The sequence below is a fragment of the Squalius cephalus genome, assembly GCF_949319135.1.
Source record: "Squalius cephalus genome assembly, chromosome: 1".
Classification (NCBI taxonomy): domain Eukaryota; kingdom Metazoa; phylum Chordata; class Actinopteri; order Cypriniformes; family Leuciscidae; genus Squalius; species Squalius cephalus.
This window is the reverse complement of record NC_137122.1, coordinates 23094929-23167017: the sequence shown is the minus strand read 5'-3', so window position 1 is coordinate 23167017 and position 72089 is coordinate 23094929. Positions and strand designations below refer to the sequence as shown.

Genomic DNA, 72089 nt, shown 5'->3' with positions numbered 1-72089 from the left:
CATCACTTTGAGTTATATGAATGGAAAATGGCTTAAAAGAATCTGGTAGGCCCTTCAGAACCATTGCGATCAACAAGCCATCACTTAAAGTCTCTTCTGCATTTCTCAACGCTGTAATAGCGGTCTCTGCGCGAATGACATAATCTGTGACGCTCTCATTGACAGCTTTCTGGAGAGACGTAAGCTCTGTGTACAAGCTTATCACTCTTGGTTTCCCCTTACCAGCATAGTGTTCTCTCAGAATCTTCAGCGCTTTTCTTCCATCATCCGCTGCATCTCTCATCACGAGGGAAAGACTTTTATCATCCAACAGCTGAATCAGTTCTGCATACGCATCCTCATTTTTCTCTGCGTCTTCTTCTACACCGTCATCATCAGGTGGTTCTCTCAGTATGGTGCTCTTCAAACTGAGCAGACGCAGGTGCGCTAGAAACTTAGTTTCCCACAGTTCATAATTTTTCTCATCCCCGTCAAAGCATAAACGGTTCCACCGGCTTCCAAACTCCTTTCTGGGCCCATAACCTGTTGAAGCTGCCATCGTAACATAAAGGGTAGACAGCCGGCTAAAATATGACGGAGGAATAAACTCACATAGCCATCGGATTTCGTTTGACTGGCGTGCACACACACACAGGGGCATGCAGTCATTTATTAAGTTGCAACACCTGAACAGCCGCAATGAATGAACCACACCCCTTAGGTTCACACCCCCTTAGACAACAGTCATAATAAGAGCACACTCAAGGTAACCAATGTTCAACAGAATCAATATAAAAGTTATTTTTCATATTGAAACTGTTGAAAATACACAACAAAGTAAGTTGATCCATATGACAGCCTCTGAACTCTGGTCAATACTAATCTTATATACAGGCACGCTAAGAAATAGCCTACCAGTACCTTCTGAACTTTTTTGACGGTGATCAGCTGTAAAATGGCTTGGTCCTGCTCGGTTTTCGTTGACGGAGTACATGCAAGAATTGAAAGTTTTTTAAAAGATCCCCTGCGTGACTGAAGTTTGATGCTGTCATGTGAGAACAAGAAACAGTCGGCATTTATCTTCCTCCCGCGTGCCTCATCTTCTTAATCTCCTAACGTAAATGATTAGATTTCGATGGATTACGTTTTCTTCCCTACGGCAGAAACCACCACTGGTTCATCAATTCCGTCATATGTATGTATTCATTTTTTTGTTTGTTTGTTGATCAAAAAGTACAAAGTAGATAAGGAAAACTACACAGCAAAAACTCCAGTGTTAAATTAACACTCCTGGGAGTGTATATGAGTCCACACTCAAAAGTGTAAAGTGTTAAAATATGAGTGTTAAATTAACACTCAAGAGTGTTAAAGTTAATGAGATAATTAAGTGATTAGTTTAGTGATGATTGAGCATTATTGAAGACACCTGATGTTAACAAGCAGAATCACTGAAGGAGGAAATCACTAATTGTAAGTTACCATTAAGGTGATGGGTGTTTGCTTTAGTTGGACTCTTGACACTTATATGTTTACTTTAAATTTTGCTTGTCTGCTGTTATTGATTTATAACAGTCAGATGAACAAAGAGACAATGTGATCTGATGGTGTTGGTTATGTTTTGACATAATCATGTTGTGATCTGAAAAACAAAACTTATTGAGATGGCTTACCTTGTTAATTACAGCAGCTCTGTGATTCTACAGCACATGATTTTCAGTATTTTTCATATAATCCAAAAATATTTCATAATCATTGTTCTGATCAAAAGACTTTCAAATGAATTTATTTAGAAACACAGACATCAATAATCAGCCTGTGAATCTCAACAATGGTGACAATAATAAAGCATGTTGCAGTGTCTGCCACCAATCACAACTCATTAATGGCTCCCATCATGCATTGCGGTATGAATAAATTATGATCTGAATTGTCTATGTAATTCACTTTTCCTAATTGAATATTCTGCTCGTCACCATTGTTGAGATGCATAGACTGAATCTTGAATTCTGCGTGTGCCTAAAAGAAAGGTTTTTTTTTTTTTCAAAACAACTTTTAAGAAATCCTTTGTATTATATCTAAAATTCTGGATATTTATGCAGATTCACAGTTGTGCTGTAATCAACAACATAAATCTAAGTCAGAAAGAAGGATCTTAATGAGTTCAGTGATCATTTTCAAATGATGATTGTCATAATATAACCAACACCATCAGATCACTTTTTTTCTTTGTTCATCTGGCAGTTATAAGATACAACAGCCAAACAAAATCTAAAGTAAATGTATAAGGGTCAAGAGCCCGACTAAAGCAAACACCCATCACCATAACGGTGGCTTACAATTTGTGATTTTCTCCTTCAGTGATTCGGCTTGTTAACATCAGGTGTCTTCAATAATGATCAATCATTACTAAATTAATCACTTAATTAGCTCATTAACTTTAACACTCTTGAGTGTTAATTTAACACTCATATTTTAACACTTTACACTCTTGAGTGTGGACTCATATACACTCCCAGGAGTGTTAATTTAACACTGGAGTTTTTGCTGTGTAGGATGCCGGGTGTATTCAAAGCGCCGCCGTTACTGTTTACAATGCGTGGAATATGTTTCGCTGTGATTGGTTGAGCGGATTTATCGCATTCTGCAGAGAAAGGAGACTGGCGTTTGTATCGGTTTTGAAAGAAAGGGAGAAAACATGACAAAATAACACGGCGGATATCGCATTTCAAGTAAGATTTCAATACCAACCCTACAATACTGATTTTTACAGGTACTCAGTTTTTTTGAAAAATGTATCACGTTTATCACGTTTTAGAATCAAACTCTTCATTTTATTTACGGCCAATGATAAATAATTAATGACTAATTGGCCAATTTAATCCATTCTGCAATGTTTCGGTCTCCCACGTATGTGTGGCGAGCTGTACCTCCGGGAACGGTGCAAAAGTATTTACTACAGCACTACCGCTAGGGGTCGCTAACCTCTTACAATAACAAAGGCATAGTTTGATGACGCAACATTTGCTAAGAATTATGGATCTTGTCATCAACGTCAAGCCGACCGATCTAATAATGTTTATGGATGACTGAATACATCAATGTTTTTATCAATGGGATAATTGATCAATGGGAAGGAGGCATTCATAGGGGGGGAAGGAGGCCTTCACAGGGGGCTCTCCCCTGTGAAGGCCTCCTTCCCCCCCTGTGAATGCCTCCTTCCCTTCCCCTTTACTTCTGTAAAGATAAAACGTTGTTGAGATAATTGCGGTTCATGTGGCTGTGCGGAAGCGATAAAACATTCTGTGTTATACATTTTTCAAGGCTTGTACCTTGGAACCTATTTCATGGTTTGCCTTCTCGAGCCACCAGGCACTTTTGTTGTGTGAATGAGTGGGCTGGATCACATTAAAGGGGTCATATAATGTCATTTTTGTACAAGTTATTATGATTCTTTAGGGTCTAAATGAAAAGTTTATAATACACTTTCATTAAAAATTCTCATTAGTATTGTAAGAAAACACTAATTTTACCTGGTCAAAAACGGCTCTGTTTTCAGCACGCCATTTAAGTGCATGTGTCTTTAAATGATAATGAGCTTTGCTCACCCCGCCACTCAGTGTGCGCACTGTGCGCACACAGTTTATAATAACACAATAACCATAACGCGTTGTTCATTATAAACTTGGGATTATGAATTATATTGAGAATGTTGTACATAGAAAACATGCCGTAATGTACCCTGAGTGTAAACCTTAGCCGCATTCATCATGAAGCGTGCAAGCGATTTGCAAAGATTAATATAAAGATTAATATAAAGGTTAATAAAACGTTACACTCACTTCTTCTTCTGGAGTTGCAGCAGGAACACGAATAGATCCTTTTTTCAGGAGCAGCTTCTTAGCAAAACCAGCTTTATACTGACCCTCGTTTATAAAGCAGTCTGGTGAGAAATGATTCGCGCAAACATGAAAGCATTGAAATTGATCGTGGGGAATATTCCCTTCGAAAACAAAACTCAGCCACTGCGTCTTCAGCGGTTCGGATTTAGGAACATCAATATGACTGCTGTGTTCCTTATTACACCCAAGAACAGAACACCACAATCACTTAGACGCCATTCTGCTCATAGACAGTGCTCCAGTGAGTATCAAAAATGTCCACGCGGACTATGATGACAGCTCGCTCACGAGCGAGGGTGGGGTCTGTGTTGAAACGCTGCTGTCAATTAACAATCGTGGGAGGGGCGTCCGACCGTGTGACATCACACGGTCGAACGGCTTGATTTGAGACAGGGGAAAAAATTTAAGGAGATTAAAAAAAGACCACTGGATTTTATCATTATATGATGGTTGTGTACAGGCACTGCCAACACACATTTCAGTACAATCAACTTGTAAAAGTGCATGTACCATTATATGACCCCTTTAAGGGTTTTCTGTTAAAACGGTGTCGTGTAAGCGGCCCCTAAGTTAATAGCTAATGATCGTTGAGACGTTGAGACCATTACCTGTAAAATTACACTTTTTTTTACAGTGTATAATTACCTATTTTATTCTTTCAAATAATTGAAAAGATCAGTTTTGTTTAGGCATGTGAGTTCAAGTGCATGCTTCTAACAGTAAAAATTATTGGTATCTGTTTTTTGCAATACTGGCCTTGTTTTTGACCCATGCACCCTATAACACAAAATTCTTTTGAACACTCAGAACCTCTGTGCTGAGGGTCGGAGCAAAGAAAATGAAGAAGAGAAAATGAAACTTAAACCTCCTGGAGCAAAAACAAAATATTTCCCTCTTGCCTTCTCCACTCAGTTTGACGGGCTTCATCACCAGAGCTAACCATCAGCAGACTACTCAGAAATAGGCTACGATGGACACCAGGTGGGTACTTTATTATTTGTTATCTTTAGATTAGTGCAAATATTTTATCCCCATATTTTTTAGGCTGTAATTACACAAAGTAACGTCCAAAACAAAAAGTCATGTCAGAATGTGATCAAACAGAGAGAAAAATGTAAACAAATTTAATTTCTATTTTTAATGTAAATTAAAGTTAATAAGAAAAATTCACATAATAAAACAAACACTTACTATTCTATATAACTATCTAAAAAAGCTACAAAAACAACAAAAAACCTGCTATGTGTACTGTGCTAGACTTATGGGACTCATCACAACACTTTTGCATATTGTTGCCCTATTGTTGGTTTGATTGCTTCTATTGCTCTCCTCATTTGTAAGTCAGTTAGGATAAAAGCGTCTGCTAAATGATTAAGTGTAATAATGTTCTTAACAAATTACAAAATAATAACAAACACAAATTACCTGACACACAAAAAAAGGGGATATTCATGCATAAATATACATAAGATGACAGCAACAGAACATTGCTCTGCAAATCAAACTGTAGGCTACAATTGCTCTAAAAAAAACGAGGAGAATAGGCTACACATAATATCCACACACCAGTGTGTCATATCCAGTGTGTACACCAGTCAAACTCATGTCCACCGCAATTTTCTCGACAACATTTTATCTTTACAGAAGGTACCCCCTGTGAAGGCCTCCTTCCCTTCCCCTTTACTTCTGTAAAGATAAAACGTTGTTGAGATAATTGCGGTTCATGTGGCTGCGCGGAAGCGATAACACAATCTGTGTTATACATTTTTCAAGGCTTATACCTTGGAACCTATTTCATGGTTTGCCTTCTCGAGCCACCAGGCACTTTTGTTGTGAGAATGAGCAGACCGGATCGCATTAAGGGTTTTCTGTTAAAACTGTGTCGTGTTAGCGGCCCCTAAGTTAATAGCTAATGATCGTTGAGACGGAAGTGAATCAATCAAAACAAACTTTAGCTGGACAATAACTTTATTCTAGAGCTGCTGTAAAGCCTAAACAATCTCTGTTACTTTAATTTCCTAATATCACTGTGAAGCTGCTTTGAAACAATCTATATTTTTGCTCTTTTGAAATTTACTAATGATATTTTTTCTAGTTTCGACAATAATATGTGTACTGGTGCCATTTTCCTAGATCTTACAAAAGCATTTGATTTAGTTGATCATTATCTGCTCTTGGATAAATTATATTCATTTGGTCTTTCCCGTTCATCTCTTCTGTGGTTTAACTCTTATTTTCATCATCGCCGCCAGTGTGTGTCCTTCGGGGGCAGTCAGTCGAATTTTACAGGTGTAGATAAAGGCATTCCCCAAGGTTCTTCACTTGGGCCTTTGTTATTTTCCATTTTTATTAATGACTTGCCACAATGTTGTTCAGAATGTGACATTCATCTTTATGCAGATGATACAATTATATATTGCTCCAAACCAAATATTCCCGACATAAATTATACTTTACAACATGACTTTGATTCTGTACAGCAGTGGCTGTCATTTAATAAACTCCTGCTGAATAAATCAAAATCATACTGTATGCTTTTTCAGAAGAAAGATAGAAATAATCTTAATTTGCATTTTCTTGATTCTTCTCCTTTACAACCAACCGAAAAATTTAAATATCTCGGTGTTTGGCTAGAAACTGATCTTTCATTCAAAGCTCATGTACATGCGCTGAACAACAAACTTAGTTTTCGTCTTAAAACATTATATCATTCAATAGATTGCTTTAATTTTCAGGTTAGGAAAAGGATAGTCTCTCAGTTGTTGCTACCTATTCTGGACTATGCAGATATTATATATGCCAACACTACTGCCTCTTGTCTACACTCTCTTGATGTGGTATACAACAGCCTGTGCCGTTTTGTTCTACGCTGCCCCTATAGGACACATCATTGTGTGATGTATGAACAGCTGTCCTGGCTTGCACCCTCAGCCAGAAGACAATATCATTGGCTTCAGCTCATTTTTAAATGTATTTACTTTCAATATCCATATTATTTATCACAATATTTAGTGCCTTACAGTTCACATTATAGCCTTCGTCACAACGAACAGATCTTCTTTACTGTCCCTAGAGTTAAGAGAGAAATTGGGAAATATGCTTTCTGTTTTAGAGCCCCTCGTGACTGGAACAGCCTTCCTGCATCCATTCGTTCGCTTACTTCTTTTCCTATGTTCCGAACTGCTTTGTTAACACATCTTCAGAATATTTGTCTATGTTTCTAGCATTTCAGATTTAGCATTGATATTGTCATGTTATGTATGTTTTTATTCAGTATATGAATGTCTATCTGTGATGGGTGGGGATAGTGAGAGCTTGTGTGTGTGTGAGTGCGGGCGGGCGTGTGTGTCCGTGTGGTGCGTGTGAAAGTGTGTGAGTGCGTGTGTTTATTTGTTTTTTTTTTTTTTTTTTTTTTTTTTTTTTTTTTTTTTGTTGTTGTTGTATTATTATTTTATTATTGTTATGACTTTTTTGTCTTATTTGATTGTATCTACTCTGTTGTTTTGCTGTTTTTTGTTGTTTGGACATGATCCTGAGGACCCCCATGAAAACGAGATGTTTCATCTCATGGGGTTGATCCTCTAATAAATGTACATAAATAAATAAATAAATAAATATTTTTAAAAGCGCTATTGGCCTATAAATGAAGGTGACACTTCTGGGACGTTATTATCTCATACCATACCACATAATATCACTGATGGAGGCATTGATGCTATCGAGGTATGATGTCCATTTGTCTTTTAAAAGTATAGTTGTGGAGTGGATAATACATGTCAAAAGTTCCAGGGGAATAGTCTGTCTAATGAGTGAATGCCAACCTTTAATAGAGGGAGGCTTATCACTGATCCAGGACATCAGTAAATTCTTTCTGGCAGCAAAAGTTAACAGACTTTTACAGAGGTAAATGTCTAACGTAAATCCTCTAAACTTTTTTAAAATACTCCACAAGAGTATTTGGCTTGCATGATAATTCCTTTATTTTTGATCATATTTTACAGTAGGGGAAAGCAGGGCACAACATAACGCGGGGCTAGTTGTAGAGGAAAACTTGCGCCAAAATACAGAAATCTTTGGAAGATATCACTGAACATTTATTTAACCAGCAAAAGTCAATTTCTTACTTATGTTAATTTTTCATCTCTATTTTTGGTGTTTATTTTTTAAATTAGACAAATCTGATATTATTTTAATCCCAATATGTTTTTTTAACAGTTGACATGGTTCTTTAATACTTCGCTAACTAGCAGAAGACATTAGCAGGATGCACAGGTGGGGCATGTTGTCACACTGCATTACAATGAGCCCCTATTAGAACTATGCTATTCTATTCTATCTCTGACATCTCTGTTGTCCCGTTTCCACTGTAACGGCGCTGGATCTCGTGCCGGAGCTTGAGTCATGTTCAGCCGAGGAACTTTTTTCTTTTTTCTTTTTTTCTTTTTTTTTACTCAATTTTTATTGTATTAGAGGGTAACAATATAAAAGAGGTATTGTAACAATACAGATACAACAGCAATACTTACACCACCCTCCCACCCCTACCGCATGGGATACAACATAACTATCAGTGTAGCACAGTCAGTGTTATAGAGCAGTCACTTAGTGTCCTTTCAGTAAAAATGTCTTGAACTCTGGTAATTCCATTGCTGCATGTTTGTATAGTCCGAGGTGTAGCGCCGTTGATCTTGGCAGAAGAAAGTTCAAGAAAAAGAATCTCTAAGAACGTATTCAGCCCATGCTTATGGGCTAAGTTGTGGGGTGGAACCCAAACTTGAATAATGATCTTCTTGGCTGCTGTTAGACCAGCTAACCAAATTTTTCTAGACCTTTCATTCATGCCGTCAAGTTTAGAGTCATCATTGAGAAGGTGTAAAACAGGGTCCATAGGGAGCTGAATATCAATCAGATCAGACAATGATTGTAACACCTTATTCCAAAAATCATAAATCTTAGGGCAGTCCCACATTATATGCATAAAAGTCCCCAAAGTATTTTGTGAGCACAAAGCACAAAATGGGTGTGGAGCTTGACCAATTAAGTGTCTTACTCTGGGAGTAATATATGCCCTATGAGAAAACTTCATATGAATAAACTGATGGTTAGGATTATGAGAGGAGCTACATATGTTATCCCAGCTTACGTCCCAGTCTATTTCTCTACCTCTGAGTGCCATTGAACGATCCCATCCCAGTGTATAGGCTTAGGAGACAAATATGGTAGAAGCCTGGCATACAGAAAAGAGACGACACTTTTGGGGCCACATATATCCAACTGACCACTGGATGCTCCTTCATCTCTGAGCCCCATACAACCTTATGTGCTTTGAGAGCTGACCTAAGTCTGAAGTAAAAGAATAAGGAGTGTCTAGGGATACCATAGAGTGAAACCAAGTCATTAAAGTTTAGTAAAGAGTCTTCACCATTCAAGTCTCCAATGACCCCTTCTCGTCCCATACACCTTGAATGAATGGCTTATTTCCAGACAATAAATTGTTATTACGCCAAACAGGAGATGATTTATGTCATTTTGATGTAAAACCCACTAATCTCTCAACTTGTCTAATAGTCTGAAGCATGTATGTCAGTACTGGGCCATACCTCAATGTACAATGATTAATGGAGAGACCAGAAAATAGAAAATCCTTAAGCCTAATGGGAGCAATTATGTCTTGTTCTATTGTCTTCCATGGTGATATAGAATTTGGATCCAACCACTGCTTCATTGGACTCATGGTAAATGGCCAGTGATAGTATCTAAAGTTAGGAAGTACCCAGCCTCCTTCTAGTTTGTTATGTTGTAGTGTGGTTCGTTTAATACGTGGTCGCCTCCCATTCCATATATATTTCGTGAGTAGCGAGTCAACCTTGGACCAGTAATCCTTCGGCGGAGATAGTGGCAACATAGAGGAGATGAAATTAATGCGTGGTAAAATGTTCATTTTCACTACTGCTATGCGAGACGGGACAGATGCAGGAAGGGCAGACCATATTTTTGTATCCTCCCCAACCTTCCTCAACACACTGGTGTAGTTTAATTTAGTTATGGCTGTGACAGATGTTTGAATTGACACCCCTAGATATTTGACCTCTTTGGTAATTGCAATATTAGTAGGTAAAACTAACTGACTTCTATCCCTGTTAACTAACATCAGGGCAGATTTAGAGAGATTAATTTTAAAACTGGATAGTGCACCAAACATATTTAATACTCTAATAGTGTTGGGAAGAGAGTTTTGTACCTCTGACATATAGATTAATGTATCATCTGCATACATGACACTTTGTGAGAAGTGCCAATGTGAATAGGAGAAATAGTTATACTGTAACGAATATACTGTGCTAGAGGTTCTATAGAAAGATTAAAGGAGACAAGGGGCAGCCCTGTCTTGTACCACGGTTTATAGTAAACAAATTTGAAATGACACCTCCTATACACACTCTAGCAGAAGGGTTCGAGGAACTTCTAACTTCCACATCATTGTACAGTTCTGAGAACATATTTTGACATCATAAGTATTTATATTCTGTATCTTTTTGAATAAAATAATACAATTTTATGCAAGGCATCATGCGTTTCATCACGCAAAAAGATCAACACACTGGTGTGAAAATGACTACACTGAACGCTATACTCTCGACTGACTGCTTTTATTTGAGCAAATCCACATTAGGTTTAGAAATTTCATGCATGGCCACACTTTAAAATTAATTGCTATTGTGATGGGAATTTTTAATTTTCTTGTCATACACATGATTAACTTCTAGGTGTGCTGCTGATTCTACAATATAATGATTGATGTGAACTGCTGTGGGACAGGCAGAGAGGGGGAGACCTGGTTTTGGAAGGGACCCTTGACCCCTAAGGTCGAAGGGGATCCAAGTTAGGGCTTGCAGGCTGCAAGCAGAACTAAACCTAAAGCTCAGCTCTGAGTAAGATCACTGTGCAAGGTTCTTATCCGTCTACGGGTAAGCAGAAGACCTTGGGAAAATAGCAGTATAAGTAGAGTGTTCTGCCTCTCTCTCCTTGTCTCACTTGAAACCACAGACTATACTGTCTATCTCTGTGCGTGTCAACTGGGCCTTTTTCCTTGCAAGGGAAGAATAAATTACTTTTTAAAGATCATTTGATTTCAGACTGTCTTTTATGCAGAGATGATTGTTTAATGAAAATTGCCACTACAGCTATCATAAAATTTGAATGCCAGAAATTTGCTGTGTCTGTAGTACTTGGTAGGAACTCCGGATTATTCAGAGAGGCATTATCATTGTTACAACGTAAATTGCTCTGTTTTGATTCTATAACGCAGGGAACAATTACAGGAGCTCCTGTCGAAGTATGTAGTGGACACACTCAACTACATTCAGACAGTGAGGGGCTTCTGTGACAAACACCAAATATGGACCCTTGAGAGAGAGAAAGAGCTGGAGATCATGAGAGACATCAAGGACCAAGCAGACCAAGTCAGTCATAAGTTTGAGTATCTAATGTGCTCAAATAATAAAGCTACGGCATTGGGGGAGAACCTGAATTATAGTGTAAAATCTGGGTCCATAAATAAGGAGCTGGAGAAGGTACTGGGTGCTGTCCTGGAGAACACACTTCAGGGGCTGGAGGAACTTGACGTCTTCCTGGATGCAGTGGAGAATCTCGCAGTCACCTCACCGTTTGTCTTCACTGGACAGAGCTTCTTGCCTGAGGATGAGAGTCCTGAAAGTGTGCGATCAGTCATCACAGCTGCAAGAATGTCCTCTCCTCTCCTCATCCACTTTAAACGAAATGCAGAAACCTTCTTCCTTCCTTCACTCAGTAACTTGGACGTCCTGTCCTTTCAATTAGACAAATACATAAGAATCACAAAACTGATTTGTGAGAGAATGGAGAAAAAGTTAGTACTGACATTCATGCAATGTTCATTGTTCAAGGATAGTATTTTTATTATATACACGTTAATAATACACACATATCAAAATAATCTCAGTGGTGTTTACTAAATCAACTAAATCGAAGGCTTAATTCCATAATTAGATCAATAATTAACATTTTTTTCTACATTTTTTTTTTTCCTCACAGATCCGAGAGTGATTTGTGGTATAAAGATATTCATAGGTAAGTATTATAAATATTAGGGTGAGATTGGGGTTAATTTAACATCTTCATTATTCATCATAACCTACAGGCCAAACTAAGTGGAATCATTCAATCTGAATTCTGAAAGTTTATTTGCTTTTATGATAATCTCTAAAATATATAGGCTACCTGTGTAAAAATATATAAGTCTTTGTTAATCCTGCTGAAACTCTCTACAGACGTAAGAAGGCTCAGCCTGTACTGAAGATCAGCTTGAACTTCAGCGAGGACTCCATGCACAAAATGCTTGATCATTTGAAGCTGTTATGCAAAATCAGGTGAGACCTACCCACATAGCAACATTGTGTCGGCCCAGATCCGGCCCACATCTGGCACACGTGGAAAGATGATCTGGCCCACATGCAGCGTGGAATTACGGCACTTGAGTGGGCCGCTCCTGTTTGCCAGATCTGGGCCACAAGCAGGCCATAGCAATGCCACATCTCAGCCAAGAGCAAAGAAATAAACCAGAACTGGACCTTATCTGAGCCACAAAGTCTGTGTATATTAAATATGGAGTCATCTCAGCCTTAATAAGCCTGTTAACAAAAAGAATCACTGAAAGAAAGAAGAGAACAGAAAAAAGAGACGAGCAGAAACACAAGATCTATAACTGACTTCAGACACAGCCTTAGATGAAATCAACTGAAGAGAAAAGAAGACATTAAATCTGTGAAGATCTCAGCAGAGGAGGATTAAACAACTCCACAAACAGCATTACCAGCTTCACTTATTACTAACCAGACTGACTTTATTTCTGTCAGATGTCTACAGAAGTTTTATTGAGAATTAACAGAGTTTAACTCTGTGTTTCATTTTAAGTCACCATAACAGTGAATAGTGTTTCCATTAGTTGGGCTCTTAACTCTCATTATATATTTAGTCTTTTTTGGCTGCTGTGACAGTGTGTTTGTCAAACACATTTGCAGCAGCAAAGAAAGCTAAAGTGAAACGAGATCAGGTGATGATGGTTACATGTTGATGGTTTTATAATCATCATTAAAAAACCTAGTTCACTGATGTCTTTGGAATCAAACAATTATGTTGTTCCATTAATATCTTCACATCACAAACCCTGTGTTACTGCAGCGTGAGGTCTTGCAATATTATAACAATCAGTTAGAAGACTTTAACAAACATGAGCATGAAACATTAGTACTCCATGACACACACAGACATCAACAATCAACGTATGAATCTCAACAATGGTGACAATCAAAAGTACCTTGCTGCAATGCATGCTGGGTACCAGTATAGTACAAAGCTCCCAGCATGCATTGCAACATGAATAAATTATGCAGCTGAATTCTCCTATTATTTTGTTTAATTCTAAATATGTGCTTTTATTTTTTTTTGCTGTTGTTTTTGTTGTGACATTTAGTAGCTTTTCAGTGATGTTCTGAATTAATCTGTTTATCTAAAAAAAAAAAATATTGTCACCCTTGTTGAGATTCATGTGCTGATTTTTGATATCTCTGTGTGTCACCATGGACTTAATTTTCATTCTCATGTTTGTTAAAATCTTCTAACTGACTGTTATAATATTGCTGGACCTCACGCTGCAGTAATGCAGGGTTTGTGATGAGAATATATTAATGGTACAACACAATTGTTAGATTCAGATTACCTCAGTGATTCAGGCTATTTCATGATGATTATAAAACCATCAACAGGTAACCATAATCAACTGATTTCATTTCACTTTAGCTTTCTTTGCTGCTGTAAATGTGTTTTACAAACACACTGTCACAGCAGCCAAAGAAGACAAAAGATTTAATGAGAGTTAAGAGCCCAACTAATGGAAACACTAATCACTGTTATGGTGACTTCAAATGAAACACATTAGAGTTAAACTCTGTTAATTCTCAATAAAACTTGTGTAGACGTCTGCCAGAAATAAAGTCAGTCTGGTTAGTAATAAGTGAAGCTGGTAATGCTGTTTGTGGAGTTGTTTAATCCTCCTCTGCTGAGATCTTCACATATTTAATGTCTTCTTTTCTCTTCAGTTGATTTCATCTAAGACTGTGACTGAAGTCAGTTTTAGTTCTTGTGTTTCTGCTCGTCTCTTTTTCTGTTCTCTTCTTTCCTTCAGTGATTCTGCTTGTTAACAGGCTTATTAAGGCTGAGATGACTTCATATTTAATATACACAGACTTTGTGGTTCAGATAAGATCCAGTTCTGGTTTATTTATTTGCTCTTGGCTGAGATGTGGCATTGCTATGGCCTGCTTGCGGCCCAGATCTGGCAAACAGGAGCGGCCCACTCAAGTGCCGTAATTCCACGCTGCATGTGGGCCAGATCATCTTTCCACGTGTGCCAGATGTGGGCCGGATCTGGGCCGACACAATGTTGCTATGTGGGTATATTTATGATCTGATGTATTCTTCACACTCATGCATCATGAAAGGCGGCTGTAAATAATATATTTTTTATTATTGTCTAGGATGGACCAGCACACAAAGCTGGCTTTAATTTTTCAGGAATACGCTCTGCACTTCATTGGTTTATTCAGTCAGCGTCACTCTAGAATGGATGCGTTCCTGTCAGATCTGGAAGAGAGTGCAGTTCAGCTGGACAAGATGAAGAAGGGAGCCAGTATCTCCACTGTGGCTGGCAGTTCAGTTGGGATAGTAGGGGGTGCTTTGTCCATTGCTGGTCTTGCTCTGGCCCCCGTCACTGCAGGAGCGTCACTGGGTCTCACTATAGCAGGTGTCAGTCTGGGGGTGACCAGTGGGGCCAATAGTTTGGTCACAGGCGTCACTGAACTTGGAGTCAGCCAGTGGCATGGGACAAAAACCCAGAATATTTTCCATCAATATATGGAGGATGTGGAGAATATTCTAAACTGTCTGGATCAGGCCAGTAGTCAGGAGCATGTAGAGGGGCCTGATGAGTTTGGTATCATTACACATGGGAAACTGGTACTTCGTGCTGCAGCATTGGGCAACCGCATTGATGCTCTGGTAGATGGAGCTTCAGCTGTTAAAATACTCAAGACTGAGGAGGTGATTGCGACTGCAACCAAGACCGGGCTAAAGGAGGCACAAAGTTCTCGAAACATTCCCAAACTGGCTGCAGAACTTCCCGACATTGGGCAGCTGGCAAAAGGGACGCCACTAGCTCTTTCAAAGTCTGCTAGAGCTGGATTCATCGGTCTAAATGCCCTCTTTATTGGCTTAGATGTACACTGCAAAAAGAGATGTGTCAAAAAACAACACATGTGACTGTGTAGATAGCATTTTGACACATGTTGTGTAGATTTTTAACACAATGTGTGTTAAAATGTAACTGGATAGAATAGCACTGGGTGGAGGGCAGTTTGTGTTTATGAAAAAAATTATAGGTATATTTTATATAGTATCCCATAAAATGCTCTAAAATAAATAAAGCAATACATTCAAATAAATAAATTAAATCTTAATTCATGAAAACTAAAGAAAATAAAGATCAACGGGTGTTTTTTTCCAGCCAATCATATCATGCCTCTTTTTCAATGTCTTTTTCAAATGCTGCTTTCACTTGTTATTAATAACCAGATTAACTTTATTTCTGTCAGACTCTACAGAAGCTCTTATTGAGAATTAACAGGTTTTGGTGTTGATGATTCATTGAATGTTTCATTTAAAGTCACCAGAATCGTGATTAGTGTCAGCTTTATTTGGGCTCTTGACCCTTGACTCTTTAACATTAGTTTTCTCTGATTGCTGTAAATGTTTGAATTTTAACACATTTGAAACAGCAGAAATAATCGTGAGAAAAATATGCTCAGATGATAATATTATCATCATGGACATGTAAGATTGTTAAGCTCAGCAAGAGTTTAATATATGAAAGATCAACAGATTAGCATATTGCAATTAACTTAAAATTTAATTTTAAATACACAGTTTGTACAGAACCTTACAGACTATGGTATCAAACAGACATCAAGAATCAGCGTATGAATCTCAACAATGGTGACAAACAAAAAGCTTCATGCCGCAATGCATGCTGGGTGCCACCATAATACAAATCTCATCCATGACTCCCAGCATGCATTGCGGCATGAAGCTTTTCGTTTGTCACCATTGTTGAGATTCATGCGCTGATTCTTGAGGTCTGTGTTTGACTAATTTCTGCCGCAGATTAAAATTTTCAGAAAACATTTTTTTTTTTATTCTGCACTGCTGAATAGCATGATGTAGTGTCACAAGATCGTTATAACTAACAGCACATAAATAAAATAAATGTGCACCATCCATATACTCATGAACTTGATCAAATCAGCACATCATCAAGAAACATCTGATCATATTTTCTCTCACCATAACAAAAGTATTTGATTAAAATACAGTTAAAGCAGCCAGAGAAACACTAAAAGAAGAGTCAAGGGTCAAGAGCTCAAATAAAGGAGCCATTAATCACGATTCTGGTGACTTCAAATAAAACATTCAGTGAAACATCAACATCTAAACCTCAGTTAATTCTCAATAAGAGCTTGTCTATGTAGATTCATGATGTCTAAAACATCCAAATGTTCAAACAAACTCTTTATTAAATGTCACTGGACTACATAAACACAAGTTAACAATACGTTTCAGTGTTCATCCAAACACTCAGTTGTAAAAACACAGGAAGTGACTCTGGCAAATACACACCGACTACAGTCACATGTGACACATATCTGACACAAGTTGTGTAACTATAACACATTAGTGTGTAAGAGGTTTCAACACACTTCTGTGTAAGAGGAATAACACATTAGTTGTGTTAAAGGTAATACAAAATGTGTAGTCCTTATAAACACAGAGATGTGTTAAGAATCGACACAGGTTGTGTGTTAAATTTGACACAACATGTGTTGTCCCTGAGCACACACACTACATGTGTTAAAATCTACACAACATGTGTTGTCCCTGAGCACACACACTACATGTGTTAAAATCTACACAACATGTGTTAAAATCTACACAACATGTGTTGTCCCTGAGCACACTCAATACATGTGTTAAAACTGACACAACATGTGTCATTTTTAACACATCTCTTTTTAGAGGTTGTGTTGTTTTCAACTCATCATTTTATAAGAGCGCACCGACACTCACCATCACTGTGAATGGTATGCAGTGTTTGCTATGTTCTCAAACAAACAGGCCAGTGTAAATACAAGTTATTTATATACAATATTTTGTCAGTTGCTACATTTTAATTAAATTCAAAGTGCAAACTCGGTGAACTGTTATCTCTTCATGAACTTTTGTCAAAAGCAGCATTATCAATTAGGGATTGAAGCGTGAATAACTGAATAATGTCTAGTACAGTGAGTCTGTCCAGTCATTGAGCCTGAAATATTGTCTTGTACTTTGTGTGCACATGCATTCTGTACTCGACTATTGATTGAACGGTTAATATTGTTGCATCTGGCCCTTTCGCTTTACTTTTTAAAATGACACAATTTGTGTGTTAAAATGACTTACACATTTATTGTGTTAAATTTGACACAACATGTGTAGTCCCTGAACACACTCACCACATGTGTTAAAATTCTACACATGATGTGTTATTTTTAACACATCTCTTTTTGCAGTGTATTTTTTATTAGCAAAGAGAGTATAAGTCTGGCCAAAGGGAGCGAGAGTGAGGCATCTCAGCTCATCCGCTCCAGAGCAGCTCTGTTGAGATCTGAGCTGGAGGACTGGAAGAAGATCCATGATTCCTTGTGCATAGGGATATGGAGGTTTAGAAAGAGTCGGGAAGTGTTGAAGAAACCTTTTCTTTCTTAAAGAGCTTTAAAAAGTTATTTTCAAGATTGAGAAGAGCTGAGATGAGCACCTACAGGTTTAGACCTACAGTTCGACTTGCTGTCCTGGAATACTAATCAGTTTATCAACTGAACACCTTCTTTTTCAAGCTTTCTGGTTTACTAATTGATGAAACAGAAAAATTATATATATATTACTTATGTTTTATCATTTACTTATGATTTTATCATTTGCTTGTATTATCGTTTAATCATTTAGATCTTAAACAATATTTAATGAAATGTAACCATATTTTAAGAAATCATTATTATTAGAGCTGAATGATTAATCGCACTTTCCATGTAATCGCACTTAAATCAAGATGGCTTATCACGATTTTAAAATCGCAAAGGCTGCTTTTATTTTTTATGCGCAGCTTGTCAGTTATGTACGGCTCAGTAAACGCTGCTCCATCTGAAAGCACTGTGAGTTTGAGTCACTGATGAAGTGCATTTGAGAAAACAACATGCTTCAAACATCTTTGATCTTTCCAAACATGAGAAGTATTTATGAACCTTTTTATAACATTTAATAACATGCATTTACTCCAAACTCACTTCATAACAACAGCTGAGCTCATCCTTCTGTGAGATTATGTGCCTTCTTACACAGAATAAGGCAGTCGTGTGTTTGTCATGTTTAATCAAAGCGTTTTAATCTTCAGTTTATTCAGCTACAGCGATAAATACTGCCCCATTTGAACGCCAGAGGGCGCTCTCATGCAAACACGATAAATATGCCCCCCTGCAGAAGTGCAATAATGCACATCATTCCAGGAAATCCCTATTACCCTATTACCAATCAGCCGCACTCCACTGACAAGCTGCGCATAAAATAATCGCAGCCTTTGCCAAATCATGTGCAGTTTTATTGCGATTAATCGTTCAGCCCTAATTATTATCATGTTGATGTGTTAATCATAACTATAATTTTGATGTGTTTACCATTATTATCATTTAAAATGTATGTTAAATAATTTACTTTTATTCATCTTTATGCCTCAAATGTAGCTAATTGACTTAAGGTGAACTACATGATGAGGGCAAAAGTCTAGAAGTTCCCGTTAGACAGACAACAAATGCTTGAATGTCTCAGAATAAAGTAATAAACGAATGTTATATCAGCTGAAGATCTTGCAGAAGGGATTTGTGCAGGAGATTAACAACTTTCTGACACATTTGGGGTACAAGACAATGTGTGTACGAACCACTCCACGGTGTGAAACCACAAAAGAAAGATAAGTCTTTGTCTCTCGAGTCTGCTCGAATGAGACCAGAGAGAGGAACTAATGTGCTGATCAGCAACTGCATAAGAGGAGGAATATGTCCTGTACTGGTCAGTCTTACCTTGGACTCAGACTTTTCTCTTTCACAGCCTGTCTTTTCAAAGAGAGATCTCTCAAACAACTTTACTTATCTTTAGGCAAGAATATTATACTCAGAGTGTGTTAGTTATATTTTACTTAGAAAGATTAGAAGTGATTTTAATTGTTTATTTTATTTTATTTTATTTATTAAACGTTTGATCCTGATTATGGATGAATTATTTTACTCTTCATCTATTATCTGATTGTCTGTGCTGTTAAGAAATAACATTTGACTTAATCATCTGACTGGATCTCCTCCCTGCATCACTAATAATTCATGTTAGTAAAATAAAAGCATTAATGAGATCTGCTTGATTCAGTGCACATGGGAAATTAATGTTTTGAGAGTTAAAAATCATTAAATGGTGGAAGTCTAAGCTGAAAACTTTATCCTATATACACGTGTACATCACTGTCAAATGTAATATAACTGATTAAAAAAATATTGCACTCGTGTGTGTCTTATGTGTCAAGGCCTTATCCTCATATTTAGGAAAAGTGGTGGTTACATCTCAATTGTGCATCACGGTGAAAGCATCAGCTGTCTCCTGATAAGCAAAAGTGGCGCAATGGATAAGACACATGCCTTTGGTGTGAGAGACCTGGGTTTGATTCCACTGTGAGACACCAATGTGTCCCTGAGCAAGACACTTAACCCCTAGTTGCTCCAGAGGTGTGCGACCTCTGACATATATAGCAATTGTAAGTCGCTTTGGATAAAAGCGTCAGATAAATGTAAATGTAAAAATTGTGTAAATAGTTGGAAAAAGTACTTTAATGTAGCCTAAAGAACAAATGATTTTCATTTACCAATTTTATTTGAAAAAATAAAAAGGTATAGAATTTGTTTCATGCAGAAAGTATTACTGTCATTACAAAAATAAACAATGTCCAGAACAATTCATTCTCTTTTATTTACACAATTAAAGTTGCATAAAAATAAATGTACATAATTTTTCTTTTAAAAAATAAAAGTGAAAAAAGTTAAACAAGAATATGTAGAAAATATATATATATTTCAATCATTCTCTCAAGAAGGGAAAACAGCCTGTCCATCCTCTTCCTTCTTTCCTGTGCACTCCTCGCCTCTGCCTCCCTCTGTAGTTGCATTTCTTCTCTGATCAAGTCCAAAAACTTGTCCTGTCTCGCCGCCTTTGTGCTGGTGCTGCCCCTGGCTCCTCCTCACCGTGGGCACCCACTACTGAACTCGACCCTGGTGTGTCCTCAGGGATTGAGGCGATGAGGACAGGGGTGGTTGGTGCAATGCCTCTGTCCCAACATCTCATCCATGAGGACAAACCAGGGCCAAGTTGCAGCAGTGGGTTTCCCACTCACACCCTCTCCTGTCCCAGGACACTTGCAATCCTAAAGGCAGAGCAAATGAACCATGGCTTGTTAACAACAACAGGACAATACATTTCAGCAAAGATGTGTGTATTACTTTTCTTTATATATATATATATATATATATATATATATATATATATATATATATATATATATATATATATATAGACCCATTTTTTCCTGAATTGTTCTAAAAAAGCAGAAAAGGGTACTTAACACAGAGGAGCAATCTTAAGTGCATTGTTAACACTGCAAAATATGGCACATCAAGACATGCATACAAAATACTTTGAAATCATATTTCTGAAGAAATCATATTTCTGTATACTAAAATTTGGTTAAAACCACATAGCTTGAGACAGCACTACAAAAACACATAAAAGTGAAACCCCATTGCCTTATCTACTGCTTTTCTTATTGTTTTGGGCTTTATTGGGTGAGTGGTATTTCTTATAATACACAAGTGCAAATATTACAAATAGGTCGTTAAACTAATAACGTTATTACCACAAGTTTTGCCTAAAACTACCTGATAAATGAAGAAGAAGTTTATAAGAACATTTAACTCTGGTTTCGCTAGCTATTTGAGTAAATGAAAACATAATACTTACTGTAAATTTGCTATCCACCACCGATCTCTAGTCTCGGCCGCCTTTAAAAATAAATAAATAAATGCTGTCGTCAACGGCGCGCAATGAATTATGGGGTAGAATAGGCCGCTAAGTGTCCCTTTATGTATCCTTCTTTTCACGGGGAAACGAATGGTGCATTTGGCGTCGCTTTTTTGAATCAGGTAAGCCTTCGTCGCGGCGCGATGACGCAACCGGCCTTCGAATACGGCCTTCGAAGGACGCAGCCTTCACTTTGGGACACAGCTTTCGATTAACATGCACGCCGAAAAAAATACGCGCTGCTTATGCGCCGCTCACGTTTGCGGTGTGAAACGGCCGTGATTCACGAGTGTGACCGAGTGTTCAAACTGGCTTCGCCTAACACTTAGAAATAAGAAAACAATATACGATAGCACTAGCAGTATGGACTCTTCACTCTCATCCACTTTATTATCCAACACCTATAAAACTATTGTTCCACAGAAATACGTAAGGAAGGTATTCACAGGAGTCATGAGCACAATTAATTCCACTGAATTACGGCAAGAAATCAATGAAGGTATCGATCAAGATTTGGAGAAGGAGCAAGAATATATGAGAAAACGACAAGAGGTTGTTGCAAAATAAATGGAAGAACGTTCAGCAAAGCGACAAAAGATGGCGACATCCACACCAACGGCTTCCTCATCAGGCGTATCTGATTTATACGATGACTCGTGGCTTTCAGAGGATGTTTTGGCAAATATCTCGAAAGCAGAAGAAGAGTTTACAAAGTCACAAGCCAATAGTCAAGCAGAAAAGAAGGAAGAATCTGAAGAGGACAAAGCAGAAAAGGAAGCTGATACAGAGAAAATTGAGGATATTGAGTGAACACAAGATGTAAAAAATAATGAGCTAATAAAAAAAAATGATGTTCAACTAGTCAAGAGATTGTGCCTTTTTTATTATCCATTGCTGATTTGATTTCAGAAAGTTCATTTGAATTTCAAGAGAAAGTTATATTCTCGAGCAACTTATTTTCTCTTTCATTTACTATCTCTTAGTGTTGTGATCCCATGACGTGAGAAAATTGCGCTAAAACACTCACTGAGTTTTTATTACTTGTTTTTGTTCAGTGCAACTTCACTTGAATTGTTGTATTTTCACAAGAGGTACTTTGAGCACATGAAACTGCATATGAACAGTTTAACATCCAAAACATTTACAAATATTTGAAAGATTGCAAAAGTAAAGAAATAAAAATAAAAAAAGGAAAAACAAGAAGTACTTCAGGGTTACTTCACTCAGTGTTTAGTGTAATTTCATCTGAACTTTAGTATTCTCACAGGAGGTATTTTGAGCTCATGAAACTGCATCTTACACTTCAAATATCAAACATGTAAACACATTTGAAAATATTTAGAAAGCTGCAAAATAGCATTCTCACAAAAGGTACTTCTCCCCTAACGGTTAAGTGAAATTTTTGCTTAGTTTTCTAATAATTTGCTCCTCAGAGTTTGCACTCTTTTGCTGCACTCAGTTCCCATTTTCAAAAAGACCTTCTGAATGAATTCGAAGGTACATTTTAAGTCCTTGTTTTATTCCATGTTAAGTGCGTAGACCAAGCCAAAGAGGACAATGAACGCACTCACAAAGTCTTCCATGTTTTCCAGGACAACTTCCTGTTTTCCTACCAACTTTCTCAGTTGGTCGCACCAGCATATGATTTGGTCGCACCTTTTTAGCGCAATTTTCCACCGGACAAAATTGCGATTGTTAACTCATGATTTCTGTTCTGTCTGTGCGCACCAATCTTGCACTTCTATCTACTCCTCAACCAGACCACCTAGAGACTTCGGGTTTTCGGCATTATGTTAAGGAAGGTCTAATCTCGGGAACGCACAAAAAAAAAATCCAGGAAAAGATTTTGGATTTCCTGGAAATTCCAGAAAAAAATCTGTTTTTTGCAAATTTCTCGGCAACCATAATAGCTATCGAGTTGAAACAAATTGCAATCGATAGCTTATAAAATTTTAAATAATATTCGAAAAAAATAATTGATCAAAAATCTTTCCTTTATGCTTCAAAAAATAATTAAAACTTTATATGAAGGGATATTATGTAAAAAATAATGAGCTAATAAAAAAATGATGTTCAACTTGTCAAGTGATTGTGCCTTTTTTATTATCCATTGCTGATTTGATTTCAGAAAGTTAATTTGAATTTCAAGAGAAAGTTAAATTCTCGAGCAACTTATTTTCTCTTTCATTTACTATCTCTTAGTGTTGTGATCCCATGACGTGAGAAAATTGCGCTAAAACACTCACTGAGTTTTTATTACTTGTTTGACATAATCATGCTGTGATCTGAAAAATGAAACTTACTGAGATAGTTTGGTTTAGCTTGTTAGCAGCAGCTTTGTGTTTCTACAGCATATAGTTATTATCAGTACTTTACTTATAATCCAATATATTCAATAAACACTGTTCTGATCAAAACACTTTCAAATAAATTCATTTAGAAACACAGACATCAATAATCAGCCTGTGAATCTCAACAATGGTGACAATAATAAAGCATGTTGCAGTGGCTGCCACCAATCACAACTCATTAATGGCTCCCATCATGCATTGCGGTATGAATAAATTATGATCTGAATTGTCTATGAAATTTACTTTTCCTAATTGAATATTCTGCTCATCACCATTGTTGAGATGCAAAGACTGAATCTTGACATCTGTGTGTGCCTAAAAGCAAGATTTGTTTTTTTTAAACAACTTTTAAGAAATCCTTTATATTATATCAAAAATTCTGGGCATTTATGCAGATTCACAGTTATGCTGTAACCAACAACATAAATCTAAGTCAGAAAGAAGGATCTTAATGAGTTCAGTAATCAAGTTCAATGATGAATGTCATAATATAACCAACACCATCAGATCACTTTATTCTTTGTTCATCTGGCAGTTATACCTCAGATACAGCAGCCAAACAAAATCTAAAGTAAACATATGAGGGCCAAGAGCCCAACTAAAGCAAACAATGATCGCCATAACGGTGGCTTACAATTTGTGATTTTCTCCTTCAATGATTCTGCTTGTTACCATCAGGTGTCTTCAATAATGCTCACTCATCACTAAATTAATCACTTAATTATCTCATTAACATCAACACTCTTGAGTGTTCATATACACTCCCAGGAGTGTTAATTTAACACTGCAGTTTTTGCTGTGTACAAAGAGCCGTAGTTAACTGACAAGCTGAGCCATATCGCATTAATTATCGCTGGCGATACGTCCACGATATTGATGCGATATGGCTCAGCTTGTCAGTTAACTACGGCTCTTTGTAGAAAATGCCGCTCCATCTGAAAGCAGGTGATGGCGATTTACTACTAATCAAGGAACCGGCTTTACTGATGAGATGCGCATAACAATGTCATGCGATATATCGCCCAGCCCTACTACATATGTACCTTTTTGAGGGTCAAAAAGGTACATATATGTTCCCAAGCATTAAAAGGTACATATATGTACCGTTTCTTTTAAAGGTTAAGGTACAATATCAAGAGACAGCCTCTGCTAAGACAAAACATTTTTGTAAAAGTTGCTGTTTAAAGGTTTTAATGATAGCCTACCTTAATTATTTAAGGTAGATTTTAACTTATCACTATATTTGAGTAGCCTTGAAATAAAGGAAATAAAAGTTTTGTAAGTCAATTTGCTGATATTAAATCATACAATTATCCAGCTAATGAAATTATGATATTATATTGATTATGTAAATGAAAAAACAACACACATAAACACACAAATGGCTGATTCTCACTTTCATCAGAAACATTTTTGCATTGCTTAGCCTGAGTACATTATCCCTAATTTACTGGAGAGCGGAACGGAGACTGCCAGATCACTACTTTTGATTGGTGGAAAGATGTGTCAAATAACACTTTTTTATAACACTTTTTTTTTTTACACTTGAACCTCTGTGCTGAGGGTCGGAGCAAAGAAAAAGGAGAAGAGAAAACAAAACTTAAACCTCCTGGAGCAAAAACAAAATATTTCCCTCTTGCCTTCTCCACTCAGTTTGACAAGCTTCATCACCAGAGCTAACCATCTGCAGACTACTCTGAAATAGGCTACGATGGACACCAGGTGGGTACTTTATTATTTGTTATCTTTAGATTAGTTCAAATATTTTTTTCCCATACTTTTTAGGCTTTAATCACACAAAGTAACATCCAAAACAAAAAGCCATGTCAGAATGTGATCAAACAGAGAAAAAAAGTCAACAATTTTAATTTATATTTTTAATGTGAATTAAGAACGTTATTACATTTAATCATTTAGCAGATGCTTTTATCCAAACTGACTTACAAATGAGGAGAGCAATAGAAGCAATCAAACTAACAATAGGGCAGCAATATGTAAGTGTTGTGATGAGTCCCATAAGTCTAGCACAGTACACATAGCAGGTTTTGTTGTTAAACGATTGTAACTGATTGTTATAATATTGTTCGATCTCATGCTGCAGAAACACAGGGTTTGTGATGTGAATATATTAATGTGACAACACAATTGTTAGATTCAAAAGACATCAGTGAATCAGGCTACTTATTTCATGATGATTATAAAACCATCAACAGGAAACCATCATCACCTGATCTCATTTCACTTTAGCTTTCTTTGCTGCTGCAAATGTGTTTAACAAACACACAGTGGCCAAAAATGACGAAAGATATAATAAGAGTTAAGAGCCCAACTAATGGAAACACTAATCACTGTTATGGTGACTTCAAATGAAACACATTAGAGTTAAACCTCTGTTAATTCTCAATAAAACTTCTGTAGACGTCTGACAGAAATAAAGTCAGTCTGGTTAGTAATAAGTGAAGCTGGTAATGCTGTTTGTGGAGTTGTTTAATCCTCCTCTGCTGAGATCTTCACAGATTTAATGTCTTCTTTTCTCTTCAGTTGATTTCATCTAACCCAGCGGGCATCTTGATGTCAAAATTACGTCAAGAAATAGGTCAAAAATGAAAGTCAAATTGACGTCAAAGTGTTGATGTCAATTTTATGTCAAGATTTGACCTCTGCTGATGTCATTTTGCCAAACAAAAAGGTGAAATGCATGGCCGTACACTTATCACCAGCTTCACTTAAAACTAACCAGATTTACTTTATTTAATTTCCGGTTTAAATAAATATAATATTTAAATAGTTTAAAATATATTAAACATATTTTGATGACACCATGATGGTGGTTAGCGTTTGCTTTAGTTGTGCTCTTGGCCCTTGACTCTTTAATATAAAATTTTCTCTGGCTGCTTTAACTGTGTGTTTATAAAGCACAACTGTTGTAGCTAAAAAAGCCATGAGAAAATGAGATCAGGAGATGTTGGCAGTTTATTGATAATGATGATATTATCATCATGTAATTGCCTGAATCTCTGATCTTATTCAGTGTCTGATGTTTGGTTATATAGGACTTGTGATTTTAATGTTGTATTATAATAGAAACCATTTAATTTTAAAGCATGAGAATATTTTTTTAATTAATAAAGGATTTTAAAAACATTTAATGCATTAAACTCAACATTATTACTTAGCTATCAAGAATCAGTGTATGACTCTCAACAATGGTGACAATCAGTGAAATGCTTCATGCTGCAGTGCATGCTGGGAACCACCAATCAAAACTCACCCACATCTCCCAGCATGCATTGCGGCTTTAATAAATTATGCAGCTGGAGTTGATCTGATTATCTGGATATTTTGTTTGATTGTCACCATTGTTGAGATTCATATGCTGTTTCTTGATGTCTGTGTGCGTCTCAGTAATGCCATAGATGAAACGTTTTTGTGCACTAAATAGTTATTAAAAACCAAGTATATTATTTGATAACATTGCTAGACATGCTGTAGAATCAAATTACTTTTATCATGAATAAAATCACTTTTATACCACAAGTCTTATATAATCAAAGCATTAGACACTGAATAAGCTCAGGGATTCAGGCAGTTACATGATGATATCATCAATAAACTGCCCACATCTCCTGATCTCAGTTTCTGATGGCTTTTTTTAGCTACAACAATTGTGCTTTATAAACACACAGTTAAAGCAGCCAGAGAAATTTTTGTATTAAAGAGTAAAGGGTCAAGAGCCCAACTAAAGCAAACGCTAACCACCATCATGGTGACTTTAAAATAAAAAATATGATTTCATTAAACTGGAAATTAAAGAAAGTAAATCTGGTTAGTTTTAAGTGAAGCTGGTAATAAGTGTACGGCCATGCATTTCACCTTTTTGTTTGGCAAAATGACATCAGCAGAGGTCAAAATCTTGACATCAAATTGACATCAACACTTGACGTCAATTTGACTTTCCTTTTTTACCTATTTCTTGACGTAATTTTGACATCAATTTGATGTCATATTGATGTTAAATTGACATCAAATGCCCACTGGGAAGGCTGTGTCTGAAGTCAGTTGTAGTTCTTGTGTTTCTGCTCGTCTCTTTTTCTGTTCTCTTCTTTCCTTCAGTGATTCTGCTTGTTAACAGTCTTATTAATCACTCCGGTGATACTATTTACATATTACTGAGATCAGACGGAATTGTATAAATCAGCTATTTTTAGTAGCTCGGTAGGATCGGAGCAGACTATAATTTCTTACAGATAATTCTATAACAAACTAATAAGAGAACTAATGTAGATCTTTAAATCAACTTGAAGAATTGCTTTTTTGATTGGTAGGAAGGAAACATTTCTCTGAAATAAAGCTCTACCTGCTCAGAATAACCTACTCAGTAGTTTAAGCTGTTATGATTAAATTGTTTCGAAATGCTTTAATCACATATTTATTCAGATAGGAAATATAAATTGCTCTGTTTATATTCTATAACGCAGGGAACAATTACAGGAGCTCCTGTGGGATTATGTAGTGGACACACTCAACTACATTCAGACAGTGAGGGACTTCTGTGACGAACAACAAATATGGACCCTTAAGAGAGAGAAAGAGCTGAAGATCATGAGAGACATCAAGGACCGACGAGACCAAGTCAGTCATAAGTTTGACAATCTAATTTGCTCAAATAATAAAGCCAAGGCATTAAGGAAGTGTCTGAAGAATAGTATAAAATCTGGGTCCATATACGGGCCATTCTACAGAATTGGTATATACCGCTGTCCAACGACCAAAAAAAACACATTTAAAAATCATTTAAAGGGTTAGTTCAGCCAAAAATGAAAATTCTGTCAGTAATTACTCGCCCTCATGTTGTTCCAACCCCGTAAGACTTTCGTTCATCTTCGGAACACAAATATATTTGTAAAAGATATTTTTGATTAAATCTGAGAGCTGGATCACTCCTTCAGGCTTCTAATGGCGCTTTTCCATTACCAGTACCAGCTCGCCTCGACTCAGCTCGGCTCGGCTCGCTTTTCGCTCCGTTTTCCATTGCAGATAGTACCTCCACAATAGTACCTGGTCGTCATAGCGACGCCGCAGGAAACTGCCGTGACTTAATCTTTTACGCGAGACGCGCGAGAAACACCCGCTACCTACACACACAGGACAATGGAGGGAATCGAGTGCATGCTGTTTTTGGATGTTTTTGTTTTTGTTTTTGCTGTTTTTTATTCAGGATACTGCGTCTGGCGCGTGCAATGATGACGCAGTGAATAGTGACGATTCTCTCTGACCAATCAGCAGTCTGCCATGATTTCACGTCACATTTTAGTATCACCTCAGCTCGCCTCAGCCCGCTTAGAACCTCGCCGGAGGTGGTACGAAAAAAAGTACCTGGAAGCAGGTACAGGTACAACTTTTACACAGTGGAAAACCAAACAGAGCCGAGTCGAGTCGAGCCGAGCCGAGCCGAGGCGAGCTGGTACTGTGTAGTGGAAAAGCGCCATAAGTGATTGAAACTTGCTGGCCCAGAAAAGTTATTAAAGAGATCGTTAATATTGTCCAAGTGACTACAGTGGCTCAATCTTAAGTTTATAAAGCGACGAGAATACTTTTTGTGTGCAAAAAAATAAATAAAAAAAATAACGACTTTATTCCACTATTAATTTCCTTCTCTCTGGGCCTCGAGTGAGTTCACATAGTGTAATAGCGCTGCGTGTCTGTGTTGCATGTCATCACGTAGGCTCACTATTGGCCGACGCTGGTCATGTGTGTGATGCGTGTGATGTACAACACAGAAGCGCTGCGCTAAAACACTACGTAAACTAACTCGAGGCCCAGAAAGAAGGAAATGAATAGTGGAATAAAGTCGTTATTTTATCAAAGCTTTAGACACTGAATAAGATCAGGGATTCAAGCAATTACATGATGATATCATCATCACCATCATCATCATCATCATCATCATCATCATCATCATCATACAGCCAACATCACCTGATCTCATTTTCTCATGGCTTTTTAGCTACAACAGATGTGCTTTATAAACACACAATTATAGCAGACAGAGAAAATGTTATATTAAAGAGTCAAGGGTCAAGAGCACAACTAAAGAAAAAGCTAACCACCATCATGGTGACTTTAAAATGCAAAATATGATTTAATTAAACCGGAAATTAAATAAAGTAAATCTGGTTAGTTTTAAGTGAAGCTGGTAATAAGTGTACGGCCATGCATTTCACCTTTTTGTTTGGCAAAATGACATCAGCAGAGGTCAAAATCTTGACATCAAATTGACATCGACACTTTGACGTCAATATGGCTTTCATTTTTGACCTATTTCGTGGCGTAATTTTGACATCAATGTGATGTCATATTGATGTTAAATTGACATCAAATGCCCACTGGGTAGGTAACCATGTGCTGGTTATCATCTTTGAACTAGGCTCAAAAGTATCTTAAATTGTCACTACCGAAACAGTCACTACCGAAACATGTGGTGAAGTTTCGGTTGTGACATCAGGATTTTTTTAGTGTAATTCAATAAAATTTTGTTTTTGTGTGTGTACAACTGTTCAGAACTGTGCTAATCATGTGCTGATTAGCATCTTTGAACTATCTAAAATAAAAAAAATTAATATCTCAAAAGTATCTAAAATTGTTACCGAAACAGTCATGACAGAAACATCATCATTCAGTCATCATTGTTTTGGTTGTGACAAAAGGGAACATATAATAATTTATTTGGGGGAAATAAACAAAATTTTAGTACAGTTACGCAAATCATTAGTATCTTAGTATGTTTTAGTATGTAAGTTAAAATTCTGTATTGTGATGTGGTCACTACCAAAACATTACTGTCACTACCGTAAATGTGCCATCATGACCGAAACATGCATGAATTATCAACTAAGATGTTATTATAGTGTTTGGCTCAATGTATATTCAAACTACCCAGTGGGCATTTGATGTCAATTTAACATCAATATGACATCAAATTGATGTCAAAATTACGTCAAGAAATAGGTAAAAAATGAAAGTCAAATTGACGTCAAAGTGTTGATGTCAATTTGATGTCAAGATTTTGACCTCTGCTGATGTCATTTTGCCAAACAAAAAGGTGAAATGCATGGCCGTACACTTATTACCAGCTTCACTTCAAACTAACCAGATTTACTTTCTTTAATTTTCAGTTTAATGAAATCATATTTTGTATTTTAAAGTCACCATGATGTTGGTTAGCGTTTGCTTTAGTTGGGCTCTTGACCCTTTACTCTTTAATATAAAAATTTCTCTGGCTGCTTTAACTGTGTGTTTATAAAGCACAATTGTTGTAGCTAAAAAAAGCCATCAGAAACTGAGATCAGGAGATGTGGGCAGTTTATTGATGATATCATCATGTAACTGCCTGAATCCCTGAGCTTATTCAGTGTCTAATGCTTTGATTATATAGGACTTGTGGTATAAAAGTGATTTTATTCATGATAAAAGTAATTTGATTCTACAGCATGTCTAGCAATGTTATCAAATAATATACTTGGTTTTTAATAACTATTTAGTGCACAAAAACGTTTCATCTATGGCATTACTGAGACGCACACAGACATCAAGAAACAGCATATGAATCTCAACAATGGTGACAATCAAACAAAATATCCAGATAATCAGATCAACTCCAGCTGCATAATTTATTAAAGCCGCATTGCATGCTGGGAGATGTGGGTGAGTTTTGATTGGTGGTTCCCAGCATGCACTGCAGCATGAAGCATTTCACTGATTGTCACCATTGTTGAGAGTCATACACTGATTCTTGATAGCTAAGTAATAATGTTGAGTTTAATGCATTGAATGTTTTTAAAATCCTTTATTAATTAAAAAAAAATATTCTCATGCTGTAAAATTAAATGGCTTCTATTATAATACAACATTAAAATCACAAGTCCTATACAACCAAACATCAGACACTGAATAAGATCAGAGATTCAGGCAATTACATGATGATAATATCATCATTTTCAATAAACTGCCAACATCTCCTGATCTCATTTTCTCATGGCTTTTTTAGCTACAACAGTTGTGCTTTATAAACACACAGTTAAAGCAGCCAGAGAAAATTTTATATTAAAGAGTCAAGGGCCAAGAGCACAACTAAAGCAAACGCTAACCACCATCATGGTGACATCAAAATATGTTTAATATATTTTAAACTATTTAAATATTATATTTATTTAAACCGGAAATTAAATAAAGTAAATCTGGTTAGTTTAAGTGAAGCTGGTAATAAGTGTACGGCCATGCATTTCACCTTTTTGTTTGGCAAAATGACATCAGCAGAGGTCAAATCTTGACATCAAATTGACATCAACACTTTGACGTCAATTTGACTTTCATTTTTGACCTATTTCTTGACGTAATTTTGACATCAAGATGCCCGCTGGGTAATGAATCCTTAACTTTGAAATCAGTATGATTAACTTAATGCCTTTTACAAAGAAATATTGGATTCAAAATACAACAAATCTTATAAATTACGCTTGAAATATTGTTAAAATTATAATTGTTATTGATATACCTGTGAAAACTTAAATTTGTTTTAAAAATAAAACAAAAATATATTTACAAGGTAGATGTAAACAAAATATTAATAGGTCAATATAAGCCTTCTTATTAAATTATTTATTATTGTTATAGGTTTCCACTGAATGAAGCCCTAGCTTGACACTTTGTCCACTCCCTTCGTCAGAATCTGTTATCTGTTTACTCGGTTAAAAACATCAGCACAGGAATATTACAGAAAATAAAAATTATTAATTAACGACAAAAAAGGGGAGAGAGAGAAAAAAGGTCAAAAAACTGTGTGGCTCCACTCACTGCTTGCCTGACTGTTTACTCAGATAACTTCACAACTCTCCCACAAAACTCTCAGAGAGTATTCCAAGCAATTAAAGGTGCATGCGGTTAAAGGTAAAAATACGATAGCAGTCCTCTATTCCCAAAATATCACCAATGTAATACAAATGCACTCTAAATTATCCACACACATTTTAGATAATTACACAATTAACTCCTTGCATTACTGTAAATATTAACTGCATCAACCTGTAAATACTGTAAATATTCCCTTCAATTTCCTCCACATAAATGAATCATGTAAATTACTATTTACCGCATAAATTAAAATTATTTATCAGTTAACTGCATTTAGGCTCCTACAATTGTGTTTCGGTAGTGACAAATTTGGGGAGAGGAAAAATATTCCAAAACTTTATGAAAATACAATATAATAATTAACTGCACAATTACTAGAAATGTGTACCTTGGATACAATTTGCATACATAAAAAATTTGTCGAAACATTTTTTTCAAAACGTTTCCAACTCTGACTTTGAATTAATTCTGTTGAATGTCCCATATAAGGAGCTGGAGAAGGAACTGGGTGCTGTCCTGGAGAACACACTTCAGGGCCTGGAGGAACTTCACGTCTTCCTGGATGCAGTGGAGAATCTCGCAGTCACCTCACTGTTTGTCTTCACTGAACAGAGCTTCTTGCCTGAGGATGAGAGTCCTGAAAGTGTGCAATCAGTCATCACAGCTGCAAGAAAGTCCTCTCCTCTCCTCATCCAGTTTAAAAGAAATGCAAAAACCTTCTTCCTTCCTTCACTCAGTAACTTGAACGTCCTGTCCTTTCAATTAGAAAAATACATAGAAATCACAGAACAGATTTGTGAGAGAATGGAGAAAAAGTAAGTACTGACATTCATGCAATGTTCATTTTTAAAGGATAGTATTTTAATTGTATTCACATGTTAATACACACAGATTATCAAAATAATCTCAGTGGCATTTACTAAATCAACTAAATCGAAGGCTTAGTTCCATAATTAGATCAATAATGAACATTTTTTCTAAATTTATTTTCCCCCCTCACAGATCCGAGAGTGATTTGTGGTATAAAGATATTCATAGGTAAGTATTATAAATAAGATTGGGGTTAATTTAACATCTTCATCATAACCTACAGGCCAAACTGAGTGGTATCATTCAATATGAATTTTGAAAGTTTATTTGCTTTTATGATAATATCTAAAATATATACCTGTGTAAAAATATAGGCACGTCTTTCTTAATCCTGCTGAAACTCTCTACAGACGTAAGAAGGCTCAGTCTGTACTGAAGATCAGCTTGAACTTCAGCGAGGACTCCATGCAAAAAATGCTTGATCATTTGAAGCTGTTATGCAAAATCAGGTGAGACCTATATTTATGATCTGATGTATTCTTCACACTCATGCATCATGAAAGGCGGCTGTAAATTAAATATTTTCTATTATTGTCTAGGATGGACCAGCACACAAAGCTGACTTTAATTTTTCAGGAATACGCTCCGAGCTTCATTGGTTTATTCAGTCAGTGTCACTCTAGAATGGAGAAGTTCCTGTCAGATCTGGAAGAGAGTGCAGTTCAGCTGGACAAGATGAAGAAGGGGGCCAGTATCTCCACTGTGGCTGGCAGTTCGGTCGCGGTAGTAGGGGGTGTTTTGTCCATTGTGGGTGTTGCTCTGGCCCCCGTCACTGCAGGAGCGTCACTGGGTCTCACTAAAGCAGGTGTCAGTCTGGGGTTGACCAGTGGGGCAAATAGTTTGGTCACAGGCGTCACTGAACTTGGAGTCAACTATAGGCATAGTAGAAAAACCAAGGAAATTTTCAAACAATATATGGAGGATGTGGAGAAGATTCTGAAGTGTCTGGAGCAGGCCAGTAGTCAGAAGCATGTAAAGGGGCCTGCTGGGTTTAGTTTCATTACAGCTGGGAAACTGGTACTTCGTGCTAGAGCATTGGGCAGAGGTATTAAAGATCTGGTAGATGGAGCTTCAGCTGTTAAAACACTCAAAACCGAGGAGGTGATTGCGGCTGCAACCAAGGCCGGGCTCCAGGGGGCACAAAGTTCCCGTAGCATTCCCAAACTGGCTGCAGACCTTCCTGACATTGGGCAGCTGGCAAATGGGACGCCACTAGCTATTTCAAAGTCTTTTAGAGCTCTATCCATCACCGCAAATGCCCTCTCTATTGGCTTCAATGTTTTTTCTATTTACAAAGAGAGTATAAGCCTGGCCGACGGGAGAAAGAGTGAGTCCTCTCAGCTCATCCGCTCCAGAGCAGCTCTGTGGAGATCTGAGCTGGAGGACTGGAAGAAGATCCACGATTCCTTATGCATAGGGACAACGAGAGTTAGGAAGAGTCAGGAAGTGTTGGATCAACCATTTCTTCCTTTAAAAAGTTATTTTCAATATTGAGAAGAGCTGAGCAATAATTTAGAGCTACAGCCACAGTTACAGTCGTTCCCCAAGCCCTTAAGGTTGCTGCCATTACACCAGTTCTCAAAAAGCCTGGGTGTGATATGTCTGATCTAACCACAGGCCTATATCTAATCTTCCTTTTTTTGCTAAAGGTTCTGGAACATGTTGTCATGTCACAACTTCATTCTCACTTGTCCTTGAACAAGCCTTTAGAACCTTTTCTATCTGGGTTTCGATCAGGACATAGTACTGAGACTGCCTTGGTTCGAGTTATGAACGATCTTCTTGTCTCTGCTGACTCTGGTGCCCTTACTATCTTGAAGCTGTTAGATTTGAGTGCAGCCTTTGATACGGTGTGTCACTCTATATTGATTGAGAGACTAGAGACTTGGCTTGGTATTATTGGTACAGTGCTGGAGTAGTTTTAATCTTACCTTACTGATCGTACCCAGTTTGTTGTTTTAGAAAACAAGGTATGTCATGGTGTTCCTCAGGGGTCTGTCCTTGGCCCTATAATTTTTTATATTTACATGCTTCCTCAGATTATTAGAAAGCATGGTTTGGGGTTCCACTTTTATGCCGATGATTCACAAAAAAATAATATCACAGGTATCTCGGCAACACTTTCTGACTGTATGCAGGAAATTAAATTATGGATGTACCACAATTTTCTTAAATTGAATGGTACAAAGTCAGAGATCTAGTTAGTACCCCTGCAGCTCCCTGTAATGGCAGACATTTCAGTTTACACCTTGAATATAGTGTAATATTTCCAATCTTGGTGTTATTTTTTACTCTCATTTGACACTTGATGCACATATCAAGACCATTTCAAAATCTGCATTTTTTCATCTCAGGAATATTGCCAGGATTAGGCCTTTTCTTTCATTAACTGATGCAGAAAGGCTTTTCCATGCACTCGTTACCTCTAGGGTTGATTATTGTAATGCCCTTTATCTGGCCTACACTCAAAAAAAAAAATTGTGTCTAAACATACACTCAAAAAAAAAATGTTGTCTAAAAATAAGATTTATGTATTTGAATTGCATAACAAATTTCCATGCATTTGGATTACATAGTTTCAGAGTTGTATAGTCCAGGGGTCAGAAAGTATAAGTCCTGCCATATGTTTATTCCACCCATGAACTCAGTCAGCTGATTTCTATCTCCTGGCTGAAAAACTGCTAATTAGCAAATCCAGGTGATTGAAACAAAATTCTGAGCAGGACTTTTACTTTCTGAACCTGGACTTTACACCTCTGAAAAGAACAGAAAGGGAGATGAGCAGAAACACAAGAACTACAACTGACTTCAGCCACAGCCTCAGATGAAATCCACTGAAGAGAAAAGAAGACATTAAATCTGTGAAGATCTCAGCAGAGGAGGATTAAACAACTCCACAAACAGCATTACCAGCTTCACTTATTACTATCCAGACTGACTTTATTTCTGTTAGAACTCCTTATTGAGATGGTTAATTTGAAGTTACCATAACAGTGATTAGCGTTTCCATTAGTTGGGCTCTTAACTCTTATGTTAACAATTATGTATTTTATCTTTTTTGGCTGCTGTGACTGTGTGTTTGTCAAACACATTTGTAGCAGCAAAGAAAGCAAAATTTAATCAGGGCAGGTGATGTTGGTAACCTGTTTTGCAGCAGGGTACTTTTGATTGTCAACATTGTTGAGATTAATACGCTGATTGTTGATGTTTGTCATAGTAGATTAACGTTTGGTGCTCAAGTTTATAAAATTCTTCTGATACCTATAGTACTGCTGTATCTCATGCTTCAGTAATACAGGGTTTGTGTTTTGAAAAAAATATGGATGTGTAAATAATATATTTCTGTATCTCATTCTGCAGTAACACAGGGTTTTTAATATGAAAAAAATAATGGAACACAATTGTTAGATTTGAAAAGCGTCAGTGGAGCAAGATATTTCGTGATGATTATAAAACCATCATCAGGTAACCATCATCACCTGATATAATTTCACTTTAGGTTTTTTTACTGCTGCAAATGTGTTTAACAAACACACTGTCACAACTGCCAGAAAAGACAAAAGATATAATCAGAGTTAAGAACCCAACTAATGGAAATACTAATCACTGATATGGTGACTTCAAATGAAACACATTAGAGTTAAACCTCTGTTAATTCTCAATAAAACTTTTGTAGACGTCTGACAGAAATAAAGTCAGTCTGGTTAGTAATAAGTGAAGCTGGTAATGCTGTTTGTGGAGTTGTTTAATCCTCCTCTGCTGAGATCTTCACAGATTTAATGTCTTCCTTTATCTTCAGTTGATTTCATCTAAGGCTGTGTCTGAAGTCAGTTGTAGTTCTTGTGTTTCTCTTTCCTTCAGTGATTCTGCTTGTTAACAGCAGGTGTTCATAATTAATGCTCAATCATCAGTTAATTATCTCATTAACTTCAAGACCGCTTTACCTCTGTAGTGTGCACACATATGAACACTGAGCAGTGTTAATTTAACATGGGCGTTTTTCTGTGTACTATTACATAAATCTTTCCTGTTTCATTTACATACGACTGACAAATATAAATCACATTCAGTTTATTAATACAATTACATAAATCTTATCTGTTTCATTTATATATGACTTAAAAATATGAATCACATTCAGATTATTGATTGGTTTATGTTAAAACTATGTAATCCAAATGCATGGAAATTTTGTATGCAATTCAAATACATAAATCTTATGTTTAGACACTTTTTTTTTTTTTTTTTTAGTGTACCTGCAAAGTCTATTAAGCACCTGCAACACATTCAGAACTCAGCTGCACATGTTCTTACACATACTTCTTCTTGTCAGCATATCTCTGGCATGCTTGGGAACCTGCACTGGCTTCCGGTCCATGCCCGCATTGATTTTAAAACTCTTATTTTAACATATAAAGCTGTACAACGAACCGCACCATCATATATATGTGATTTAATTATGCTATATATGCCCTCTCGATCCCTCCGCTCTGCCAACTCTTTTCTCCTTAAACAGCTTTTTTGCAGACTGAAAACTATGGGTCAAAGAGCCTTCTCTGTTGCGGCCCCTAGGTTGTGGAATGCACTTCCTTTAACAGTTAGGAATGCCCCAACATTAGGTAGTTTTAAGAAACAGTTAAAAACCCATCTTTTAAGATAGTGTTTATGTCTTAATTGGAGACTTCAACACTGGATGTATATTGTACTGTACCTGTTCTTGCATTTGGGGTTTTCTTAATTTTCTTTTACGGATGTACTTTTATACTGTACTGTAAGAAAAGCGCATTATAAATAAAATGTATTATTATTATTATTATCAACTTAACACATACTTCTTTTTTCAAGCTTTCTGGTTTGCTAATAATTCATGTTAGTAAAATAAAAGCATTAATGAGATCTGCTTGATTCATTGCACATGGCAAATTAATGTTTTGAGAGTTAAAAATCATTACATGGTGGAAGTTTAAGCTGAAATTTTCATCCTACACATGTACATCACTGTCAGATCAAATATAACTTTGATTAAAAAATAATTAATTACACTCATGTGTGTCTTATGGTTCATAATGGACCGTTTTTATTTTGGATAAGTGGTCTGGTTACATCTCAATTGTGTATCACGGTGAAAGCATCCGCTGTTTATCACGTGTTATTTGCTCTTAGGGAGTGAGAGTCTCAAGTGCGTCAGTTAAATACTGACAAATCAAGAGATATTATAAAATGAGTGTACAAGCAGAAAATTCTAAAAGATGCAGACTGGTTGTAGCAGAGGAATGATTACAAAAGTCATATCTTGCTAAACTAATTTAGCATTTTCACAGTAATTCAAGCCAAAGTATTTTGTCAAAGACAAGCATAAAAAAACAAAGAAAAACTATAGGCTAATAATTAAGGCAACTTTTGCATATTAAATAACAATGATTTTATAGGATATATAGTCTCTTCTCACCTCGGAGTCCAGTTTCTGTTTCTTGGCCACCATCCCTGTCTTCAGGGCCAAACGCGCGCCTCCCCTCCGCTTGCTCACCTGAGTTAATAAGGGAACAGACTCAGAGCGTTACACGGGCTTTAGGAAGCGACCAGGACCCGAACAGAGCCAGCTGTATGAGTGTGTGCACTGTAAAAAAGAATACATTGATTTTATTAGTATCTAATTAATAAAAATGAGGCAACAGATTACAAGCAATATTATTAATTAAATTTAACAAATTAGAATTGAGTAATAATTAATCAAATGAATTCCTTAAAAGGTAACCATTTAAAATGAGTAAAATTTACAAAATATCTTTTATTGCCAACATTGAAGACACCTGGTGTTAACAAGCAGAATCACTGAAGGAGAAAACCATAATTAAAGTCACCATTGTGGAGATCAGTGTGTGTTTTAGTTGGGCTCTTGACCCTTAAATTATTAACTTTAAGTTTTGTTCGGCTGCTGTACATGAGTTATAACAGCCAGATGAACAAAGAGGAAAGGTGATCTGATGGTGTTGGTTGTGTTTTAACATAATCATTATTTCACAATCATTTGACCTGAATCACTGAACTCATAGAGTGCAATTTATAAGTTAGGTTTACTTTATTAACTATAGCAGCACTGGCCTTGTATGGCATAATATTTTTTAACTTTTACAATGTAAGGCAAATAATTTCTAAAAAGTTTCTCTTACATAAAAGGGAGACACACAGACATCAATAATCAGCCTGTGAATCTCAACAATGGTGACATTTATAAAGCATGTTGCAGTGCATTCTGGGTGCCACCAATCAAAACTCATTCATGGCTCCCATCATGCATTGCTGCATGAATAAATAATGAGCTTATGATCAGAGGTGATCTGTTTGTCACCATTGCTGAGATTCATACGCAAAATCTTGATGTGTGTTTGTGCCTAATATATATATATTTTTTTTTTTTTTTTTTTTTTTTATTTAATTTTTTTTTTTATTATTATTGATTTGATCATTTGGATTTCATTGAAAAGGCTAAAAATATTATACTGCTGTAATTAATAAAGTTAACTTAACTCATAAATTGAACTCTATATGAGGTTCAGTGATTCAGGTCTAATGATTGTGAAATAATGATTATGTTAAAACACAACCAACACCATCAGATCACCTTTTCTATTTGTTCATCTGGCTGTTATAACTCATGTACAGCAGCCGAACAAAACTTAAAGTTAATAATTTAAGGGTCAAGCGCCCAACTAAAACACACATTGATCTCCACAATGGTGACTTTAATTATGGTTTTCTCCTTCAGTGATTCTGCTTGTTAACACCAGGTGTCTTCAATGTTGGCAATAAAAGATATTTTGTACATTTTACTTATTTTAAATGGTTAACTTTTAAGGAATTCATTTGATTAATTATTACTCAATTCTAATTTGTTAAATTTAATTAATAATATTGCTTGTAATCTGTTGCCTCATTTTTATTAATTAGATATCAATAAAATCAATGTATTCTTTTTTACAGTGTGTGTGAGGGTGTGTGTGTGTGTTACACTAATGTAAAGCGCTTCCACTGCCTCTCTTACAATGCTGCTCACGCTACAAGGCTTGTCCTGAGCCGCTTGTCCTGAGCAGGACCAAGGCTTGTCCTGAGCAGGACTCTTCGTCTTCTCCTCCTCCTCAGTCTCTCTCTTCCTCTTCTCCTCCTCCTCCATCTTCTTCTTGAACATCTCCATGAAGCTGCCGTTGTTGGCGAAGGCGTTGGGCGCTTTGGGCGCCCCGTGGGCCGGGCTGCTGCCGCCGGACTCCCCGCTGCTGCTGCTGGAGGACTGATGATGATGATGATGGTGATGAAGATGTCGGCGATGATGTTTGTCTGATTTATGCTGCTTTTTAAAATAATAAACAACCTTTTACATTTACACCTGTGATTTTACAGGGCTGTTTCGATTTCTGCAATAAAGTGAAGACTTGCGCACCCAGCACGTCTCTATCCTTGAAGCATCAGATAGCCTATAGGTTGACATGACTTAACTACAGAACAGGAGAAACTATGTGGTTGAAAAGAGGTATCCTAATGGACCATTAAAAATGGCAGATTTGCAAAGTATATGTACAGGGCTTTCAAAACCAGATAACCCCACTAAATTCATAGAGGTGTTAAAAACATTGGGTATAGGACAAACCCTCTTCGCATGCACACAAGTAGGGAAAGGGATACTTCTAGATCAACATACTGGAATTATACAGGAAGTACGGGCAGACGTGAAGCCAGATCCAATAGACAATGAGAGAAGTTCTTGGTTTGGTCACACAACACAAGAGAGTATCCTTTGAACTAAAAATAATTATAATTCTGACTACAATCCTCTGTGGGGGTCGTCCCATTGCAAGACGACTATTGGTTAGATCACCCAGATGCTATCAAGAAGACTGCTTTGGGATTTTCTAGACATACAGAGTAGGTGTTTAGTTGGCAGAGGGTCTGACAAAGTGAGTGATCACTGTCAGCAGTAACAGTGTCTGTTCTTCTAGCCCGGCCTGAGACATCAGATCATGAAGGGTAAGCTTGCTTTAATAATGGGGTCTGTCCCCCACAAAAAAAAAATAGCCTTGGCAAATGTGCAAACTCTGGTTTGTCATTAATGATTTAAAGTGGCCATTGTTAAAGGAAGTGTTTGCACATATTGTATTCTGTATTTTTCCACTGTGCATGAGTGCATCACATGAAATACCATATATGGATTTGTTTGTTTCTTCTGTAAAATGTTGTCACACCACCACATCCTCATCTTTATCTCAAGTCTCAACGTTGTGGTTCATGCCTTTTCTTACACGCACACACATAGTGAATAAAGATGATATAAAGATTTGACTTTGAGTGAACTACAGTTCTATATCAGCGTCACACTCTGTGTCTGTAATTTGATAAGGAAGATACATAATTATTATCTAACAGTTGTTGAAGCCTACTAGTTTTCTAGAAGTCTACTTATTTATCTTTCCTTTAACATTACTATCTTTACGGCAAACACAGGGTCATGGACTACAATTGAAGAGTTCAGATGCAAAAGCCGCCAAACCCCACTTCCGTCAAAAATTAGATAATGATTGTGGGTGAACATGATTATTTCACCAAGTAGCCTACCACATGTTCCTGGATCAACATCTTTGTTGATCCTGGAACAACTTTCCAATCAACCAATCAGATTTGAGGGCCAAGTTTACAGTGTATGTCAAGTTTAGGCTTAGAACCAGGGTGAGGTGCTTCAACATCAGTGTTATTCACCTATCATTTCCCTCTGATTTTAGGGAAAAGTTATGGGTACGGTTAGGTTTAGGGGTATAGGGATAGGGTAAGGACTAAGGATAGGGGGGAAAAGTTAGGACAATTCCAAAACAAATAAGTAAAAACTAATTTAATTGTTTTTATTATATTATACACTATATAAACCATCATCATTGAGTATATTTAAAATAATAATAACATGAATGATGTCTTTGATTTTACTTATTTTGGCAATACAAGTTTAATATCCCCATTGACCAAAACGTAAACATTCATATTGACCGACCACCCCCCTGTATCTGCATGAAATGGTTTGGTCCTGCGTTAGCAGGTGTTTAAACTTGCAGACAGTCTGAGTCGATGCGTCAGAAACACACAGAGACCTCACCTTTCCTCCCTCTTAAAGAGAGAGAGGAAAGGCAAAAGAAAGGGTGTCAATCTGTAACGCAGTTTTTCCCCAAGAAAGGTGGGTAGCCTTTAGTCTGTGAGTGGTATTAACCTGTTGTCCATAGCAGGCACGGCGTCATGGGTGGGCCTGACGGGCCTAGGCCCACCCACTTTTCAACAGGCCCACCCAAAAAATAACTAAAAAATAATAATTCATATATTCTAATTTTGTCAAGAATTATAAAAAAAATCGTCAATAAGCTCATAATTTGTACTAAAATAGTCAAAATGTTTAGTTTTAAAAACAATTTTAAAAAGCTGGCTATGTCTATTTTGATGTTTCTGCGCAAGTTCAGCAGACAGTTCGGGTTTGTTCCGATCAGAGCTCGTGAGTGGAGAGCGCATTTCTGAATATTCCGCTCCGCTCACTCATTCCGCAGGGTCGCTCGCTCAACCCAGAGTGGCCTGCTGGATTGAAAACATGTGGAATAAGGGCTGCCTCCGACTAATTTTTTTTTTCTAGTCGACTAGTAGTTGTTCATTTAAGCCATTCGTGGACAAATCGCTGCTTTATATTAATTTAATTACTTAAATAGGCTATAGCCTACAGGATAATAAGCGTTATGACCGCACGCATAAAGCTTGCCACAAAGAACCGGTTAAAGTAATGATTATGAATGTGTCTAAATTAGCAAGGAGACATTTAATTGTTTAGTAATAAACTGGTGTTTTCTGTGTCGCTGCAAAGATGAAGTTGACGATGCGGACTCGCCATGAACGCCAGAGAGAAATGCACATTTCATATGGATTATATAATCAGAGAGTAGCCTATAGCCTATTTATTTTGGTTTTAATATTTTCGTTTAAAAGTAGACATTTCAAGCTTTCTGTAATATATAGCCTATATTTCTCAAATCTGTGAGGCACAAGCTGAGTTTCGGCGCCTTCCAGTTCACATGCAATGCAAGTGATCGTGTCGGCGCCTTATTACATTGTCTTATTTATTAAATACGGGCAATTGATTGATAAAACATTGATCAAAATTAAGATACAATTTATACAAAACGAAAATCTTTTAAAAAGAGTTTTCTATAAAACAAAACTTAATGAAGTCGTCAAAATCATGTTTTACCAAAAACAGCGCCGTTGCTAGGAGGGCGCCAGCGCCTTTGCCTTGCGAGTGGATGATAGCCCTGAAGACGCCTAGCAATGATATACCTTTAGTGGTAGTATACCTTTAGTTAAGTTATACCTTAAGAGTCTTCGTAGCGCGCTAAGAGACAATGTTATCGGAAAATGCAGCCCAGGTATGATGCGTATGATGCGTAACGGAGATTCCAATTCCTTCTTTGGTCAGAACCATGGAGAGCGATCGCGATAGGTCTGTCCTATGCACCGAAACTTTTAACAATGCAACAAAATATTTAAAGAGCATCAAGCTATTAAAATCTATATTATGTATACGCACAGATAATATAACTGTAGGCTATATTAGTCAATATTTTTTTATTAGGTTAAGCATTGATTGGATAACGTTTTTTATTTTATTTTTTTTATTTAACGTTTTTAATTTAAGGCCCACCCACAATTGGTCTGGCCCATCCAAAACTGGAATCCTGGCGCCGTGCCTGGTCCATAGTGAAATAAGCTAACGTTAATAGCTGCAGGCTAGTGTTAGCCTACATTTCATCAACATTTAATCAGTGCAGGGAAACGTTTAGCAAGATATTCATATTAAATCATTGTCCATGCCCCTGCAGACTTAACAACAGATGAGTCAGCAGCACCCCAGTCTCCCCATACCCCTCCCTGTCCCAGTGAAGAAGGTGAGCAACACTGTGTTAATGACTTAACATCAGTCCAGGGAGTCTGTGTGTGGTTCTCTGACAGTGTCTCTCTTGCTCTTTTTCCCATAACAAAAAAAAAAAAGAAAAAAATATTTATTAATGACAGAAATCAAACACAAATTATTTTCTCACATAATGACCATCATGACAAATAAAATAAAATAAAAAAACAACCTCCTGTCTGTGCTGGATGCAGTTAGAAACAATAGCTTACCTCAACCTGCATGCAAGTTACAGACAATATTAAAATAATCCAGTTTGATGTGTTAATTTAGACTGAATTTTGGCCATTAAATGACATCTATAGATACAGATTTTATTATTCCCATCATTCCAAACCTCAAAACCTATTGATTTAGTGATCACTTGATCTGTTTTGTAGCACTATAATAACCCTGATGTGGAAATTCCGTTTTACACGTCAACTTTATTTTGTTGTTGGTATATAGGCCTATGTGCAGTTATGTTAAAAAATCCTCTGTTTTTTTTGTTTTGTTTTTAAATCTGTCATTAATTTTACAATAAAAATACATTGAGAATGTGTAAAGGATTGCCTTAAGGACATTTTTATGGTGGCTTTTAATCTTGCATCAAATAGTGAACTGCAGACTTGCATTTACAAATCACCAGCAGTAAATATTGTGCTAGTGCTAGTATTGAACTACACAGTAAAATCCCCAGTGTTAAATCAACACTGCTCTGAGCATATATGGTCCCACTCTACAGAGTGTTAAAATTAACACTGAAGCAGTGTTGAAGTTAATGAGATAATTAAGTTAACACTGAAGCAGTGTTGAAGTTAATGAGATAATTAAGTGATTCATTAAGTGATGACTGGCCATTAGTGGTGACACCTGATGATAACAAGCAGACTCACTGAAGGAAAGAGAAACAAGAACAGAAAAAAGAGAAACACAAGAACTACTGACTTTCGAGCCATTATTGCACTTATTATTTTACCAGTTTGACTTTATTTCTGTCACACATCTACACACGGTCTTATTTAGATTTAACAGAAGTTTAGATGGTAATGTTTGATGGAATTTTTCGTTTCATGTCACCATTATAGTGACCAGTGGTTGCTTTAGTTGGGCGCTTGACCCTTTACTTTTAAACATTAGTATTTCTCTGTTTGCTTCAACTCTGTGCTTATAGAGCATATGAGTTGTGGCAAGAGAAACTATGATTTGGGCTGTGTTTCCTGAAAGCATCGCAAGTCTAATTTGATTGTACAGACCATTTGTTGCAGTTGGTCTGCAATCATGTAAGGCTTAAAATGCTTTTTGCAAATGCAGCCCTGGTTATGTTTTGATGATGAAATTACTAGTGCCCTGATTCAATGATGGCAGGCACCCAGTATTATAAATTGATTATCCACATGTTTTATTACTTTTTCACTACAGTAGTTACTTCCAGCAATGTTTTAATGATCTGAAAGTTTTAAAATCCCACACAGACATCAAGAATCTACATATGAATCTCACCAATGGTGACAAACAAATGCTTAATGTTGCAGTGCATGATGGGAGCCACCAATCAGAACGCATCAATGGCTGACATCATGCATTGCAGCATGAATAAATTATGCAGCTGAATTGTCCTGTAATTTTCATTGTTTTTTCTGTTGGCTTTTATTTTGCTATTGTTTTGTTACCATTGTTGAGATTCATATGCTGATACTCTATGTCTGTGTGTTTTAACACAAAAACCTTTCTTGCACAAAATATGTTCAAAATTTTTTCATATTGCTGTTGGATCTCAAACTGTAGAATCTCAGAGCTACAATCACCAATACTAAAATGAGTCATCAAGCATATAGTCAAAAATTTAGACTCTGAATGACATCAGTGAATCAGGTCACTACATGATGATAATGTCATTATCATCAAAACATATCGTGAGCAGGTCATGTTTTCTCTTGCAGTAACAAATGTGCTTTATAAACACAATGATGAAACAGCCAGAGAAAAACTACTATTAACAAAATGAAAAGAGTCAAGAGCCCAACTAAAGCAAACACTTACCACCAAAATGGTAACAGTCCATTAAACGTCCATTAAACATTACCGTCTAAACTTCTGTTGAATCTCAAGAACTTTTGTCGATGTATGACAGAAATAAAGTCAAACTGCTAATAATAAGTGCAACAATGTGTAATGACTCGAAGTCAGTTGTAGTTCTTGTGTTTCTCTTTTTTCTGTTATCGTTTTTTCTCTTTCCGTCAATGATTCTGCTTATTAACATCAGGTGTCACCACTAATGGCCAATCACTTAATTAATCACTTAATTATCTCATTAACTCCAACACTGCTTCAGTGTTAACTTAATTATCTCATTAACTCCAACACTGCTTCAGTGTTAATTTTAACACTCTGTAGAGTGGGACCATATGTGCTCTGAGCAGTGTTGATTTAACACTGGGGATTTTACTGTGTACAAGAAGCAAGACAGTTGCAATTAAGCCTTTGATTAGAGTTATGTAAAGCTTTTGATGGGACAGTTAGGTCCTAGAGATGTGGTGACAACAGCTGCGCAGTAGTGATGTATGTCTCGAGACCGGTCTTTGGTCTTGGTCTTGTCTTGGTCTCGGACCTCTCGGTCTTGTCTAGGTCTCGCTGTCTCAGACCGACATAGTGGTCGGGGATTTAGCAATACAATAGGCTACTACAATATCCACGACGACACAACGTTCGATAATGCAACATTATTATCCGCAACGGAACGGAATGAAGCGCGCGTCCGAGTGAAGACGAGAAAACACTTTATCCGCGCCACTGATCGCAGCGGCAACGAGCACTTTGATCACTTGATTTAAAGGAGTCATAATGTTGTGTTACCTTGGATACCCAAATGCTCTATTATAGTATTTTAGGCACTTCTAAAAAAGAAAAGTGGAAAAAAAAATCAACACAGAGCCCCTCAGACCCTTATTTCTAAAGGCATTATTGTCTCGCGAGATCTGATGCGATGTTTTGGCTGTCGTGGACGGTCATTATAATAATGCAAATGAGGGGCGCGTTGATTGGTTGCAGGAAGGAGGGGGGTTGACACCGCAGGTAACTTGAATGTTAAAATGACTCATATGCAAAAAAAAATGTATTTTACTACTTCCAAGCGGTACAAAAACATAGACAAAATACTGCAATAGCTCAATAAATGTGACGGTACTTATTGTTAGTGAAATTGTAATCACAACCAAAGAAAAAAGAAAAAATACACCATTGCCAGATACATTCTCACAGAAGCCCCACTAACTGAAAGCTATTTTCAAACTGCATGTTTTGCATGAGTTTGGCTAATAATGTTTAGTGGTATATTGTTTTCATACTTGCATTTAAACAGTTTTAGCCACTGAGCATGGACTCCTGTACCGTCACTACTGTAGCTGCTAGTGTAAAACAAAGTGGAAAGATGTGGCTAGCATTGGTAGAGTCCATTCCCCATGTTTACCTCGAAGGTAACGTTACATACAATAGCCGCATTAGCAGTTAGCTGCTATTTGTTAACCACAGTAGAGCAATAAAAACACAGTCTTACCTTTTCAATTTCTGGCAAGTCCCTGATGGTTGGGATGGCACCTTTTCCCAAACGGAGCTTCGAGGCCAAGTTCGCCTGATACTGCCCCAAATTTGTAAAAGATTCCGGTGTAAAATGTTTAGCACACACACCTAACGATACGCCACTTGAAAGAGTTGTTGGGACAGCGTCATTAAAAATGAATTTCATCCACTGTTCCCTGATAGTTTCGTCCGTTTTTGGTAGATAAAACACATTTGCATGTTGTTTGTGGCAGTCACCCACAGAGCATCTCAGGTGTGCACTCGATTTCTCCATCTTTCTCGAGTCAACTAAACTGAATCTGAGGGGCTGAGGGGGAGAGGGGCGGGCTTCCCGCGGCATAGGTTTGCGGTGTCCATATTTGGTATATCCTCCCCCATCTTGACGTCAAGAAGGGGAAGAAATCAAAATCTCGTTTTTTCGTGCGCGTGCACGTGGCCTATTTTACAAACCCCGAGGTAAACAAACGCTTCACTTTTAAATATTGGCTTCCCGGCCAGTGTATAATCATTATGCAATCATAACATACATTGATTCTCGTGGAAAAGTGAAATTTCTACATTATGACTCCTTTAAAAAACACATATCAGTGACATGATGGGTTTTAACTTCATTCAGGAGATTTTGGGTAACTGCACAACTGAAAGATGACTTTGAGCGCACCGCCAACGGTGTGTGTGTGTGTAACCATAGCGACAAAACGACCAACTTTCGGATCCTGCACTTAAGCCTATAATTTCGTTTTTAAACATTTTATGTTGTATTTAAAAGTTGCAGAATGGATTAATTTGGAGACTCCGAAATCGGCAGAGATAGGCAGGCATTTGCTTAGATGAATTTGTGTCTTTGATATCTCTCTCTCTCTGTGTGTGTGTGTGTGTGTGTGTGTGTGCGTGTGTGTTGTTTGATTACAGTATTGTATTTAAGATGTGTGTGTGTGTGTGTGTGCGTGTGTGTTGTTTGATTACAGTATTGTATTTAAGATGGTGTTAGACTAAATAAATGGTCTTTTAAATATCATCTGCATATCTCCGTTGTGTTGCCTAAACATTAGGCCTAATCCAAGTTTATAACTGCGTATCTTTAATTTCATGTTACGATTTCATCTACACATTAAGTATCATTTTTGACCGTTCGCAAAAGCCACGCCCCCTAGTTATTGTTACTACGCCCGTCAAACAATTGAGAAACAGACACATGGCTCGGTTGAGCTCCATACCGGTATAAGTGATTGCTTTTGGAGTAATGCAGCAGATATATCCTCCAGGGCACGACAGAAAGGGCTGCAATATGCATATGTTTATAATGTTAAAAGAAGCAAAGACGGGAATATTACAACAATCGAGGCAAAGGTGCTTGAAGTGGGGGAAAAAAGGTGCCGGTACCCAGCCAGCACAGCCATGTGGGGCCCAAATGGGTTTGACCTGGGCTATCTAACTGGGACCCAGCCAGTTTTGTCCTCGGTTTCCATGTTGGCCCCACATGGGTTTGCCCAGATGAAATGAACACTGCTTAGTATGCACAGTACAGGCTGTTAAATGTAACACTTAATCAGTGTTGGAGGTAATGAGATAATTAAGTGATTGAATAATGATTGTGCATTAATGATGAACACCTGCTGTTAACAAGCAGAATCACTGAAGGAAAGAGAAACACAAGAACTACTTCCAGCCACAGCCTTGGATGAAATCAACTGAAGATAAAATACACTACATCTCTCAAGATCTGATTAAACAACTCCACAAACAGCATTACCAGCTTCACTTATTATTACTAACCAGACTGACTTTATTTCTGTCAGACGTCTACAGAAAAGAATTAAGAAGAGGTTTAGATGTTGATTACTTATTTGAACCAAGAACCATGCGCTGTCACTTTAATTCAGCGCGTGCAGCACAGCAAAATTAGACTCGGTGCGGAAACGCTTGCAGTGTGAAAGCTTTACCTGTTAACATGGGTGCGGGAAAAAAATACACACTTCAAACGCACTGTAAACGGACTACGGAGTATATGTGAAACGGGCGTGACTGACGCTTATATACGCTGACAAATGTATGCTTATTAATCTTCGAGGCATTTAGCTGTGAGTGAGGTCTCCCACACTGCTTAATCCATTGTCGGCATCTTTCCGCTTGGGTCTTGGGTTTTGGAAAGGCGAAAAAAACGACCCCTCCCTCTAAACTTTTGGGGTACCTAGTGTCAGACTTGCAGGTGCCATAGGCGCTTCGTTTCACCATGTGCTGAATATCGCAATGTTTGACGGAGGTCCTTCTCCTTAGTTACCGTTGCTGAGCTAGGATTGGACGAGGAGCGTTCGAGGGCGGGGTTTTGCAAACGGTCAATTGCTGGGTTTCAGTCACGTGATTATTATGACGCGCGAAGGCGGGGCGATCTCAGATGGAGGGCAGGAAGTAAACATGGAGAATACGTCTATGGAGGAAACCGTTGCGGAGAGTCCGTATTGTATGAATTTAGAACCAGTTTCAAGAAATAGATACAATGAGTTAGTAAACAGATATGTTGGACGTGACCCGTTCCTCATGAAGATGAGTGAGTTTTCGGTCGAACTTGAAGATTTGCCAAAAGTGGAGGCTGTTGACATTACCAACTATCTGGTCCTTCAGACATCGTACTACACCAGACAGCAAATGAAGGCATATAAAAGTCTGGAGGCGTACAACTTTTTTGTCAGCGGGTGGGTCCACAACCTCAGTACAAAACGGCTCCACGATGATCATCGTTTGGTCTTCGCCAGGGTGAGTGTTTGTTCTTATTGTTTTATGTGTGAAGATGCTAGCTAGCAGTAACAGTTACATATTTCTCATTCTTTAGACAGTTGTTGGAGGAGCAAGATGGTGTTGGAGGTGTTTGATGTTTTGTCAGATGAATCAGTCAGTACCAGTCATGTCAGTCCTCAACAGTACACAAAAGTTAAGGGAGTCTCAATCCTCTACTAGTGCAGTAACAGCTGTCATGCAATTGCTACACATAGTTGATCTCACCCTGCAAAAACATTTACAGTGAGCTCACAGTCACAGTCACACACATGACATGGTCTGTCTTTGTATTGTTCTGCCTGTGTAGTTGAAGTAATACCATCTAATAGGCTTCACTTCCTGCTCAGCTACTGTTCGGACGCTCTTGCTTACTGCTCCGCACTTTGCTCTATCGCTTTTACATTTTATCTCCTATTTTTTTTATTTCCTTTATTTTATTTCCTTTTATCACCTAATTTTAACTTCAGCAAATCAGCACAGTGCTCAGACGACAAAGTCTGGATTACTACAAAAACTGAGAATTCTTTTACCCGACCAGCTTACATTCCGGGAAAGGAAAACACAACTGCCTCAAGGATAGGAGAGAAAATGCCTCTTCTGGAATCTACTTGCTGCACCAACTGCCACAGACTTTTACAAAGGATTGCAGTTCTTGAAACAAAGTTACTTACGGGACCACCAAACCAGACGGAGCACACAACAGAGCTTCGTCATGGACACCCTCAGCATACCGGTGAGTCCCATGAAACTAGTGCTCCTCGACAGGTAGAGAAACAAGCCGATCGACTTACTAATCGATGGCACAAACAGGGAGCGAGACCCAAAGGCACTCGAGACATCAGATTGTCACGAGCATCACATATTGCCGCAGTAGCATCCTCTACCCCAGATACAGCTCTGACAAGGATTGCAAACACTGGTCTCCTACCACCGCCTATACATCTTGAGAACAGATTTGAAGTGCTAATGAATGTAAATGAGGAATCCCCAAATGTGATGAATGTGATCGAACACAGACTGAATGGGCCAGTAGCTAACACTGATGCTAACTGGCGCTCAAGGTCGAGCAGACAGCGGCACTCAGCTCAGAGCACAGCCGAGCCCAGGACTCTGATAGTGGGAGACTCCATAATCAGAAACATTAGCAGCAGGGATACAACTACATGCTGCCTTCCACAAGCAACAACTTCTGATATAAACAGGGAACTTCAGAACATTCTGATGAAACATAAGACTGCAAATCGACTCATCATACATGTGGGGAAGAATGATATTCATAAAGAGCAGTCAGAACTCCTTAAGAAGGATTTCAATGAACTTTTTGAAACACTTAAAAGACTGAAAGTTCAAACATTCATCAGTGGACCTCTCCCAGCAAGAGGAACAAACAGGTTTTCACGGTTGCTTGGACTTAATACATGGCTGCAAAAAACCTGCAATATAAAAGGAGTAAACTTCATTGACAATTTCAATCTTTTCTGGAGTCAGAGACAACTTTTTCATCGGGATGGCCATCACCCAAACAAACTTGGTTCAAGAGTGTTAAAGGACAATATCTACTTCTCCCTCAATCATCCTTCTGCAGTGTGTGCCAATCCACTCAATCTGAACGGCACACACACACCTGGACACAGTATGAACGACGAAGGGACTTCACTTCAGCAGCAAAATGGACATGATAACACCACTCCGCCACAACAACCTCTGCTCACGGACACAATCTCAGCTGAGCTCTGCCAACAGAGCTCACCACAGACAGACATATCAGAACTGCTTGAAGATTCATCACCCAAGCACGACTTCCTGGAAAACAGCCAGGGAAGCCAGGACAGCATATCACAGCCTCTGAAGACACCAGACCAACAGGCCCTTTCACCAGATACTTTCTCCCTCTCCCCAGCATCAGCATCGCCACTACTGTGCTTCTCACAGAAAATGGAAGAACTAGTGCATGCTGGAACCAGACTTTCCCACTCTTTTGCTGCAAGCCCCCAGATACCAACCAAAAAAAGACAGGCTCCATTACCACCCAAGCCTGCGGGCCCAGCTCGCCCTCCCCCTCCTCCTGTGAGAGCTCTTCGGCCTCTACCACAACGCCAGGGCCCACACCCTCCTCCATCAGCTCGAGGTGAACCAAAAACAACTGATACCAGCTCTCAGTGATATGTGTCGGGTCCCCGTTTTGATAACAGTAACTTTCTCAAATGTTTACAGAACAAACGGGAACCCAGTGTGCCTGTATCTTTCTCTATTGCTGTTCTATTACAAGATAGAAAGTCTAAGGCCTTCAATAGCCGTACAGCAAACCTAACTAATCTGGTGCCTCTTACACGTCAAACTAATATTGCTGTGGGGAAAAGTAAGTCTGTTAAGTTAGCACTTCTAAACATTCGCTCACTTAAAAATAAATCACTTCTAGTCAACGACTTAATAACCACAAACAATCTGGATTTTATGCTTCTGAATGAAACCTGGCTACAAGACAGCTGCAGTGCAACAATCCTCAATGAAGCAGCCCCTCCTAACTTTACTTTTATGAGTGTCTGCAGAGCTGTTAAGAGAGGTGGGGGTCTAGCTGCTCTTTTTAAAGATATCTATCAATGTAAGCAAATATCACTTGGGAATTACTTGTCTTTTGAATATCTGGGTATTGTGTTAAAAGGTGCTCCACGCATTTTACTTATCATTATTTACAGGCCTCCAAAATACTCTCCAGCCTTTGCTGAGGACTTTACAGAACTGTTATCAACAATTATCTCAGAGTTTGACTGTTTTGCCATTGCTGGAGATTTAAACATCCACATAGATAATGCAGAAACCAATATGGCAAAAGAAATCAATACTGTTTTAAAAACTTTTGATCTGACTCAGCATGTACATGGACCCACACACAATCGTGGACACACTCTAGATTTACTCATCAGTAAGGGTCTAAACATTTCATCGATTGTTATTAAGGATGTAGCACTGTCTGATCATTTCTGTATTTTCTTTGATATATTGATCTCTCCTGCCACTGAAGCTAGATCTGTGTCTGTCAAGAAGAGATGCTTAAATGAGAACACTAGTGTACTATTTATGAAGGCTATATCCTTAACACCAAGCATATCTGCAGACTCTGTTGATTTTCTCCTTGATTCCTTTAACTCAAAAGTTAAAACTGTAATTGATGATATTGCTCCTGTTAAAGTCAGGAAGAAGAGTGGCAGACAAAAAGCACCTTGGAGAAACTCAACAGCAGTGCAAAATATGAAAAGACAATGCAGAAAAGCAGAGCGCATGTGGCGGAAGACAAAACTTGTAGTCCATTATAACATCTACAAAGACAGCATCCATGCTTTTAATATGGAACTAGGCAAAGCTAGACAGACTTTCTTCTCAAATATTATAAACAGTAATTTAAACAACACACGCACTCTTTTTGCTACTGTAGAGAGACTGACAAACCCCCCAAGCCAGATCCCTAGTGAAATGCTCTCAGACAACAAGTGCAGTGAGTTTGCTTCTTTCTTCTCTGAGAAAATCAGTAATATCAGAAAGGTGATCAGCACATCCTTGAGTTGCCCTGGGGTTAGACAGATCAAACCACCTGAGAAAGTAGTTACTATGTCTGACTTCAAAGAAATTGATGGCAAAATTTTGGAAGAAACCGTACTGCACCTTAAAACATCAACCTGCGCTCTTGACACACTTCCCACATCATTTTTCAAAAGTGTGTTAAACAGTTTAGAAGCAGATCTTCTAGAAGTGGTAAATGCCTCACTTCTCTCTGGGAGTTTTCCAAACTCCCTGAAAACTGCAGTTGTCAAGCCCCTCCTGAAAAAGAACAATCTGGATAAGACCATATTAAGCAACTATAGGCCGATCTCAAATCTTCCTTTCATAGGCAAGATCATTGAAAAAGTTGTTTTCAATCAGCTGAACAAATTCTTATGCTCGAATGGATACTTTGACAATTTTCAATCTGGTTTCCGACCGCACCACAGCACAGAGACAGCGCTCATAAAGATAATAAACGATATTCGCTTAAATACTGATTCAGGCAAATTATCAGTGCTGGTACTACTCGACCTCAGTGCTGCATTTGACACTGTCGATCATAACATACTTCTGGACAGGCTGGAAAACTGGGTGGGGCTTTCTGGGATAGTCCTAAAATGGTTCAGGTCATACTTAGATGGGAGAGGTTATTATGTGAGTATAGGAGATCATAAGTCTGAGTGGACATCCATGACATGCGGAGTCCCTCAAGGCTCAATTCTTGCGCCACTCCTGTTCATATTTCACTCCTGTTCAACCTGTATATGCTCCCAATGAGCCAAATAATGAGAAAGAACCAAATTGCTTACCACAGCTATGCAGACGACACACAGATCTACTTAGCCCTATCGCCTAACGATTACAGCCCCATTGACTCCCTGTGCCAATGCATTGATGAAGTCAACAGTTGGATGTGTCAAAACTTTCTTCAGTTAAACAAAGACAAAACTGAAGTCATTGCATTTGGAAACAAAGATGAAGTTCTCAAGGTGAACGCATACCTTCACTCTAGGGGTCAAACAACTAAACATCAAGTCAGGAATCTTGGTGTGACACTAGAGTCAGACCTTAGTTTCAGTAGTTATGTCAAAGCAATAACTAAATCAGCATACTATCATCTAAAAAATATTGCAAGAATTAGATGCTTTGTTTCCAGACAAGACTTAGAGAAACTTGTTCATGCTTTCATCACCAGCAGGGTGGATTATTGTAATGGACTCCTCACTGGCCTTCCCAAAAAGACCATAAGACAGTTGCAGCTCATACAGAACGCTGCCGCCAGGATTCTGAGCAGAACCAGAAAATATGAACATATCACACCAGTCCTCAGGTCTTTACACTGGCTCCCAGTTAAATTTAGGATTGATTTTAAAGTATTATTACTGGTATATAAATCATTTAATGGCCTAGGACCTCAATACATTGCAGACATGCTCACAGAATATAAACCCAACAGATCACTCAGACCATTAGGATCATATCAGCTAGAATTACCAAGGGTTCACTCTAAGCATGGCGAGTCCGCTTTTAGCTATTATGCCAGCCGCAGCGGGAACCAGCTTCCAGAGGAGATCAGACGTGCTCCTACAGTAGTCACATTCAAATCCAGACTCAAAACACATCTGTTTAACTATGCATTTAATGAATGAGCACTGTGCCACTGTTCGTCCGAATGTTTGTACTGCACTGTATCTTATTTTTTTTAACTGTTTTAATTATTCTTATTTCTTTTTATTATTTTAATTATTCTTCTTTCTTTTTATTATTTTAATTTCTTCTATGTAAAGCACTTTGAATTGCCACTGTGTATGAAATGTGCTATATAAATAAACTTGCCTTGCCTTGCCTTGCCTTGCCATGTATTGAATGTAAACTGCGGCTGAACCCTGCTGCTGTTCTTGAATTCATATTGCTTAGCTGCAACACTAGTCTATTTTTTTTCCCTCCGGTCTCGACTTGGTCTCGGTCTTGGTCTTGGTCTTGGTCTTGTCTTGGTCTCTCTCGATACCCTTTGGTCTTGGTAGTGTCTTGGTCTCGGTTTAGGCGGTCTTGACTACAAGTCTACTGCGCAGAGGGGGCCCAATTAGATTTTTTTTGTCATGGGGCCCAAAATTCCTGGTGGCGCCCCTGGCCATACCTCAGCTATCAAACACAACCTACAACTTTAATTTCTAATGTGATTAATGTAGCATCGCTCGCACTATTTAGTTTGTAATTTGATTTTTCTGCAATTTAGTCTCATTCGTTTCTTTGCTCCTCTGGATTTGTGGATGTTTCCGCGGTTACCGACCTTTATCGTCCGGCTTTCGGCTACTGTCTGCCATACGGACCCGGTTTTGTTCATTAAATGTTCTGATGCCTTTGCTTTTTATGTTTTATTTATTATACTTAAAATAAATTTGTATATTTGTTTATTTCTTCTTTTTTTTTTTCCACAAATGTATTACTTTTGGAAGTGCAATTTGATTCTATTATGCAGTTTTAATAACGTTGAATTAAAACCTTCAGTCATTTTTACTCTTTAAAGTGTACACTTGCAGGTGTTGATAGCCCCATTAAATAATAATATAGATAAACAATAAACGATGAAAAGTATATAATTAACTAACAAAATGCTAAATGGGGGATATAGCAGCATATAAAAATATTGTCAGAACGTCATCTCTCAGTTGCTGAATGTCGCGCAACAACGTTGCTACAGCCCTGTCACGTCTTACAATTCTACGTTGTTAGTTACAATGTTGCAAGCACATAGACAGTGACGTTGCCATAGCAGAAATGCAACGTGCCACAGACGTTGCCACAACGTAAATGTGTTTGCTGGGATCTTCCGATCCTATGTCGGCCACCGTAGCTTCTCATTCAAGTCAAAGAGTATAGAGGTACTTCTATACTCTTTGTTCAAGTTTGCAATTTGAAAAGTTGGCCTTGAGTGACTGACTGTTTGCACCAAATCTCACCACTAGATGCCGCTAAAAATCACACACTGCACCTTTAACTTAAGTGCTGCGTTTTTTAAGAATGCTGTTTTGATGCGCGAGACACAAACTCAAAGGTTAAAGACGTCCGTCTAGCGCGTTTACATTGAAAAACAATAAAAAAGTAGCGCAGTGGAATGGGAAAACGCCTGTGAATGGCTTCTGTATTGGTATTCATGTATAATGAAACAGGTTGTGTGACTACTGAATGACTTCAAAATGTATGTCCAAATGCAAGTTTGAGGGACTTAAATACATACAGCTCTTTAGCTTATCTCACAATGAACTCACACAAAAGCTGATTATTTTTGTACCAATAATCTTGTTTATTGTAGTGCAAAGAGAAGGACAGTGAGATTAAAGTGATTTATGTACCGACCCCATCAATCCAACACCAACAACATGACTGAACAATGAAAACACTGTGATAAAACACACACTGAACATCATCTCTGTGACTGAACATTCATAAAGAACTGTGAAAAACTGCAGAACAAACACACATCTGGAGATCGTACCTCTGAAGTGAGCGAACAAACCTCAGTGTTTGGACTGATAAGGGTGAGATCAGTAGTGTTTCTGAACGTACAGTAGTGAAGATCTGAGGATCAATAAATACAAGCTACAGGATCGTCCTTCAGCAGCAGACTTACTTTGGTGAAGTTAAAAAAAAACAACCATTATAAAAATGGTGAAGCAGCAACAAGTTTTCACATGCAAATGACAACATGTGCGGGTAGAAGATCCTCCAGCATTTCATCTCAGATTAGTGTCGTTTCCAGCTCCACATAATCAGACACAATCAAACTATGATTAAATGAGAATTATTTATATATATATAAAAAAAGCACTTCATTTGTTCGTTGCATTCAAGGCATCCCAGCATTGAGAGTTTGGTTTGTGATGAGTTGTGTCACACAGATGATTGACAGCTGTCAAAGGAGGGATGATTGAAGGCACTGAGTGTTTTAAGTGCATTCACACATGCACCGTTACCCTGATGAACACCGAAAGCTACAGTACAACATTAATAAAACCCTCAAAACATCATTAAAACAATCAAAATTTGATCTACTTCATTAAACTCGTTCGCTCCTGCAGCCCAACTAACACTAAAATAAGACACAACTACATACTGACTCGGGTCAACTAAAAATAAACAAAACTTGATCTAAAAGACGATAAAATAATAATAATCTACGTTCTCAGCAGGACGATCACAAAGTGCTGAAAGAGAAGTCATGATTAGGCCACTGCCGTGCGTGTGTGTGTGTGTGTGCGTGCGTGCGTGTGTTCATCTGGGCTGCAGACGGGCCAGGCCTCTGCGCGCGTGTGTCGACTGTCTCTGCTGGGCCAGGAAGGACTGAGCCGAACCTGAACCGGATCCGGATCGCTCTCCTGTGACCTTCTGATGGAGAGCCATTCCCTGAGGATCACAGAGACGGAGAGAGCGGGCGGTTAATGACAGGAACGGGGGGATTGTAGAGCTCCAGTCGAACATTAAATGCACAACATGCAGCATATCTGTAAAGTGCTGTTGAGTTAACAGAAAATTATTTCAGCTTGCTCCTCTATGGAAGTCTGTTTCCATCACGGAATAGAAAAGCAATTCCGACTTTGTTTCTCGCAATCCCAACATTATTTTTTTTTCCACAATTCAGACTCAATATATCTCACAATTCCGTGTTTGTTTTTTTGCAATTCAGTGTTTATTTTTTTGCAATTCCCACTTTGTTTCTTACTATTCTGACTTGCATTTTTTTTCGCAATTCTGAGTTAATTTCTTTGCAATTCCCACTTTAATTCTTTCCAAATTCCCACTTCGTTTCTTACTACAGTATTCTGACTTTTTTTCCCCGCGGTACCCACTTTATTTATTTGCAATTCAAAGTTTACATTAACAATGACAGTTTATGAGGAGCAAGTTTAAAATGCGCAACAACGACAGTTTCATACAAGTATAACCACATTCCAACAATTTTTCATTGCTACGATCCTGTCATAATTATGAGTTTTCATTCAAATATTATGACATTTAATATAAATAATGTTACATTTGTATTTATATATATTTAAGTTATATTTTCCGCAGTATAATAAAGTTAAATCGTAATTACAAAACGAAGCATTATTGTAAAATATTGCCGAAATTGTCATATTTTAACTAACATTAAGAAAGGTTTAAAAATGCTCTAAAATATGCTTAATAAATGAGCCTGTATTGTCAAGTGATGCACAAAGTTTCTCCAGACTGCCATTTTTACCAACCCTGACTGGAAAACTGCATCTATATCCAAAACCATGTCACAACTATATAACAAATATAATGCTGATAAAACATTGAATAATTAATGCAAGAATATGACCCACTAAGCAAAATGATGTCCGAAAGACGTCTTTTCAATGTCTTTGTTACAAAAATCGGACGTTGAAATGACGTCCACTGAGGAGCCGGAATGAAAGTTGTTATGACGTCTTTTTTTGACGTGTTCTGCACGTCCGATATAGACGTTCATCGAACCTTCGTACAAGGTTAAAACTAGTTCAGATTTGGCCATTGTGGACATATTTCAACATCATTTATGGTCTCATTTAGACATAATTACTTTGACTATTGCTGTCAGATGATCTCAGTGAGAATTAACAGAGGTTTAGATGTTGATATTTGTTTAATTTGAAGTGTCACCATTGTGGTGATCAGTGTTTGCTTTAGTTGGGCTCTTGGTCCCCGTTCCTTTTACTTTAACTTTTCTTTGGCTGCTGTAACAGTGTATTTGTGTAAAACAATTGTTGTGGCAGAGAAAGCCTAGAAAAAGTTTGAGGTGTTATCAGCTCAATGTTGATGACGACATAATCATCACAAAATGGGCCTTTAATATTGTGTTTAAAGTTTTGTGTTTATATTTGGCGTTCATAACCACCAACCTTGTGGAACTGCATTATTGGTGCCAAAAGCATTAAAATTATCACTTATTTGAAGGTGTATAAATAGCACGTGCACATGATGTTTTGAGCAAATGTATCATACAGTCACACACAGACATCAAGATTGTGCATATGATTCACAACAACGGTGACAATGTAAAAAAAAAGCTTCATGCTGCAATGCATGATGGGTAGCTTTCATAGTACAAAACTCATCCTTAATTCCCAAGCTTTTTTGTTTTGATTGTCACCGTTGTTGTGATTCATATCCAAAATCTTGATGTCTGTGTGTGACTGTATGATACACTTGCTCAAAACATCATGTGCACATGCTTTTTATACACCTTCAAATAAGTCATAATTTTAATGCTTTTGGCACCAATAATGCAGTTCCACAAGGTTGGTGGTAATGAATGCAAAAGCATCTGACAACATTAGATACTTTTTTTGTGATGATTTCATTATCATCGATAAGCTGAAAACAGCTGATCTTACTTATTATTGGCTTTCTCTGCCACAACAATTGTGTTTTACAAACAGAAAGTTAAAACAGTCAAATTAAAGTTAAAGTAAAAGTAAGGGGGACCAAGAGCCCAACTAAAGCAAACATTGATCACCACAATGGTGACACTTCAAATGAAACAAATATCAACATCTAAACCTCTGTTAATTCTCACTAAGATCATCTGACAGCAATAGTCAAAGTAATTCTGTCTAAATGAGACCATAACTGATGTTGAAATATGTCCACAATGGCCACATTTGAACTAGTTTTAACCTTGTACAAAGGTTCGATGAACGTCTATATCGGACGTGCAGAACACGTCAAAAAAAGACGTCATAACAACTTTCATTCTAGACCCTCAGTGGACGTCATTTCAACGTCCGATTTTTGTAACAAAGACATTGAAAAGACGTCTTTCGGACATCATTTTGCTTAGTGGGTGAGTGACATTTCAGATTTTAACCCCTCCTGAGCAACAGACTCCCGCTGTAAGTGTATTTACTGTAAATGTGTTTAATGTTTGTTTACACGCACTGAAGGATGAATGATTTACTGTAGCAAACAAGAGCATGTCAAATGCAGGGTTATTATTAAAACTGAAACCAATCAAAAACTAAAACTGAAATAAAAAAAACTAAACCTTAATAGACTGATCAAGATGACAAAAGTACACAACAAAATTACTAAATATTAAACTGAAAATATAAAAGTTAAAGCCAATTAAAAATACTGGCATCTCTTTACATTAATGTAAAAAAATATATTTAACGTTAGTACTAGATTGAAAAATTCTTGAAAAATAATTCTAAAGCATTTCTTAGTTAATGTTAATTTGAATTAACAATGATAAATCATGTTAAAGGGAAGGTTCACCCAAAAATGAAAATTCTGTCAGTAATTACTCACCCTCATGTTGTTCCAACCGCGTAAGACCTTCGTTCATCTTCGGAACACAAATTAAGATATTTTTTATAAAATCTGAGCCTTGTCTCACACTCAAAAAAAAAATTTTTGTCTAAAAATAAGATTTATGTATTTGAATTGCATAACAAATTTCCATGCATTTGGATTACATAGTTTTAACATAAACCAATCAATAATCTAAATGTGATTCATATTTTTAAATCATATCTAAATGAAACAGATAAGATTTATGTAATTATATTAATAAACTGAATGTGATTTATATTTGTCAGTCATATGTAAATGAAACAGGTAAGATTTATGTAATAGTACACAGAATCGCATTTGAAAGAGATAATTAAAACGTCAACGCGACAGGCAAATCAGCAAGACCATAGTCAATATTGGAGTAAATTTTCCCAGATGGAAAGAGCTCATGAGGAGAAGATTTTAAAACGGACGCCGAGGTTGCCTGCTTTCTTCTTGACAGGTAATTCAGCCTGTTGTAATTCATTTGTGTAAATTCGAAGTTTTATACCCACATAGCAACATTGTGTCGGCCCAGATCCGGCCCACATCTGGCACACGTGGAAAGATGATCTGGCCCACATGCAGCGTGGAATTACGGCACTTGAGTGGGCCGCTCCTGTTTGCCAGATCTGGGCCGCAAGCAGGCCATAGCAATGCCACATCTCAGCCAAGAGCAAATAAATAAACCAGAACTGGATCTTATCTGAACCACAAAGTCTGTGTATATTAAATATGAAGTCATCTCAGCCTTAATAAGCCTGTTAACAAGCAGAATCACTGAAGGAAAGAAGAGAACAGAAAAAGAGACGAGCAGAAACACAAGAACTAAAACTGACTTCAGTCACAGTCTTAGATGAAATCAACTGAAGAGAAAAGAAGACATTAAATATGTGAAGATCTCAGCAGAGGAGGATTAAACAACTCCACAAACAGCATTACCAGCTTCACTTATTACTAACCAGACTGACTTTATTTCTGGCAGACGTCTACACAAGTTTTATTGAGAATTAACAGAGTTTAACTCTAATGTGTTTCATTTGAAGTCACCATAACAGTGATTAGTGTTTCCATTAGTTGGGCTCTTAACTCTCATTAAATCTTTTGTCTTCTTTGGCTGCTGTGACAGTGTGTTTGTAAAACACATTTACAGCAGCAAAGAAAGCTAAAGTGAAATGAAATCAGTTGATTATGGTTACCTGTTGATGGTTTTATAATCATCATGAAATAGCCTGACTCACTGAGGTAATCTGAATCTAACAATTGTGTTGTACCATTAATATATTCTCATCACAAACCCTGCATTACTGCAGCGTGAGGTCCAGCAATATTATAACAGTCAGTTAGAAGATTTTAACAAACATGAGAATGAAAATTAAGTCCATGGTGACACACAGAGATATCAAAAATCAGCACATGAATCTCAACAAGGGTGACAATATTTTTTTTTTTTAGATAAACAGATTAATTCAGAACATCACTGAAAAGCTACTAAATGTCACAACAAAAACAACAGCAAAAAAAAATAAAAGCACATATTTAGAATTAAACAAAATAATAGGAGAATTCAGCTGCATAATTTATTCATGTTGCAATGCATGCTGGGAGCTTTGTACTATACTGGTACCCAGCATGCATTGCAGCAAGGTACTTTTGATTGTCACCATTGTTGAGATTCATACGTTGATTGTTGATGTCTGTGTGTGTCATGGAGTACTAATGTTTCATGCTCATGTTTGTTAAAGTCTTCTAACTGATTGTTATAATATTGCAAGACCTCACGCTGCAGTAACACAGGGTTTGTGATGTGAAGATATTAATGGAACAACATAATTGTTTGATTCCAAAGACATCAGTGAACTAGGTTTTTTAATGATGATTATAAAACCATCAACATGTAACCATCATCACCTGATCTCGTTTCACTTTAGCTTTCTTTGCTGCTGCAAATGTGTTTGACAAACACACTGTCACAGCAGCCAAAAAAGACTAAATATATAATGAGAGTTAAGAGCCCAACTAATGGAAACACTATTCACTGTTATGGTGACTTAAAATGAAACACATTAGAGTTAAACTCTGTTAATTCTCAATAAAACTTCTGTAGACATCTGACAGAAATAAAGTCAGTCTGGTTAGTAATAAGTGAAGCTGGTAATGCTGTTTGTGGAGTTGTTTAATCCTCCTCTGCTGAGATCTTCACAGATTTAATGTCTTCTTTTCTCTTCAGTTGATTTCATCTAAGGCTGTGTCTGAAGTCAGTTATAGATCTTGTGTTTCTGCTCGTCTCTTTTTTCTGTTCTCTTCTTTCTTTCAGTGATTCTTTTTGTTAACAGGCTTATTAAGGCTGAGATGACTCCATATTTAATATACACAGACTTTGTGGCTCAGATAAGGTCCAGTTCTGGTTTATTTCTTTGCTCTTGGCTGAGATGTGGCATTGCTATGGCCTGCTTGTGGCCCAGATCTGGCAAACAGGAGCGGCCCACTCAAGTGCCGTAATTCCACGCTGCATGTGGGCCAGATCATCTTTCCACGTGTGCCAGATGTGGGCCGGATCTGGGCCGACACAATGTTGCTATGTGGGTAGTTGCTTGTCTAACCATAGCATTGTTGTGCATAACACCAGAACGACTCGTATAACTTCATCCTCTCGTCAATGGTGAAAAAGTATTGTTTACCTTGTAACATAAATCTGTGCTGCGACGGATCACAGGTGATTAATAGTTTTAAAGGCGCAATTTTTTAAGCTATATAAAAAAAGGACACTGTAAATTTTTGTTATTTTTAATTGCTTTTACTTTGTACACATTGTAACGTTCTAGCCTAATCTGATTATGCTGGGATAGCCGATTCCAAGGATGACGTTTACCTCCTGACATCTGTCCTGTAGTTTTATTCATTTTAGACGTATTGTTTATTATTGTCATGGACGAAGTCCATAACTGGAAGCCATGTTAATCTTGGAATTATGCGGCCACCGTAGGAGTTAAAACGCCCTCGGAATTGAGAGGAACAGAAACTAATATTCACTGGGTAGTCATATACAATTTCACCGCTAGATGGGGGAAAAAAATCACACAGTGTAGCTTTAAGAAGATTTTTTTTGCAATATATATATTTTTTAATTACAAAATAATTAGTTTTACTCTCAAACACAATATGTTTGTTTGAATAAAAAAGACACAAAAGAAACTCCATAATTGACACTCTTCACACGCTCTCACGCCACACATCCATTTTCTCACGCACAGAAAAATCGCGAAGCAGAGAGGACACGGAGACCGACAGACTAGACAGAGCAGGTTACTTGTGATATAAAAAAAATCTCAGCTCTCAGATTCTGTCACTTTTATTACGAAATTCAGACAATAAATACCGTTTTGGCGCTTGTAAATGTGTACGCCACAGATCCCTAGCGGCACGTGAACCGATCATCTCTAGCTGATAGTAAATAACTTTAAACACGAATGAACACTGTTGAAAGATACAGTACAACTTTCCGAAATGTATATTCCTCATACATAATATCGACCAATCAATCAAACAAAGGGGTCAATAAAACAGCTGGAGAACAATCATGTCACATAACATTTACCTCAGGAAAGCCATTTAATGACCATAGGCTAATATAGGCTATAGCACGTTAGTTGGCTAGAAAAAAAGAGCTATAGAGAGTATTTGGCTAAATATGTGTACTATATTGCATATTTATTATATTTTTACTTATATCATTAAATAAAGTTGTTATTATAATAAAAAAACGCATTATATTTAATTTGTGTTATTTTTTAACCTTAATAGGGCTGGGCGATTTAAATCGCGATATTGTTATGGTAAATATTAAAGTAAACATATAATGGTCTAGAGCCCAACTAAAGCAAACACCCATCACCTTAATGGTAACTTACAATTTGTGATTTTCTTCTTCAGTGATTCTGCTTGTTAACATCAGGTGTCTTCAATAATGCTCAATCATCACTAAATTAATCACTTAATTATTTCCTCAGCCCTAAATGCCGCTTCATCTGAAAGCAGGTGATGGTGATTTACTACTAATCAAGGAACCGGCTTTACTGACGAGATGCGCATAACAATATCGCGATTTAAATCGCCCAGCCCTACCTGAAACCACTCTGTGAAACTAGGTGGACTGTTAGACAAGGTGCCATCCATTCTGCTTTAACACAGTATGACTATCCTCACTGCCTTAGAGGAAATGGCAGGGACTAACTCTCCCACTGCAGCCAATGCAAATGGTCTAATTCAGCAGTTTATGAGAGGCAGTACTGTACTTGGTCTTGTGATGGCACAAGCAGTTATTGCAGAGCTAAAGTGTCTCAACAGGTCTCTTCAGAGAAGGACACCAGTGGCGGTTCTACATTGAATTACATCCTGAGCGAGACCCCCTTCGAGTGCCCCCCCAAATCTTTTATTTTTATTTATTCCCCAGAAAACAAGACTTAATATCTTATGTCATTTTACTACTTTAGTAATATAACGTTATGCATCTTTATTTAAGAAATGTTTGATATTTGGACTGGAAACAAGACAAAAATAGTAAGAAAAGCATTTTTTTGCAGTGTAATAACTGAACTTGTAACAGTTTTGTTGCAAAGCACAATATTATGGTGAAATTAGATGTGTTTGAGTTAAAACCGAATTATTGTTAAAGGAACCGTATGTAGGATTGTGGCCAAAACTGGTACTGCAATCACTTTAAAAATACTGTAGAGCAGTGTATCCCCTCCCCCTACCCCCTGACTCGAGGTTGCCAGATAAGCTGCAGGATTAAGCAGAAACGCAGGCTGCTTCAATGAGCTTCCAATGGCAAGTGACGACGAGACGTACACAGTTAGTTTTTTTTCTGTTAATTATGTTTATGCTTCATGAGAGATATTTTGATAAGTAATTATGTATTTAAAAAAATTACCAATTGTCATTAGTTAAATATAATCGTAAAGATTGCTGAAGAGATAAGCGTTTTTGATTTGATATTTAATTTGATTTGATTTCTTTATTTTGAACATATAAATTACAATAAAAAAACTGAGAAAAAAAAAAGGATAGCCTAATAGTAAAACAAAGAAAAAACATATAAACAACAAAATAAAACTTCCTTATTTTTCAATACGAAAAAAAAAAAAAAAAAAAAAAAAACAAGCCTACTAAAGTTTTTGTCATAAGTAGGCTAACAAATAACCAAAACATTTGCCACAGCAATTATAACTCGGGACAAATTCAATATCAACAATGGCTATCACAGGGTTGTTTTCAGTCCCATCAGAATATATTGTTAGAGTAACTAAATTACATAAGCAATGGTCATACAGGTCAACTTGCAGCATGTGTAACTTAGTCCACGATACGTGAAGAACGAATGACGAATCATTTTTTCTGAGGTAAAGTTAGGCTTCTGTCTCAATTACGTTTCAAATTGCCATAATGGGCGTGCTAATGTTGTTTTCCTCAGCGTCTCAGCATAATGACAGAGAAACGGATTCCTATAATTGCTAATGTTAGCATACGTCCATGTGAGCTAATGTTACGTTTGCACGAACATGCATAACTTTGTTCAACTGTCATGAATATATGAAATGTACACTGACATCAAGTACAAGTTAGCCAAGCATAGATGAATCTTACCTGTCCAGGAGAAAATTAGCAACGTTGGCGTCTGTGTTCAAATTCTTCTCCGTTTTCAGCCGTCTCTATCTTTCAAAAGCATCTCCAATACAAATTCTGGTTTTATTTCGGACTTTGTCACAACGAATTTCTGAATTATAACGAGGTCTTTTTGATTTAGTAACGTTAGACATTTTTATCCGACTAGAGTTAGAGCAAGCTGGCAACCCGGATCCCGAAACACTACTGACTTCGTGATTGGTCGATAGGTGGAGGGAGGCGCGTCAGGCCAAAACACAAAATGACAACATCAACATCAGTTGAGGGCTGCAAGTCCACTTTTTAAATGACAATATCCTAGCCATACTACTGTTGTCAGTGATATAAGTATTTGAAATGAACATGATTTCTTAATGTCTAGTGACACATCAGGGCCATTTTATGATTAATTGAAATAGATTTCTTACATACAGCTCCTTTAAGCATAGCAAGAATCATAGCAAAAAGGCTAACAAATAAGAGTTATACCCACCAATTAATATTGCCCCTTCATTCATGACATGGATACCGTAATCATACAGAGAAAACATAGTTGCATACCTTTATCTTTCGCTCGTTTCTAAATTGGGCACCTGATGGCTTTGACCTTTCTTGTCCATCTCTTATTTGGCACTCAACATCGACACAATCAACAGATTTTCCCCTGGTCACGACCAGAAGTCAAGACTAAACCAATTCACCTTGGTGGTGGTGACCAAGTAATTCAGACAATTCAAAAAAACAAAAATGTTCAGGAAATATAGAGGCCTGTATTTATAATATTCTGAATGAAATGTGCGTTATTTGGAAGAAAGTCGAGGTGTGACTGACTTAGATAACTATATGGATCCCCCGTCCCCCCCTTGTCCGTTCCATTTGGGAGAGACCCAGAGGTGAACTGTCATCCGCGCCTCCGCGCCCCCTCCCCTTTCCCCTTCTCAAACAAACAGCTTCTGTGCACGACATCTTCTCAGCAAGCAGGGGCGCCTGCAGCTGCAGAGGGCGCAAATTTGCCAAATCCCCACACAGTGAAATGATAGATAATAGAAAACCGCTTCGCGACGCAGATTTATTTTATTTATTTATTTTCTGCTCGTGCCGGCAAATCAAAGATTTGCCAGTAGAGGTGTGAGGCTTATTTACTGAAGTTGAAACTCTGATCAGATTACTCCTTGTGGTACCAGTCTCGTCCTCTGAGGCAGAGAGGAGCTTTAGTGCTCTTAGACGATTAAAGACTTGGTTATGCACAACTATGACACAGCAGAGGTTGAACCATGTTGCAGTGTGTCACATCCATCAGGACAAATTGGACCTCTTAACTAAGAAGTCAGTGTGTGCACAGTTAATTTCTTTTACACTGAGACATAAACAGGTGTTTGGTGCTTTTATATGAATGGTATGTGTGTTAAGTTACAGCCTAATATGTTGTAACATACATAGGCCTGTCACGATTATGAAATTTGGCTGACGATTAATTGTCTAAAAAATAATTGCGGTTATGCCGATTAATTGTCAGTTTTAGGGCTTTGACGATTAATTGTCTGTGTTAGGGCTTTGGCGATTATGCCGATTAATTGTCTGTTTTAGGGCTTTGTGCTTCATTCATTAAATAATTGTGATGAATTTAATCCTTTGTAAGTTATCATTTTGCAGTGTAAGATTACAGTTAACACCTTTAAATATTAAATAAATATATTCAATAGCTATGACAATTTGTTTATTAAACTTAGTGAGTGTATAAATCAGCAGCAAAAAGTAATTTTTGAAAACATCTGCACAGTAATTTATTAAAATCTAAACATGTTAATAAAAACAAATGTGCACAAACCATGATAATATGATACACTTCAAAACAGAGCGGAACAAAGCGCGTATGCGCATCGCGGGCGCAGAATGATGTGCTTAATGCAATGGAGTCACAGTGCGCAGCGCTGCACAAGTGCGCATTTAAAAGTTCACGGCACAGAGCGAAGAAATGTCGAGGGCACAAATCCTAGTGTATATCAGTCCAACAGTTTATTGATCATTTATTTCTTCACAGTTTTAAACTCCAGTTATTGTGCGTCTTGTGCTGTGTAGGCACACGGTAGCGAGCGAGTCATTTAGAAACAGCAAAAACGTCAACTGATACATCAATGTCACATTGGAGAAAGTTTTACCGTGTATCCTGTCGTAACCGGACGACGCGCGCTGTTTGAATGCTGAATGGAATGATTGACAGCTGCAGACGAGTTTGTGAACTTTAATTTAACAATGTAAATATACTACTGTCCCTCACATTAAGCTATGGAATGGCTTCAGATGACTTTGAATATATTGCTGGAAAACGTAATTAGTGCTTGTCTATTTATTTTGGTCCATGACTCCCCTTGTGCCGTAGGCCTATAAAAGAGCGCAATAATCGCGGTTGTCTGAAACAATCGCGGTTAGATCAAATAATCGCGATCAGACGGTTATTTAATTATCGCGACAGGCCTAAACATACATTAAAATGTGATTTACAGATAGGCCTTCTTAGATTTTGTTAGTGGATGGTGAGTTATGGTGATGCCCACCAATATGTGAAATCTGTACAGAATAAAGGTGCAAGCTGCACTCTAGTTTGCCACCCTGTATTGTGTAATGTATTGAGAGTTGAATTGTGCATAATACATTTGCTGCATGTAGGTGCCAATACAGTGATGCAATTGATTAATCTAAAAAAAAAAAAAAAATCAATTAAGTGGAAACTGCCACTGCTGGCTAGTGCCTAAACACTTAATTTAACTACTGTGTCATTATGGCATAGTCAAGTGAACAGCTGCATTTATGTTAAGCAGGCTACCCTAAATCAGTAAAAGTATCACTATGTTTTTCTAATACAGAAACGGCAAATTAGCATTTTACCTTTTACACAAAAAAATTATTCAATAAATAAATAAATTAATAAATATACCGCGAGTTTAACCCCCCCGATGACCCAAAGTTACGCCCTTGCATGGGAGGCATAGCGTTCCTGTGTGGGGGCGTGGTCGAGTTTCCACGTTCTGTCAGTGTTGGCCAGGGAAGGACGAGCTTTCAATGGCAGCCAGAACAGAATTTATACACACACACACACCAATATCTAACTGTATATTGTGTCGACCGCTTTGATAGAACATTCCATTACCTGTTTATTTGGGGTCAAAGAAGATGGTAATGGTTGAAACATCTCTTAAGCTCATCTCTTTTATTGTGTGCTGGATATTGAAGTGCTACACTGTTAGACCTTACCGGGTTTTTTTACAGTAAAATACTGGCAACACTGTTGCCAGTAAAATACTGTTAATTGTACAGTTCTTTACTGTAATCTAGTTTGTTTCTGTAAAAATGCACTAAATTATAGTTAACTAATTACACTTGCAGAAACCGACTGCCTTAAATTGACCATCTGTCATTTAAATGTATTAACTAAAATTTATAATGCATTAATAATGTGAGCAAAGTATTACTGTGAACTTATTTCATTTGAAACCACAACAAAACTTTTGTAAATAAAGAGATTTCCACTAAACCAGCAACTACACAGTCACCGCCTGTTAAATAAAGCAACATGCAGCAAATCATCAATGTTTGTAGATCTTCTCCTGGACTGAAGCACAGGCTCTACTCTTCAGCACAATGGTGACCCAAAAAACGAAATTTTACAGTAAACTACTGGCAACAGTGTTGCCAGTATAAACCTGTTTCATAACTTACAGTTTATTACTGTTAAAATACATTTTGTGGGTGTGTCTTTTTATCTTACACTGTTAACCCTTTCAACCCCACAGGGAAATCCCCACTACAACGAGTAAAAGTAACATTGACACAGTGTTGCAGTGAGATAATTAAGGGAATATGTAAGTGATTGTTGAGCATTAGTGATGAACACCTGCTGTTAATAAGCAGAATCACTGAAGAAAAGAGAAACACAAGAACAGAAAATAGAGAAACACAATAACTACGACTGACTTCCAGCCATTACACATTATTACACTTATTATTAACCAGTGTGACTTTATTTCTGTAATACAGAAATTGTTATTGAAAATGTTTGTTTGAAGTTACCATTATAGAGATCAGTGCTTGCTTTAGTTGGGATGCTGATGCTAAAGCATTCGTCTTTCTTCTGCTGCTTGAGCTGTGTTGTTGCAAATCACACTTGTGCACACACAGTTTATGAATGATTGTGGTTGTAATGCTTATGATGACAAAATCATCATAATGCCTGTTCATTCACTAAGGACTTAATTCTTACTCATTCAGAGTTTTATCCTCGATCAAAAGTGTTACATTAGCACCACTGTGAAACCACAGCAATAAATTACTATGACTCATTTTTTTAACACATCATGCATAAACCAAAAAAAACAGAGCTACACTATATTTTAGAAACACAGAGATATCACAATTTAGCACATTAATCTCAACAATGGTGGCAATATTTCTTTTTTATTATTATTATTCATGCAGCAGTGCATGCTGGGAGTTTTATATTATCCTGGAACCCAGCATGCACTGCTGCATGAAACTTTTCACCATTGTTGAGATTCATACGCTGATTGTGGATATCTGTGTGTGTCTCAGTCAAGCAGGAGTAAAATAAAATTGAATGCACTATATGATTACAATATTCTCCAGAAGACCTGATTACAGAAATATTGATTTCATTTTGTAGATACACAGGTTTATGCTAAATATGACATACCCATAATTTCAATTAATATATACAGGAAAAATCTGAAAATCAGATAGTCCAAGATGATTGTGACATCATCACAAAAGAACAAAAACACCTGATCAACTTTCTCTTGACTTTTTCTTGCCATATCAAATGTGTTTTATAAACTCACTGTTACAACAGCCAGAGAGAGATGAATGGTAATTAGTCCAGGGACAAGAGACCAACTAAAACAAATACTGATCTCC

General features: G+C 37.4%; 2 protein-coding genes across 2 annotated transcripts; one reads left to right on the top strand and one right to left on the bottom strand.

Annotated features, from left to right (window-relative positions):
* The first annotated feature begins 4748 nt into the window (after nucleotides 1–4748).
* Nucleotides 4749–15479, top strand: LOC307165188 (uncharacterized protein). Its single transcript, XM_079882571.1, has 5 exons — nucleotides 4749–4859; nucleotides 11188–11766; nucleotides 11952–11987; nucleotides 12188–12286; nucleotides 14453–15479. The coding sequence occupies exons 1-5, from the start codon at nucleotides 4849–4851 to the stop codon at nucleotides 15231–15233; spliced, it is 1506 nt and encodes a 501-aa protein (XP_079738697.1). The 5' UTR covers nucleotides 4749–4848; the 3' UTR covers nucleotides 15234–15479.
* Nucleotides 15480–36842: 21363 nt separating this feature from the next.
* Nucleotides 36843–52527, bottom strand: LOC307166166 (telomerase RNA component interacting RNase-like; the record flags this gene model as incomplete). Its single annotated transcript, XM_079884343.1, has 4 exons — nucleotides 36843–36848; nucleotides 38754–38831; nucleotides 40347–40649; nucleotides 52369–52527. The coding sequence occupies 4 exons, from the start codon at nucleotides 52525–52527 to the stop codon at nucleotides 36843–36845; spliced, it is 546 nt and encodes a 181-aa protein (XP_079740469.1).
* Nucleotides 52528–72089: the final 19562 nt, after the last annotated feature.

Coding starts and splice junctions, on each gene's coding strand:
- LOC307165188 (XM_079882571.1), top strand. Junction 11,767..11,951: donor TGTGAGAGAATGGAGAAAAA/GTTAGTACTGAC, acceptor TTTTCCTCACAG/ATCCGAGAGTGATTTGTGGT. Junction 11,988..12,187: donor TGGTATAAAGATATTCATAG/GTAAGTATTATA, acceptor AACTCTCTACAG/ACGTAAGAAGGCTCAGCCTG.